The sequence below is a fragment of the Lygodium microphyllum genome, chromosome 29, assembly GCF_053477565.2.
Source record: "Lygodium microphyllum isolate KBCC chromosome 29, Lygodium_microphyllum_v1.1.10, whole genome shotgun sequence".
Classification (NCBI taxonomy): Eukaryota; Viridiplantae; Streptophyta; class Polypodiopsida; order Schizaeales; family Lygodiaceae; genus Lygodium; species Lygodium microphyllum.
In genome coordinates, this window is record NC_141163.1 from 41,322,616 (window position 1) to 41,394,704 (window position 72,089).

General features: G+C 43.6%; 1 protein-coding gene and 1 pseudogene across 1 annotated transcript; both read left to right on the forward strand.

Annotated features, from left to right (window-relative positions):
* The first annotated feature begins 13,994 nt into the window (after nucleotides 1-13,994).
* LOC148010547 (Rhomboid-related intramembrane serine protease family protein) lies at nucleotides 13,995-37,769 on the forward strand. Its single transcript, XM_087671898.1, has 8 exons — nucleotides 13,995-14,228; nucleotides 25,769-25,853; nucleotides 35,184-35,299; nucleotides 35,396-35,481; nucleotides 35,739-35,779; nucleotides 35,876-36,042; nucleotides 37,122-37,184; nucleotides 37,302-37,769. The coding sequence occupies exons 1-8, from the start codon at nucleotides 14,103-14,105 to the stop codon at nucleotides 37,488-37,490; spliced, it is 873 nt and encodes a 290-aa protein (XP_087528024.1). The 5' UTR covers nucleotides 13,995-14,102; the 3' UTR covers nucleotides 37,491-37,769.
* Nucleotides 37,770-49,768: 11,999 nt separating this feature from the next.
* On the forward strand, nucleotides 49,769-57,393 carry LOC148010548 (beta-amylase 2, chloroplastic pseudogene; annotated as a pseudogene).
* The last annotated feature ends 14,696 nt before the right edge of the window (nucleotides 57,394-72,089 follow it).

Sequence of the window (72,089 nt, forward strand, 5' to 3'; positions counted from 1 at the left end):
GGTATCAGAGGTGTTAGTGCATATCTCACAATGGCTACCAACGGTGGAACCAAACAATGAAATGCTATGGACGCTGAAGGACAATAACAGGCTGACTGGAGATGTGGTGGTTGGAAATGGGGTAGAAAAAAGAATGGATGCCTCAATGGAAGAGAAGGTGAATCGCTTTTGTATGTTGCACCATGCCTCCATGGAGACGTGGCTCACCAAGTACCAGATTGCAAGGCAAGATCGAGAGGAAGCGCGAGCTGAATTGCGACGCAGTATGCATCACCGACCGATTCGATATCCCAAAGGCATGGAGGAGATGCCGCGGTTTATGTCAACACGATGGTTGCATGGAGCCTTGACCGCAGCATCCAGCGAAGGGACAGAGGTCTCAATGGAGGAGTGGGAGTTCTCGAGGGGATGTAGTCCAAAGGTAATGAGGGGTTTAGAATGTGTCGTATCTAAATTTGCTTGCTACACCTAATTTGAGTGTTTTAATGTGCAATACAAAATATATAGTGCAGCGTGGTCACGCGGATGGCATTTTCGGGTGGAGCGTATTGACAAAATGCGCTCCACAATGGACTGTGGTGTCATGGCAAGGTTTGAGCAAGAGAGCCGGCGACGAGCAACGGATCCGAACAGGGTTGTGGATGAGATGGAGTATTTTGGGAACTTGCAAAGTATTATTACGATGGATTACCGCAGCTTCTCCATGATAATATTCGATGTGCAGTGGTTCAAAGTGGTACTTGGAGGAGCTGGCGCAATAGTTCGACGAGGTCCATCTGGATTTCTTAAAATAGATTCCGAAAAAAAATGGATGGATTTGCGCGACACCTTTGTGTTGCCGGCCCATTGTGAACAGGTACAACTAGTCATTTGCTTGCTAATTGTAATATGACATGGTTTATGTTACAATGGTTTGAAGCCGCTTTGTAAGTGTTTGTGAACAGGTAATCTTCTATCCAAATCCCCGACAACCTCGATGGTGGTATGTTATACCTTCAACTCCTCGAGGTGTGAGAGTATACGATCAAAGCGATGTTCCAGGCATAGATGAAGAAAATATGCAAATAGAGGGATCGAAATTACAAGGGGTGGAGGCTACCGCAAGCTTGGAGCCCGCATCGGCTAACAATGATGGAAATACAGAAGTCGTAGAATTTTTTGAGAACGAGGCAGACTCGTTCTTTTGTGGTGACATGTCTATCGACCTTCCAGTGTATGCAGAGTTGTGTCAGGAGATTAACATGGGACCATAGAATACTTCATTCTTGGAGAATTGTATTACTCAATTCGTTGTTTAGATCTTCCATAAAGGTAGATAAGATATGCATTTTAAGAGGGATTTTTCAAAAATGATTTATATTAATGTGCTTTGTATAGTTTAAATTGATTATTCTAACATTATTTTTTATCTGTGCAGGTATCGACATTTTCAGGATAAGTCGAGGGATGAGCGATGAGGAGTTTCAGGAGATGATGGCACGTATGTCTCCAGATCAGCTCGCGAGATTTAGAGAGATGGCAGATCAGGAGCTGTCTCGTTCTTCGTCAGGGCGCTCTGCTAGATCAGCTTCAGCACGATCAGATGCTTCAGCTTCGAACAGACGATCTCGACGCTCGCGACTTGGGCCAGAGGGAGGGACTGCGACTGCAGGAGGATCAGGGGGGTGCTGCTGTGGAGACACGGACGCAGTGTCTCCGTCTCGTCATTCAGCTAGAGCTCGGTCACCTCCAGGATTTGTCACACCTGTGGGGACGTCCACTCCAGTTACTCCGGCTTTTGCGCAGCCGTCAGCAGATGTCACGCCTTTTGGTGGCACTCCTTTTGGTAGCACCCCTTTGAGTGGCACTCCGAGAGAGGGTACCCCCGTCGGTACACCGGATGTACAGGGGTCTCCTGGATATGCCCAGGAGCGTGGACGGAGATGGGAGAGGGCCCATACAAGGCACACTCCTAGGGATTATGGATACCTAGTGGATGGCAAGTCAGGAGCCATCATCATGAATGATGAGGGGAGGAGGGTGATGGCTCGCATGAGGGAGTTGTGCCAACAAGTTTTTCGGCACAACGTCCTGGATCATTGGAGGAACATACCGGAGGGGAGCAAGGAGTACATAGTAGCATCCTTGCACGAGGAGTTCCCGGTGCCAGCCGCAGTGGATAGATTCTCTACGGGCTGGATGATGGATTGCATGCGTGCATACATGTCACATAGACGATCCGACGCACGCAAGGCAATCAAGAGTGGGGCTCCAAAGCCCGAGTGGTTAGATGCAGACGACTCGTGCCGACTGAGGGAGGAGGCTACAAATTCGCCAGGACGTTGGAGTCAACAGCGGGAGGCGGCGAGGACACGAATCGAGGCCGGATTGGTACATCATCTTAGGAGTGGCGGCCACAGGACATATTTGGAGGACTTTGTAAGTTTCTCTTTTGTTTTGCTTATTTGTTTTTTTGAGATATTCTTTGTACTGACAATCATGTTTCTAACAGTTAGCATTTTGTTTTCTTTGCAGCACTCCATTACAAATCGCGATCTGCAGGGCCTTGAGACTCGATATGTAGAGAGGCACGGTCTCAGATCATTGATCGACCGATTGTATAGACGCGGCGGCCCAGTAAGTCACTCATCTTTCTTGTCCGTAGTTACCATGAGATATTTGAATGCATTATTGTATGGTGGATTGATATGTTGTTTCTTTTTTTGCAGAATTCGTTTGATGCTCCTTTGCAGCGGGAAGAGCTTTCGGGGGACGACGATTTGTAGCTCGCCCTTGGATCCTTAGAGCTCACATACCTTTAGTTTTTAGTCGCCCGATCTATGTAGACATTTTCTATGTATTAGTGATATTGTTTTATGATTTTACCAATCGCATTTTATGCGATATCATGTATTTATTTCATCTATCAGTTTTATGATTTCAGTATACATTCTTTTTGTTTGCAAACGCTTTCTATGCAACAGTGCAGAAACTATTTTGTATGGCTCTCATACAGCACACAGTGCTATATGTGGCTACCCTGCCACAAATTTTTTTTCTCTGTTATCGTCGCTATTTGCGTCACAAATTTACTGCACGCGTCGCTATTGTCGTCACTATCAGCGTCGCAAATTCTCTGTAACCGTCGCTATATGCGTTGCTATATGCGTCGCATTTGCGACGCATATAAGAAAATACAAACAACAAAATTTGCCCCGTCGTCGCAAAAAGCGTCGTTATTGACGACGCCATAGAATCGTCGCTATATGCGTCGCAAAATGCGACGCATATAGCGACGATTCTATGGCGTCGCTATATGCGTCGCAAATGACGCCATAGAATCGTCGCTATATGCGTCGCATTTGCGACGCATATAGCGACGATTCTATAATGCGACGCATATAGCGACGATTCTATGGCGTAATGCGACGCATATAGCGACGATTCTATGGCGTCGTCAATAACGACCCTTTTTGCGACGACAGGGGCAAATTTTGTTGTTTGTATTTTCGTCGCTTTAAACGTCGCTATAAGGTCTATATCTTGTAGTGTAGGTCATTAACTATGGGACATCTATAGTCAATTTAGGCTAACCTAATGTTATACCCATCTCCCATTCTAACAACAAATATCTCGTGCATAAGAAGACTAGCCCTTCCCCTTAAAGAGAAGCGTTAGGTTTTAATTTTAGCTATTGAAGCTTGTGGAGAACCTCGGCTTTTCATCCCTAACCCCAAGAACAAGTTCTTTATCCTTCTGCAATTCTTCTTTCTAGCATTCAACTCGCGCTCATTATGAGAGAACAAATGCATTTAAGTATACCAACATCAACAATGGCATAATCTTTAGCAAGTATTTATCATTGTAGGGGGAGCTCACGCTCAACCGCCAAGACCCACGGATTGCTTATTATTTCAAGCGTTCCAAGAGCTGAGCACTAATGGCTATCTCTCACATAGCCGACGCGCCATCCATATCTACGGGTGTAGTGAGCTTACCTCCATGCCGATCGAGGTATCTCCTCTACCGCGCACTCCGGTAGCTCCATTTCCAAGTACAAGCTTCAAGCAAGCTCCATCCTCAAGCTCCACGCTCCAAGCTCCATTGCCACAAGTAAGACAAGAGAAGAGAAGAGAAGAGAAGAGAAGAAGAGAGAAAAAGATGGAGAGCTTCTCCTCCTTGGTCCCTCACCCTCACACTCTCACACACACTCTCTCAAGCACAAGCTCAAGCAACCAAGAAGAAGAAGAAGAAGAAGAAGAGACCCACTTTTGGCCACACAAGAATGAGCTTCTCATTCACTTTTCAACTTTATATACAAAATCCTAAATCCCTTTTGGGTGGTCATCCCCTTATCCCCTTTTTTACATGGCCGGCCATGGCCTAGGACCTTTTTTCCATTGTCCTTATATCTTCCTAGCTACCTTCCTACTGCCCATCTACCTTTACAAATTGCACGAGTGAGAACCTGCCACTCTTTAAATTAAACCGTGATGCGCTTGTGCTCTTTTACAAAAGTATTAACTTGCGCTTTTTCTTGTGCGCCTTTTTCCTTTATTTAGGACTTTTCTACACTTCTTGTGCTTCCATATTTTCTTGGCGCGCCTTCGTCTTCCATTTCTTTTTTGCCTTGGCCTTTGTCTTCTGCTTTAGATTTTTCAGTTTTTCCACCTTGTTTGTCGTCTAACGGTTAACGAGTAGCAGATCTTGGCTTACGCTAAGTTGTACGGAGTGGCTGTCATGGAATGGAGTAGGGCTCATCCCTGGAAGGATAGACCAAAAAAGGGGAAAGGTGTATAGAAAGGGACGGTATCCCATCTACACCATCAGTTAGTATGGCAGTAATGAGGATTGCATGCCCTCCACCTAGAGGCAAGAATGGTCACACGACTTCTAAATGTGTGGTGAGAGGAGGACACAAGGAGCTTAGCCTATCAAACCCAACTCTTCTCCCTATGCTTGACTATCATTGCTTGTGTGTGTCGATATTATGCAAATGAGTTAAAAGCATGGAAAGAGTGGAATGCGAAAGACAAAAAGGTGATGTACTGGCTATCTTCAGTCATTAATAATACTATGCTGGGATATATCAGGAATGCAAAAACTTCATATGTAGCTTGGATAATTTTTGAGAGCATGTTTTCAGTAAATACAAAGGCACGAAAGATTCAACTCTCTCAAGCAAGAGTTGAATGCCTTGAAGAAAGGGAAAATGTCTGTCAATGAGTATGTGTTGAAGGTGAGGAGCATTGCAGATGCTTTAGCAGCGATTGATGCAATGCTGGATGATGATGATTTGGTGTCATCCACTCTGAGGGGCCTTAACAATGAGAAGGCATGGAAATCATTTGTTACTTCAGTATATGTACGGAATCAATGAGTTGGATGGAGTTCGATGCCATGAATGCAACGCAAGTCTTTGTTTGACCCTCCATTTAATCCTCACAAGGTTTCATATTATAAATCAGCTATGTGATTTGAGAGTCAGAAAGTGCGTGATAGAGGCCAACTTTATAGATTTTGACACTGCGAAGCTGTTTGGCTAGACAGAATCTGAGTTCGTTTGCTGAGTCAAAATGCAAAAATCCACTTTACGTAGTATGAAAACTCCAAAATTGAAACTAGATATTTTAATGGTTAAGCTTAATAGCTTGACTAAGAGCTTAAATTAGAAAACATGAATTGTGTGGGGGGGGAGGGGGTGTTATTTTTTTCAGCACCTCCTTGAATTAAAAAAAGATTTTTGTGACCCTTGACATCAGGGGAATGGAAGAAAGAAGCAAGACAGAGAATTTCCATGCTCTTCAACACTTCAATCCATTCAAAATATGATGCATTCTATCAAGAGATCAGTTTTTAGTCTTTCTCTCTCCTCTCTTCTCTTGCTATGTGTTTCCATGGTTGATTCTATGAGAGAAGGGGGTGGGCTGAGATGAGAGATTTTGATCGTGGGATGATTCTCAAACCTAAAGGACCGTAGAATCACCCTTGCTAAAGGTTGTGACTATCCTCACACTCGATAGTGTCAGGTGTATTCTCTGTGCTACATAGTTGGCCTCACTCTTGGTCTCCCTTTTGAAGGGTCTTCCCAGGAGGGTTTCCTTCCCGCAATTAGCACTATTTAGAGAAACATGAAATAGGATAGGCAAGCTTTCAATTTCAATTGTCACAAGGATTTTGCACTTCCCTATGAGTGCTTGTGGGTGTCCCCCGTAAGGGCTAAGAGTTGTATTAGTCTGTGTGCACTCTGGTTGGCCTAGTAGGATCCATGCTTCATAGGTCAAGATATTAAAATCTGCTCCTTCATCAATCAAAGCATCGATAGTGTGCTCTCTTTTCGCGGTGAGTTTGACCCTAAGATAAGCAGGCGGTACTATGTCTTCATCTTCTGAGTCTTGGCTTATAAATTCAAGCCTTCTGACAAATGCCCTTGGGTTCCCAACTGCACGACCAGATGTGGATTCTCCACTGATGTCTTGGATCATCTGTGTAGTGCTATTCAAGGTGCATCTATCGTCAGAACTGTCATCTCTAGTCACCCTCTTTTTTCGCAGTTGTAGCTTGATGTTGTTGCTTTTCACTTTAACTAGATGCAGTCCGAATCCAATGCATACAAGTTTTTACGGTATGGCCTTTTTGCCCTTGTAGGCTAGATTGGCCCATTGAGGTTCTAGGGTTTCTGTTTGTCTTTGTTCGGATATGGGCTTTTGATTGTTCTTTTGCAAGTGAGAATTCATGCTTGTGTAGAGCAATTACTACACTAGGGTCCAAGTTGAAGGACCTGTCACGGCGCGTGTTTCCACCCCAGCCTACTTGGGGAGGTGCGGAGGGGGCAGAGCCCCCTCTGCGGGGGTTTATGTCTCAGCGGGTTGTCTCTAGGACTCTGGGTCTCACGACAGCCCACGCAAGCTGTTAGGCGGCCGCACCTTACAATTTTGCATATTCTTTGTGCCAGAATCAAGTTCTGAGCGACAGGAGGACTCGCGACAGGTTGTGCGGCTGAGCTCTGGCTGGGTCTGGTCAAATTTCTGAAAATTTTGGAAAAGTCCAGACTCGGCCCAACTTGTCCGAATTGTAGGGGTCGAGTGGATGACTTGGACGAGCCGAGGGCCGAATGGAAGACTTGGACAGGGTGGACTCGGACGGGCCGAGGGAGTCTACTCGGATGGGCTGAGGCACACGGGCCGAGGACTGGATCAGATTTGTCCGAGGGCCGAGTTTTGCACGGGCCGAGGGCCGAATTGGGTCGCTCGGACGCCGAGCGGAATGGTTGGCCGAGGGCCGAGTGGTGAATTCGACCGGGGCGAATGTCAACTTGTCCGAGTGGGGTAGGGCCGAGTCGGCAGGGCCGAGGGCCGAATTTCAAAGTTGGTCTGAATGCTTCACTCGGACGGGCCAGTGAAAGGCGTTCAAGTGTAGTGGTTTAAATGGCCGAGCGGTCTGAGGGCCGAATGGCCGAGCGATCGAGGACCGATTCTGGGACTTGAACAGGCCAAGCGCGATGCGATTTTTGCCGAACTTCAAAGAATTCGTCGCGCCAACCGATTGAGGGCTTCCTACTTGGTGAGCACCTCCAGATCCAACCTACTCATGTAGGGGAATGCATGGAATTACCTGGGTTGGGCAAATAACTCCTGGATGGCTAGATCGAAGTGGATCCACGCAATGAAGCTTTCTCCCTCCCTCCTGCTCTCCTGAAACCCTGCAATGCACAATGTGGCCTTTCTTGCCACTCCTAGCCCCTTATCACCCTGCCTAGGCCTGTACTCACCTTAGTCTTGCCTCCCTTACTAACATTTAACCCAAAATTTTATTTTTAGCCCTTCTTTTCCCTGTTTCAGCCTGTTATATAGCAACAGAAAACCCTACTATTTGCTCCAATGTTTTGCTCCTATCCTTCCTAAATGCAAGAAAAAAAATCATAAGGAAAATGCCTACACTACTCCATCATACTTTCCCAAGTCCAAAACAACAAAAACCTACTTGCTAAGGAGATCGAATACCTCTTCAACCTCCCTCGCTTCCTACCTATCTACCTCAAGCACCGGTTCAGGGAAAACCCTACTTCAATGCTCTATTCGAAGCGCGCAAGTGCTTAAGGCTTGAATCCATTGGTCCTGGCAACGGAACGAAAATGTAGGGGAAGCTCACGCTCAACCGCCGCTTATTGTTTCAAGCATTCCAAGTCGAGCACTAATGGCTATCTCTCACATAGGTGACGTGCCATCCATATCTACGGGTGTAGTGAGCTTACCTCCATGCCGATCGAGTTACCTCCTCTCTCGTGCACTCCCGTAGTTCCACAATCCAAATGCAAGCTTCAAGCAAGCTCCATTCTCAAGCTCCGCGCTCCAAGCTCCATTGCCGCAAGTAAGACAAGAGAAGAGAAGAGAAGAGAAGAAGAGAGGAGAAGATGGAGAGCTTCTCCTCCTCGGTCCCTCACCCTCACACACTCACTCCCTCACACTCTCACACTCCCTCTCTCAAGGACAAGCTCAAGCAAGCAAGCAAGCAAGCAAGAAGAAGAAGAAGAAGAAGAAGAAGAAGTGGAGACTCACTTTTGGCCACACACAAGAATGAGCTTCTCATTCACTTTTCAACTTTATATACAAAATCCTAAATCCCTTTTGGGCGGTCATCCCCTTATCCCTTTTTTTACATGGCCGGTCGTGGCCTAGGCCCTTTTTCCCATTGTCCTTATATCTTTCTAGCTTCCTTCCTACCGCCCATCTACCTTTACAAATTGCACGGGTGAGAGCCCGGCACTCTTTAAATTAAACCATGATGCGCTTGCGCTCTTTTACAAAAGTATTGACTTGCGCTTTTTCTTGCATACGTTTTTCCTTTATTTATGACTTTTCTGCACTTCTTGTGCTTCCATATTTTTCTTGGCGCACATTCGTCTTCCGTTTCACTTTTGCCTTGGCCTTTGTCTTCTACTTTAGATTTTCCAGATTTTCCACCTTGTTCGTTTGACAGTTAACAATCATTTACCATGGCATTTCTCATCTTCCCAAATCTACAATGCATATTGCAACATGTTATCTTAAAAAACAAGTGCTAATGTATTGATGCTTACCTATTTTGGTGACTTTTAAATATAATTCTTATTGAAAATAGTAAGAGCCAAAATAATATTTTAGTGACTACTAAATCTAACAATATTATAAAAAATAAGATCTATTGAATCCCAAAAGTGTTAAGGAAGTTGCCAAGGGCACCAATACTTATTAAAAACACCATTTTTAGAAGCTACTATAATTAAGAGCCATTAGAAATAATAAGTACTAAAATAGAAATAGTTGCTAGTTGAAAATAGGAAGACAGACTAAAGCGAGAGTGAAAGAAATAACAAAATAGTTTTGAAACGTATATTTGGGTCCTCCATATATCTTTCAATAATATCTCTACTTAGTTTTTAGACCTTTTACTAATCCACAACATCTTAGAGCTTGTTTTCAAATCATCCATAGCACTTGAATAATGCAATTGTAAAACTTGAGTGTTAGTTATATCTGTGAAAATTGTATAAAGCTCTAGGTAAAACTTAAATGTCTAGCAATATCTTGTAAGTTAAATATAAGAATATTGTGCATGCATTACTTAATCTCATAAATAAGCATGAAGGCTTAATTAAAGTTGTGCATCATATAAATGGACAAGAGAGGGACAAAATGATTAAGGATGATGTCGAGCCAAAAAGAAACTATATGCATGTAATGAAGACAATTGAATACAAAGCTCATGCCATTCTTCTATGTGAAAATTTGAGAATTCATACTTCATTCAAAATCCCTTCTTTCTTCCACTATAGTCAAAGCTTGAGAGATTGTGAACAAAGCTTCTCCTTTCCATCTTCTCCTTGATCCTTCCTACACCCACATGAATATGATTGTGATGACCACAACCTTGCTTGTGCAAGAAAGCAAGTTTGAGAGAGAGAGAGAGAGAGAGAGAGAGAGAGAGAGAGAGAGAGAGAGAGAGAGAGAGAGAGAGAGAGAGAGAGAGAGAGAGAGAGAGAGAGAGAGAGAGAGAGAGAGAGAGAGAGAGAGAGAGAGAGAGAGATTGTGGAGTATTATTTCTTCTTTGTCACTCTTTCCATTATTCTTCATCTTCTCTTCTTAGTAAGATATTCTTTATGGACGGAGGACGATGAATACATGAAAGAGGTGGCTTCAAAAATATTAAGAGACACATGCTTAAATTTTTGCAGTAATTAGAGCTCCTCTCATTCGATCAGACTGCAACAAATGAGGTAGAATATAGTGAGCCTACTATAACCATTCTTGAATTTTCTTTTTCCTTGTTATATTCATGGGTTTGAAGGAGAGAGATCATGGTTGGTTTGGAGCTTGATACAAGTCAAGAATGTGGGAGGTACCTAGAGCTTGAGAACTGGAAGGACTTGAAAGAATGGACATTTTAGCCTTGTTGTTTTGAGCTCTCATAAAGCCCAACATATGGCTTCCTTTAAGATATGCTTAGTGAGTCTCTACTCAAGCTAGAGTTGCCAACTAAAGCATCATATAACTACTTATTGAGGCCTTTGACAACTAATTTGTCTATGGGCTTGTATCAAGGCAATGGAAAAACTCACATGAATTCTCTCATTAGGGGAAGTGCTAGTCTTCTTTTTAGTGCATATGATATATTTTGTTGGTCTAGAAGAAGGATCAAACTTCAAGTAAGCTCTAAGTATTGCCCCACACTTAAGGACCCATAAGTTGTTGTGGAATTAGTATGAGAGTGCACATGCATACTTAGGTAGTTAGTTACAAGAGAGACCTTGATTGGTTCTTCATGGGATGACTTGGTTGATGGAGTAAGGAGACTTAGATGATGGAAGGATTATTGTAGCTCAAGAAAAGGTGCTAGAAGAAGGTTATGAAAGACAAAGATAGTAGATTAGACAAGTCCTAAGCCAAGTAATTGGTAAAAAATGGGTCTCTAGTGATCTTGACTAGAATTGGCAATTGAATTAATGTCTCTTCTTAAGTGCCTTCTCACCTTGCTTTCATGATTCTTTTGATGACAATGAGGTGAATGCGAGGTAGAGTAATAAAAATGCACAAGCAAGTTGATCTCCCTAGGTATGTCTTCCCCTTGATTGGCCTTGAGTAAATGAATCTAAGTAAGGGCTAGGGGTTTAGAGATAGATTTGATAGACCAAGACCACCATGTGTACCTAACTTGAGGTTCCCTAGGTGTAGTGTACTGCTTAAGGATGTATATTTATATTTAAAATAAAAATATAAGTGCCATATAATAAGCCTTCTAGTCTTATAGGCGTAAGTTAGAACATTAGAGATGAGAAGATTGAATTTTGGTAGTGATTCTAGCTCATGTGTTATTTGTGCATTGAAGGTCATCAAATGAATGTTGACCCAAGAAAGCTGGAATGCAAGCCTCGATACTAAAGCAAATGTTGTTGATGAAGAACCATAACTACTGATGAGAATTCGGATTCCTAGGGGAGTCATTTGTACATCCTCTTGAGGAAGTAGAGAGCTTCAAGGTAGAGGTCAAGGGACATTATGCTTGATGAAGTTGGGGTCTTGATATCAATGGTTTTCTTGTTTGCCCTTGAGGCTAGTTTAGGCCCCTAAATGTCCTTGTGTCTTTTGTACTTCTATGCATTGAGCCCTTCTCACAATTTGGTTGTGTGTTGCAATATTCTTAGGCTCGAGATTTTGTTGCATGTCACCTATTTTTGTCCTCCATTCACTCGATAAAACTTAAGAGTATATACAATCAATTTTTGTGCAAAAAATAAAAAAGTATAAATTTTATTTTAGATTTTTAACACTTGCTACTATGATGATTGTAGCCAACTTTACTTGCTTCCCCACACAATAAAGTTGCAATGATTTTAAGGATTGCATGGGTATTGCTCCCCCACACATTGTACCATAGCCCATTACCAAGGTTGAGTACATTGTAGCTTTTGAGGTTTGCAAGGAGGCCTTATGGTTAGGCCTGACCTTGGTATGACTATGACTCTTATGTTGCATTTGGACTCTATGAGTGCCATTCGGCACATAATTCGGTCTTTCATGCAAAGGCCAATCATATTGAGATTCATTATCACTTCACTAGAGAGGTGGTTTAGGATAAGCAGATATAGCTTGCCATGATCAACAAAATCCTATAGATGTGCTCACTAAAAGTCTCCTAGTGGATTCCTTAGGAAGATGATTGGTGTAGAATGAGATAATGTTTATTCCTCGTCCTATTATACTTCTATGTATACTTTGTACTTCATCACTTTTTTCTTGTTTTCTCCATATTTGGGCATATTTACCTTTAAGAGGGAGGTTGTTGGGGGTTAAAGGCTGCTTATGCCTAGCCATCTACATTTACTTGTACTTATTGCCCACACACCTATGCACTGCAAGTGGTGACTGCCTATCATCACTATTGCTTTATTCTTTATTCTTACTACAACAATAGAATAAGGGAAGGCAGGTCACACATTGCGATTGTTGGAGTTCCCACACATGGATCTCTCTGTTCTTTGCTTGAACCTCCATAGCTCTTTCTTCCTTCTTGCTTTTGCTCGTACTTCCACTCTTGCTCCACCTTTCATGTAGTTGTTGTAGATCCACCTAGGACTAATCACCTAAGACCTATGTGAATCCTAATTGAGAGAGAACCTATTTATGACTAGGTTTGTGTATATGCAACTCCTTTGTTGCTTAATACGAAACTACTTGATGCATGCCATTACATAGGACATAGATGCTAGGGTGTAGGACATGGCTATAGATGCAACGAGGTGGAGTTGCAAGAAGGTAGAGCATGGAAGGGCTAGGAAAGAGGGACTAAAGAGGTAGTAGGGCACATTATCCATAATTATGGGGAGTGGAGGATCAAACTGAGAAGAGGGAGTGTGGGTTTTATAGTAGGTGTGGGGGTTGCTCCTTTTTGCACCAACCTCCAACCTCCAGCCACCATGCAAACCTCTAGTTGTGTGAGCTACCAGGCATTGGCCACTGTGCCTTCTATGCTTGTGTGTGGCTATGCATACATACATATATACATACATGAGAGAGAGAGAGAGAGAGAGAGAGAGAGAGAGAGAGAGAGAGAGAGAGAGAGAGAGAGAGAGAGAGAGAGAGAGAGAGAGAGAGAGAGAGAGGCCTTTCATTTTTGACACCCTTCCACCACTATCACACACACACACACACACACACACACACACACACATATAGAGAGAGAGCAATGTTTACTTTCAAAGTTAATGTTATTCTACAACTACTAACATATTTTTCCTTACCTTTGACATGGGTCAATACTTCATTGTGCTTTTCACACCCCAAATCATAACTCTTACTATAGCCAAGGACAATATCATCTACTGGTGGTCTTGGGGGAGTAGGAGCTGGTGGATGACCAAGGAATATACATCAATCTCTATCTTGAGTTGTTTAAATTCGATATCTTCTTTTGAAGAGTCATTTTTTTCCTAAGAAAAGTTTACAGATTTTTTTAATTGCTATGATAAGGGAGAGTCCAAGGTAAATTAAAGAGTATCTTTGCAAATACATGTATGTGTACTAATGCTCATTTTTTTTTTCTAGAAGTGTATAGATGTGACAGTGGCATCGACCTTGAAATGAAGCTGACCACATCGAAGCAAAATCTAACCTTGCATGACCTTCACATGTACTCTGGCCTTTTCTTATAAACACACAATGAACTATCGAAGCGTGCACGAAAAGCAAACGAAGATTCATGCAAAGGATGGACTCCAAAGAAAGCAAGCCGAACCTGTCAAACAAGTTGCAAAAATGGAAGGTGAACCCAAACACACACCAGTAGAACCTTTATAAGACCTTGCAAGTTATCCTATGACATGTGCTTGTAATTACTCCAAAGCTGCAAGCATAGCCTTCTAGTTTTGGCTTTATAAAATCTTAATGGTCTCCAAAAACAGTGTTATAATTGTTTTTCTACTTTTGGATGATAAAAAATTCTTAATAAAAGTTGTTATGGAAAATCTATCGTTGGCATCAGTGTTTTTCTTGCTATGTAGGCTTGCATGTAAGGTCTGGTTTGTGCCTCATGAAATGTAAGAGATACTAAAGAGTATAGATGAGCATGGCTCAGAAAACAAAGTAAACATGACCATGGCTTCAGTGCTCGGTATTCATTCATTCGGGTCTGTCCATCACAGGCAGTGTCAGCAGACTCAGCTCGTATCTTCGCCACATTTCGGCAGAAGAACCCTTCTCGATCAGAGACTCTGGGTAAGTCACCTTGTTTTATAACACAGTCGTTCAATGTAACATTCAATCACATGCTAGTGCTGGCCATATCTATTCTCGAAACACATGTCAGTCCTTATCAGCAATCTCTCAATCTGCGAACTGATTGCTCTCATATGATCCTCAGCTGGTTTTTGTTTAAGATTGTAGTCGGCGCATTTGCAATCCTGTAAGACTTTTTGTGCAACTCGAAACGTATTTTCTCCATGACTGTAAGGAAGGCATAATTTCGGCATTCTTTGCAGCATATAATCACAGTGACAGTCCCCTTTAGAAGCTGCTGCCCAAAGGAATTTTCGCCCAAGGCGAGTGCTGCGGTCGCACTGTGGCCTCTCTAATGGACATTTGTACAAATACAATCGATAAAGAAATACTGCTATTGCAACATGACAGAAGACTTCAGCCGAGCTTTAGATTGTTGCTGCTCATGAACTACGTTACAAGGGATGCCAAACTTGCAGCTGTTTTAAGACTGGTTTTTAGGAAGCGAGCGAATGGTTGCAACATCGGGGATGACCAATCAATGGTTGCAATCACTAAAGTGCTGGGCAATCTGAGTCCCGCAATGGCTACTTGAAAACTTAATGAATTGGCAGAAGGCAAGAGAGAGGCACGAAGGGCCCTCATACTTTGCAGAAGTACACGTGGCAATATGTCCTTCGAACTTCAAAGTTCCAGCCTTGCAGAAGTACAAGTGGCAACATGAGCTTTTAGACATTCTGATGAAACATGAAAAAAGTGCTCCTCCAAACAAGCTGTATTTATTCATTGCCCAATTAGGTACGACCCATCTTCTCAGGAGTGCAGCAAATTTCAGCTATATGTATGCAGATTGTGGACCCTGGAGCATTCACAGCGTAGCTGCCATGTTTTTGGTTGAATCTGATTATTTATTCAAGCTGGCTTGATTCAGAACTTATTGTATGCTCAATTGGTTTCATCTATGGAAGAGGATTTGCCCTTGGGGGACTTGCCTTCTGCTCCTTGGAGTTCTTGCCATGCCTTAGTCCACTTGAAAGAAGTGGTCCTCTCTTCAGTAGCTTCTTGTGGACTTGGTCGTGCAACCATGTGTAACGTGACTTGACAGTCATTTGACTTTGTTGGGCAATGGTGCCAAAGTCAGGGAGTAATCATAGGATTTTGGCCATCTTGATTTTTGGATCATCCCCTTAGTAGTAAACCCTTGGGGCCCATGACTAAGATGTATGGGTTGTGTATGATCTTGTATCACATAGTGGTTGGTAAGATGAGCCAACAAATAGATGTATAAGGGAATCATTGTGCAATTGAGAGTAAAATTTGGGCATCAGTCTTGCATCAACTCAACATTTGTTGTAGCATTACGTGGCACGTTCTCTCCATTGTTGGTGGACAAGATCAAGGTGGGAGATGCGAGGATCAAGGTGTGCCTCTAACCTTTGGACAAGTTCCCAAAGTCCTTGAGACCGAAGCACCTGCCACATGAGATTCAATCAAGTTGGAAATTTGACTTGTTGAAGCAAGTAATGCATTCTTGGTTGTAACAATGGGAATGTGAGTGCTAGGAGAAGGATGATTTGAAGGAATGGAGTGCGATAGGAATTCCTTGTAAGGTGGATTCATGAGCACACTACAAAGAGGATGTGTAGTAGTAAAGGTTGTAGAATGAGTGTAATGAGGCTAACTCGACAAAGGCACAACTGAGTTGTCTAATTAGCCATATGATGAGAGGGTTTGGCAATAGGAACATGGCTGGGATTGCATGCATTTTTTGCAGCATGTATAAGTGGGATTTGTCAGAGTGAAGCAATGTGGAAGCGAATGACCAAGACAAAGAGTGAACACAGAGAGAGAGAGAGAGAGAGAGAGAGAGAGAGAGAGAGAGAGAGAGAGTGAAACATAGAAAATCTGTAGTGAAGGAGAGAGAGAGAGAGTGTGTGTGTGTGCGCTGAGGGAGGAGTTAAGAGAGAGGGCGAAAATACTACCTGGTTTGTCTGCGATAGTTTTCTGTTCGCAGGTAATATTAAAACTGCAGGAAGACATGTCGAGTAGCGGCGGCGGCAGTGGTGGCGGCGACAGAGCCAGCGATAGCAGTAGATCAGGACATTCACACTGTCACCAACCCGGCAGATCAGGACATCCATGTCGGTGACCATGTTGAGTGGCGACGGCAACGCTCCGCCCACCGCGAGGGCCATGTGGTGGAGAAGCTGACCCAGGACCGTGGCAGCACCCGTGCCAGCGAGGCCCACCCGAAATTCATCGTCTGCGACGACGAGCGCGACAGGGAGTACACTCGGAATCCGGACAAGCTACACAAGCTTCCGCCCGATCGATGAATGCCAGCTGCATCAATCACCCAATGTCCTTGTACACGTTTTTGTATGGAGCGCTGTTAAGTGGGATGTACATAATGTATTGAGGACTGTTTTTCCATTTGTTGCTTACCAAAAAAAGAAAAAAAAGAAAATCTGTAGTGAAGAATGCTGTATAAGGATGCATATACACAGGTGAAAAGAGAATGTTTGCGTATGTCTCTACCTCAAAGATCTCAATCTCCGTCAGGCTTGAGTGTAGTCTCCACGGTCTCTAGCTTGAAAACCGAGAGCACAACTAGTCAAGACTGCAGAACTAGGGCCAATAAATAGCCCAACAAAAATACCCAGAGATACCAGGTTGGCTGCATAGAATGCAGCCAATGGACAACAGAACTGTCCGACCAATCTATCCAATTGCCGCGTTAGCTGCCATGTGTTCATTGCTACGTCAAGTGCCATGTGTCACTTGCTTGTTGCCATGTGTTGCTTGTTGCTCTTGTTGCTCCTGCCTGTCCATGGAATGTCTAGGTCTAACACCCCCTCTCAGATCCTGGACACGGTAGAAGGCTAAGGGATTTGGAGTGTTGTTGAAGTTAAGCCTGAGGAAGCGCCTTGGTAAACAAATATGCAAGATTGTCCTCTGTCTTGCAATAGATTAGGGAAATAGTCTCATCCAGTAGCTATTCGAGCTGTAGGGGCAAAAGTATAATGGAAATCAATGCTTGGGTGGTGTGCAAAACCTTTGGCAACAAGGTGGGCCTTGTGCTTGTCCAATGTGCATCATTGCGGTACTTGGTCTTGAAGACCCATTTGACTGCAATGATCTTTTTTGCCACAAGAGACCAAGTGCCATTCCTCTCAATCGACTCCAACTCTTGCTCCATCACTTTTCGCCAAAGATCATGCTGTAAAGCCTCCTTTACGGAGGCAGGCTCACAATCTTGCATAACACAAGTCATCAAACAGTAATTAGTGTAAACAAGCTCAGTGTGGTGTGTTTGGTTTCTTCGAGAACGCCACGGGTCATCTTGCGGCTGCCACTCCTTAGGGATCCCCTCAATCCCGGCATCACGAAGAGTGTCACGAGCCCAATGAGGAGGAGGTTTTCGTCGCTCTCCATTTGTTGAAGTTTCTAGAAGGCCCATTGATGGCGGGGGAGCAATCAGTGAATCCGGTGGCTGAGAACTAAGCTCCTCATCCAAAGAAGAGTCCTCAAGAGACACCGGCTCTAGAGGAACAGTCGAATTGGGGCAGCTATCACGGGGATCTCCAAGAACATGGTATTCCTCACCCCCCTCAGAGGTTGGAACTTCCATAAACCTAACATCACGGTTCGTGTAGACATTCCGCTTAACGGGATTATACAATTGGTAGCCTTGAGACTGCGAGCTATAGTCCACAAACACCTGTCTTTTGGAAGCCGCTTTAAATTTGTCATGCTATAATGTCTTCGGAATGTGAACATAGGCATCACACCTAAAAAATCAGAAATAAGAAACATTTGGCTTAGCCTCAAAGTATACCTCATACGAGGTCATATAAACAATAGCAAAAGTAGGGGAACAATTAAGGATGTGAATTGCAGTAGCCACAGCCTCAGCCTCAGCCCATAGACACTAAGGTGTCTAACAATGCTTCATCATGGTACGGGCCATCTCGATCACATTGTGATTCTTCCGCTCCAATATGCCATTCTCTTGAGGGGTGTTTGTATCGGCAAACTCTTGGTGAGTACCATGATGTGCACAAAAATGAGCAAGCTCATTAGAAACAAATTCTCTGCCCTTATCCATTTGTAAGGTCTTTAGCTTCCGGTTCGATCGGTTCTCCTCAAACAGCAACTGATCCTTAAAGTTTGAAAATGTCTTCGATTTCAGCTTCAAGAAATAAGCCCATGTCATCATGCTCTAATCATCCACAATTAACATGAAATACAAACTCCCTCTAAGAAACTCCATCCTCATCGGTCCACAAAGATCGATAGAAACAAGCTCCAAGGGTGTTGAAGACCGCTTCCAAGCCTTGCTTGGAACAATATCACGAGTTTGCTCCCCACGGATGCAGGATACACAAGGCTACTGGCTCACCATGATATTCATAAAACCTCAAACAAGCTGTCCTTTTGGACGCCTTCCAAAGATAATCATAGTTAAGGTGACCAGACCGAGCATGCCAAAGCTTGGACTGGGTTTGGGAGGTAAGAAGAAGAGAAGTCAAGACATAAGAAGACCGCAACTTATAGATTCCATTCTCCTTATATCCTGAGGAAAGAACATGTCTTGATCCATGATCAAGAATCCGAAAAGAATCCATATTAAATTCTACCAAGAGGTTGAGGGCACAAATCTTGTGCACTGAAAGTAGATGATACCCCAAGGCTGGCACATAAAGCACCTTAGATGTATGGGTACCACCTTGCCCATCTGGAATAAGATGCATGTCTCCCCGTCTTTGTATAGGAATAGACAAATTATCACCAATGAGAATCTGGCCATGCGAAGGCCGCAAACGAGCAATATTGAAGGAGTCATGTGCTGTGAGGCACCACTGTCAAGAATCCACTCCCGAGTGTATGGGGCCATCAACACAACATCAAAAGCCGACAGGGTTGAATCCTCAACCACCTCCAAGTGGAGGAAATCAACTAATGAGGGAGCAACCACCGCTCTGGAATCCTTTGAAGATTTCTCCTTCTCCTTGTCTTTCATCTCCTTGTTGGGGCAATGCTTCTTTCAATGACTTGTTTTGCCACAGATGTGACATGTAGACTCCTTTTCTTTGTCCTTCTTGGATTTATTCTCCTTATACTTTTTTTGGTTCTTCCTCTTCTTTTGAGAGGATTAACCAACCAAAGCCCCAAATTTAGAAGCATCACTCCCTTTCAATTGCTCCTTTTGGTCCAAGACCATAGGAACCAACTCTTCCCACCGAGGAGTCTTAGACCACCTTGAAGCAATCAAGACGGAATAAAAACCACTAAAATGGGGTGGTAATTGTGAAAGAAGAGTTATTTCCATGTCTTTAGAAGTGATCACCTTCCCTGCGTCTTGCACCTGGATCTGAAGCTGCCTCAGCTTGTTAATATGTTCTTGCATGGAAGATGACTTGTTGAAACTTAGGGTCCTCATCTGCACTTCCCAAAGAAACTCGCTTCATGACGATCATACGATTGTATATTTGATCAAGCTCTAGCCATATCTCCCGGGCCATTGTCAAATGCTCAATATGAGAGATAACAGTTGTAGTACATGAAAGAAATAAAAATGAGTGGATGTGAGCAGAGTTTATTCCAATGTGTCTGAGCCTTTGCCAACTCCACCTTATCACTAAAAGAGAGTTTGGACTTATCTCGCGAAGAAGGATGCGTTTATCACTGAAAGAGAGTGTGGACTCATCTCGCGAAGAAGGATGAGTTTATTCCAATGTGTCTGAGCCTTTGCCAACTCCACCTTATCACTGAAAGAGAGTGTGGACTCATCTCGCGAAGACGGATGATGAATAGCCTCTAAAACAAGCTCCGCCAAATCCTAGGACTCCGAAACGGCAAGCATCATGACTCGCTAGATGCGATACTTTTCTCCATCGAGCTTTTGATCTGATGGAAGAGCTAGTAAGATGGGCACCTTTCGGTCCATGATCACCTGAAACTCTATCTCAGCCTTAGAAGACATGTCAAATGCTCAATATGAGAGATAAGAACTGTAGTACATGAAAGAAATAAAAGCGAGTAGATTCAAGCATTAAGTTTATCCCAATGTGCCTGAGCCTTTGTCAACTTCACCTTGTCACTAGAAGAAAGTCTGGACCCGACTTGCGAAGGAGGATGAAGAATAGCCTTAGAACAAGCTCTGCCAAATCATAGGATTCCAAAATGGCAAGCACCATGACTTGCCGGATGCGATAATTCTCGCCATTGAGCATTTGATCTGATGGAAGAGCCAGTAAGATGGGCACCTTTTGGTCCATAATCACATGAAACTCTGTCTCGGCCTCAGAGGATATCTTCACCTACAATGCTTGCAGAAAAACAAAAAAGCAGCGCCTTTGACTGTGAGAATACAACTTGCCAGGGCTCCTCACCGCTCTCCTGCTCCTTCATCTGCAAGAGGTGATGAAAAGGTAAAATCTGCACTTGAAGGCTGAAAAACACAGCCTTCTTCCGTCTCAAAAATTTGATCAAGCTCCAGCCATATCTCCCGAGCCATCGTTAAATGCTCTATATGGGAGATCACAGCTGTAGTGCATGAGAGAAATAAAAACGAGCAGATGCGAGCATTTAGTTTGTCCCAATGCGCCTGAGCCTTTGCCAACTCCAACTTATCACTTGTAGAGAGTTTGGACTCATCTCTTGAAGAAGGACGATGGATTGCCTATGTAACAAGTTCCGCCAAATCAAAGGACTCCAAAATGGCAAGCATCATAACCTGCCAGATGCGGTGGTTCTCGCCATCGAGCTTTGGATTTGATGGGAGAGCTGGTAATACGGGCACCTTCTGGTCCATGATGGCTTGAAACTCTGTCTCGGTCTTAGAAGACATCTTTACCTAAAATGCTTGCACAGCACACAAAAAGCACCCCCTTTGAATGTGTTAATGTAGCCTATTGGGGCTCTTCTCCGCTCGTCCTGCTCCTTCTTCACCCGCACTAGAGTTGATGAAAAGGTAAAATTTGCACTTGAAGGCCCAAAACGCAGCCTTCTTCCTTCTCAAACAGCAAAAATCAGTAGTAGCTTTAGCAACTCTACTCCTTTCTTGCACGCCCATGCTTGCCTCAGCCTTGTCTTGATGCGCAACCCTTCTGCTCACTCTTGAACACTGAAAACGTAGCCTTGTCTTGTGTTGAAATCTCCTCTTTAGGTGGATCCACCCTTAGTTACCACCCTTAGTTAGTCCTTCAATGCTCTAATACCATGTCAAAGTGAAGCGGTGCAAAAGTGTATGACCAAGATTGAGAGTGAACATAGAGAGAAGAGAGAGAAAGAGACTGGAACACAGAAAATTTGCAATGAAGAATGTTGTATAAGGAAGCAGATATGTACATGGGCGCAGTGTGTATGTTTACGTATGTCTCCACCTCGAAGATCTCATGACCTGTGAACCTCAAAGTATGTGCAGTAGTCTCCACGATCAGCAATCGAGAAACCTGTGATAAAAAATATTTGGAAGTGTGTGGAGGCTGGGCAGAATAAATAGGCCAAAAGAAATACTAAAAATATTGCAAGTCGACTGCATGAAATGCAACCAATTGCACAGAAATTGGCTGACTTCTCCTGCTGTGCCATGTGGCACTTGCAATGACTAGACTGCCATGTGTCATGTCTACTCGGACTGCACAGAAATCTGCCATGTGGATATCCAGCCTACTCCACTACACAAAACTGCTGCATATCACTGCCTATCCTGGGGATCTCTAACACATCGGAGCCTTCGCCTACCTCTACTTTATCACCCACTATTTCCACTGAGCTAGAGTTTCTACACATTTATCATGTGGAGGAGCCTTCTTTAATTCTCTCTTTCTTTGAGCAGCCTTGGCTCATTGCTAGTGGTGCATTGAGTCCTATTTCTCCTTCAGGTTATTTGTTACTGGTTCCCTTGTAGCTCCCATCTCTTTCAGAGGGGACGATATTGGTGATGTAGTTGTGGATTTCCTTGTTCTTTGTGTTTTAGAGGGGGACTTCTTAGGATTGTGAGGAGTTTCTTCAGGGTTTCCAATCTACTTTGGGCCTTTCTTTTATGTGGCTACTCCTTTTCTTCGTCATTGAGTCACCATTCTCTGTGGCCGTTGGTCCCTGTTGTTTCTGTGTAGCTTATGGCGCCTTCGATAGTTCCTTGTTATTGTCTCATAGTTGGGTTAGAGGCTTAGCTCACTTATTCCTGATTGGAGTTTTCTGGAGTGATCTGTTCAAGGCCTCTCCATTTCCATTGCCCTTTGGTGGATTTCCATTTGCTTGGCTTTTTATGTGGAGAGGGGGTCTTGCTCCTTGACTAGCTCTCTTCATCGACGGACTACATGAGCATTGGCATTCTTCCTGCCACCCTTGGATCCACATCTCCTTTGGCCTGTTGCCACATCCGGGATCTGAGAGGGGGTGTTAGCAGTCGTGTGTCTTGTGTGGTTATTTCCTGTTTGAGCCTCAGTCTGAGTCATATGAGAACATTAGGAGCTGGGACATTGTCTTTGTCTGTCATTTTATGTGTTTTAGACACTTTAGATGGAGGGCACATAAGTGCATTTCTTTTTATGCACTTATGGCTATTTTTTAGTGGTTTGACCACATTTAGGGTTTTCTCTCTTTTTCGACTATTATATATACAGCTTGTCCTCCCACTTTTATTATCCATCATTGATCCTTCCTGATCAGCTAGCCCTCCTTATTCTCTCATTCCCTTGCTACCGTCTGGCACCCACATTGACATGTAGAGCTGCGTGTTAGGGCTGATTGTTGCAGCCTTGTACCTTCAGCCATTGTAGTCACATTGTTCCTTCTCTCTCTTGCGTTCTCTTTGTCTTCTCTCGGTGTTCACTTTCCTCTTTTTGTTGCGCACTCTCACAATCTTATGTAGGAGAGATCAGCTTGATGTATGTTTTTACAAAAGAAAATGTTGTAGGCATTTTCACCAAGGCTTTACCATGTGAGAATTGAAGCTTTTAAAGAGAATTTAGAAGAGAAGTAGAGAAGAGAAGGTATTTGGAGAGGGAACACAGCCAAAACACGAGCATAGATTGCAAAAAACAAGAGTTCACATACAGTATGACCCAAAATCTGACCAAAAGAAGACAAAAGCTGCTGCAAAAAATCAACAAATTAGAAAAAATAGCAAAAATGGCCTGAAAGTACAGTCCTTCAGCCAAGAAGGAGGTAGGAACATCAAAACGGAGGTTGAGTACTGCCACAAATAGGCTGAAAAATTGTCGCAGTAGCCTGAAAACTGAAAACACAGGCAGTAGAGGGGTTGTAGACAGTATGCGATGGCAAATCTGCAGAAAACGCAGGTAGAATAGGTCGCCTGTATGGAGTAGCAGTCACCTGATCAGCAAGGGTGAAAACAGTCCTGAAATCAGCAAGAAAACACATACCATGTCAGAAGTAGTGCAGCGATGGAAGCATAAACATAAGCTGTAATAAATTGCTGAAACACAAGACAAAAGAGAAAGGGAAAGAAAGAACACAATATAGATAAGAACTCATATGTATGCTCGGGAAATGGAATCCATATATCAAACACGAGACTATCGCATACAACAGTGAGTCATTGGTTGCGTGGGCACCGGCACTGGCACCTCTCTCCATGGGAACTCCAAGTGGTGAACTGACCAACTGAGGAGGAGGAGCCCTGAATAAATAGGCACAAATAAAAGCCATAAAATATGTCAGGTTGGCGAGCATTTAATGCTGGTCGGCCAGCAATAAATGCCCAATATGACCATAAAATGACACAATAAAAAATGCCTAAATAACCTAAATAATGTGCCCAAGCCTTTGCAACTCAGACTCATACATGAGCTGACATATCTACTAACATGTGTATGGTTATGAGCCGAAACCACCGATTATCGTCAAGCTCAAGGGGGTAAAAAGATAGTTTGTGCTTGACTTTTTGTACAATATGTTGACGATTGTGAGGGAAAGAATTAAAATGGCTAAAGTTTGTGCTATGTTTTATGCTAACCAACATTGTACTTCTTGAGAGATCTTAGAGGGCATGTGGGTTTACCTTAAAGTCCCAAAGGACTCCGATTCAATAATTATTGACAATGCTATGAATTAACTTTGAGGTATTGTAGTCCTTTCCAAATTATTAGGATAAGTAGCATGTTTTTATGAGCTTGACTTATCTCTCGAGATCCGAGTTCATATTGTGTTTGATGTGAGTTGTTTGAAAGAACAATTGGGACAAGCTGAGTTGATAGTTTAGATTGAGGAAGTCTTGTAGCTCAAGGACATTGCTCCTTATGCTTCACTTGAGCTTGGATTGGTTCTTGACCATAAGGCTAAACAATTCTTTGGACCATTTATCTTGAGTATTTGGTTAAGTGGAACAACCGCTGGAGGTAGGGGCTACTTGGGAGTTGGTATGTTCATTGAAGAGTTGTTTTTTCCACTTTATTTCTGAGGATATTGCCAAGGACAACAATCGTTCATAAGGGGTCAAGTGCTACATCCTTGAATATTTGGACGGGCTCTAATAGCATTGATCATAGTGATTAGGAAGTTGCTTAGTGTGAATGCACTAAGGGCACTTCAAGGCTAGGGAAATTGAGTCCTATTTTTAGGACTCATGGCCCCATTGTGCTGATTATTGTGTGATCACCACTCTTGGACCCTTGGCCCATAGGCCTATGCATCCATACATTGGGATGATGTGGGCTGGCTGGATAGGAGGCCAATTCTTGGGATGTGGCTGTGACCTAGCATGCTGCTAGCTCCCAGGCTTGGGGGTGACTTGGGAGGTGAGTTTGATGTCCGTTCCCTACATGTTTATGGATATAGCTTGTGTCGTGTTTTTGTGTGCAGGTTGGATCCTAGGTGTACGTTTTATCTTTCCAATTTGTGGAGTCATGTTGAGTTTGCCTTAGAAGATCCAACCCTTCTAGTTTGAGATGGAGGAATCTGTTGTAGTAAGCATCTTCTTGACATAATTCCTCCCATTGATTGAGATGCTTGCAAGATGGAAGATTATCTGCTAGATGCAGTTTTGTTCTTAGTTGAGTGGAGTGTGCTGAGCATCCAAACTAGACTTACACTCATGACTTGGTGTTTCCTTGAGCATTTGGCTGATGTGCTCTCCTTGAGGTTTCCAAGGGTCTAGTTTACTAGATCTTTCTGCTGCTCAAAGGTATGGGGAACATGCCCTTCTCATTCAATGGGTTTGGTTTGGGCATTGGGGATTTTTTGACTGTTTGAAATCTGATGCTTTTGATGTTAAAGTTCTACTTTTATATTCTTTAGAGCATTGCTTTATGATTGTGACAAGCACAAATGATTCTACATCTAGTATAAATAGTAGTCCACTCTTTTGGTTTGTAAGCTATAGTGATTTCACATGTGTTCAGATTTCACTTATATGTTAATAATAAAGACAATGTTCGTAGTAATTTATGTTGATATTAGTAATAATACAGTTGACATTTCTTCATTGATATTCTGAAAGCTAAATAATAAGCAGTGTGTAAAGAAAGGTATGAAAGTTTTTGATTAATTATACCTTTGGCTTACAACAGGTTTCTAACTTTTGTACATTGGGAATATATAAACCACAACATTATTATTTTACAAAGGGTTTGTCAATGAGGAATTCTAATCCAGGTAATTTTCAGATTTAAAACGATAGATCAGGAAATTTTTGAGAAAAAGGGCAAAAAATTAGCATATGAAGTAGATGTTTAAGTGGGTGGATGGTTAATTGTTAGTGGAAAGGTCTAGAATACGGGAGATATTTCGAACTGTGTATACCACTTGTGGAAGTTATGGAGGGGTGATGAGGTCATGAAATGGTGTATGTATTGCAACTTCATCTAGTTTATCCCAAACTTTATCCTCATTTGCAAAAGCTGCTCACAGAACACAACTTTAATGAATGAAAAGAAAAGCACAAACCTCTCAATGCACAGCAATGAACCCTCAAGTTTTTGTAAAGAGTCTGTAGTCCTCTAGGAGTAAGCACTGTAACCCCTGAGTGTGAAGTGGAATTCTTGGTTGTATTCTAAGACTCTGATCTCTAGTTTGAGGTCTCGTGTGGCCTCCCAAGAGAGACTTTTTAGAAGGCTAAAGGGCTTATACTCTTGAAGCCCAGGACCAGCCTTGGAAGTGTAAGCTGAGTTTCAGGTAGAAGTGTTCATTTGCTATTGTCTGCTACAGCATAGAGACAATGAACTTTATGGGTTGCCTCACAGCAGGTCATCGCTCTGTGATTTGCAGGACAAAGGAATTGACTATGAAAAGACATGTGCCCTGTAAAGTGCACTGTGACATGGCAGCATTTTACCTGTCAGCACCACGAGACACAGAGTTTCGACATCAGGATGAGCCAAGATCTTGTTGGAAAGGTTCCTAGACCATGAGGACATGATTTGCCAAGATTTGCACATTTAAACTGGCATAATGACCTCTTTAATGGTTAAACAGTGGGATCTCAGTTAAGATTTAGTTCAGCAGACAACACATTAACCCCTTCCTATCTTCTAGTGTTGTTTCTTCCCCTTTGCCTTGATGTTCCACATTCCCAGCAGGATGAGCCAAGATCTTGTTGGAAAGGTTCCTAGACCATGAGGACATGATTTGCCAAGATTTGCACATTTAAACTGGCATAATGACCTTTTTAATGGTTAAACAGTGGGATCTCAGTTAAGATTTAGTTCAGCAGACAACACATTAACCCCTTCCTATCTTCTAGTGTTGTTTCTTCCCCTTTGCCTTGATGTTCCACATTCCCAGCATGTGTTCCATTGGGTTAGAATTGGATCAAAGTCAGTCTTCAGCTGGCCAATACTGTCTTTTGGATTTTACCTGCCCTCTCTCCCTCTTCTGGAGTCCAGGCAGCCTGCACGTGTCAGTCCCAACAGCCCTCTACTGTCCCACAGAAGGGGTGACTCAGATCTCAGCTTCCACAATTGCCTTGTCCCCAAAGAGTCCTGCATCTTCTGTAACAGCCACCTGCTGGCCTTCAGCTGACTCCTGCACTGCTGCGATGGGTCTAAGCCTGCCCAGGCCAGCTCAGTCCCTGTAACATCAGATTTGCATTTTGTGTCAGATCCGCCTCAAATGCCAGCATATTCTAAAAGCTGCTGCATTTTCTGCAGCAGCCATTTTTGTATTAAGTTTTGCTGGTTTGCATGCAACCCAAGAGATCTGCCTTTCAACAATTTGAGTTGACAGATAGTGGCTTTCCTCTTCTAGCCACCTCTTCTAGCCAGTGGGCATTGACAGGAAAAGAGCATGACAAGCTTCTGAAAATTCAGAAAATTTTCACCTTGTCCAGCAGGTGTGATATTTCTCAGTGCACACTTGGGTGGCAATATGACGTGTCTCTAACTATCAGTGCACACTTGGGTGTGTGAATAGACTCTCTCTTGCTCAAAGGAAATGATTCACTGGCTTTGCAGTAACCAGTTGTCAGTTGTGGAGTTCTATCTGAGAGATCACACCCAGTTGTGGATGTTCACTTGCCCAGCTTTTGTGTTGTGGCTAAATCTTCGGATGACACTTTTATAGGCATTTACTTTGAACTGTATGGAGAGAGTGTGCCACAATTGGGAGCATGTAGTGGCTGTCTCATGAGACTGTTGCATGTTACAGTAGCAAGTTCAAGAAGTTCCTCTTTCAGGTATCTTTTTCTTTACAGCAGTATGAGATGGTTTTTACATGGACTTTAGAATAAGCTTAGGCTGCTAGTCTAGTGTTTTCACTCCATGACATTTGACTAGTATATAAAGTTGGGTCATTCATGTGAGATGGAAGGATCGAGGTGCAGCTGAGATTCAGTAGACAGTGTGAGAGTGAGAGACAGAGTGAAGCACGACACCCAAAGGGAATAGACTGAAAGAGTGTAAACAGAAAGTACAAAGTACAACCCTTAAACCTTAGGGTTGTAGGGGGTGTTCACACCCTACACACACTAAGTGCCCATAAGTGTGTAACATAAGCACATAAGCACATATGACAATAAGACTATAAGTCTGGGAGAAAAAACCTCTCCTACCGAGAGTAAAAAGTGCCCCAATGTCCTACTGATCTCACTGACACTCCCATATGAGCGTAGGCGTAAATGAGGCGTGAGTCAAATACCCAACAAACCCCCCTGGAGTGAAGAGTGATCAAGAGTACAAGGATCATCCGCCACCAAAGGATATCAAATTTAAAGCATCGCAAAATGCTTCAAATTTGTTACGAGGAAGAGCTTTGGTGAAGATGTCTGCCACATTACTGGTGGTAGGACAATAGACAAGGCTGATATCACCTGCATGTAGCCTCTCTCTGACAAAGTGATAATGGATCTCAATGTGTTTCGTGCGGGCATGAAACACTGGGTTCCGTGCCATTGCAATGGCACTCTGACTGTCAGTGAACAAAGGAGTAGGCTCCGTGACAGATACATCCAAATCAACTAGCAAGCGTCTAAGCCATACGCATTCAACTGTGGTAGTGAAAGCTGCCTTGTATTCAGCTTCACATGACGATGTGGCAACAGTGGATTGTTTCTTGCTAAGCCAAGAAATGCAAGAAGAGTCAAGAAAGAAACAATTGCCACTAGTGGAGTGACGTGTATCATAATCACCAGCCCAATCAGAATCACTGTAAGCATGTAACTGCAGTGGTCCCTCCTTGGCATAAAGCAACCCAAGAGATCGAGTACCCTGCAAGTAGCGAAAAACACGCTTGACAGCTTGCCAATGTGACATACGTGGCTGATGCATATACCTGCTCAAAGCTGAAACTGCAAACTGTATGTCCGGCCTAGTGTTGCATAGATAGATAAGACATCCAACTGCAGGAGCATATGTGTATATATCAAACAAATCACTGTCATCATGTAATGACAGTTTCAGTCCAGGTTCCATGGGGGTACAAACTGGCTTGCAATCCTGTAAGCCAAACTTCTCAAGAAGCTGCCCAATATACCTTGACTGTGATAGCTCAATACCTCGAGCATTATGTATGAATTGGATGCCCAAGTAGTAATGCAAAACTCCCAAGTCAGACATGTCAAAAGTTTGCTGCAAATTTTGTTTGAATGCTGAAATTTGATCAGCATGTGTTCTAGTGAGCAAAAGGTCATCAACATAAAGACATATAATCAGCATAGATCCCCCTTCTTTACATACGTAAAGGGTAGACTCAGATGAGCTGTTTAAAAACCCCTGACCAAGCAAGAAAGCATCTATTTTTGCATACCAAACTCTAGGAGCTTGTTTCAAACCATATAGTGCCTTTTTGAGCTTGCATACCAAATGTTCTGAGCCTTCAACTGCAAAACCAATGGGCTGCTGTACATAAACTTCCTCCTGAAGTTCCCCATGTAAAAATGCAGTCTTGATATGTAGCTGATGCATTGTCCAACCATAATGTGCAGCCAAAGCAATCATAGACCTGATGGTCGTCATACGGGAAGTAGGAGCAAATGTTTCCTCATAATCAATGCCCTTTTTCTGTGCGTAGCCTTTAGCTACAAGCCGTGCTTTGTATTTATCAATGGATCCATCTGCTTTCGTTTTCAGTTTGTAGACCCATTTCGTTCCAATGGCTTTCTTCCCAAATGGCAAGGACACCAAATCCCAAGTTTGATTCTTAGTAATAGAATCTAATTCAGCTTGCATAGCTGCCATCCAATGCACACTGTGTTGTGCATCCTCATAACATTCAGGCTCTTCATTATTAAAAGTACTTGCTGCCATAATAAACTCCATGGTATGTGCTGAATCATGCAAACGAGTTTTCCTTCTAGTACGACCAGCCATGGGTGCATCCAAAGGACTATCTTGCATAGTCTGCAAATACCATCTAGGTAGCTGTTTAGCATCCTGACTGTGTGCAAGCTCTTGTTGAATTTCAGTTTCAGCATTATGCTGAATATTCCGATCAGCCAATGGCTGAATTTCTGCACTTTCCATAGGAGCAACTGGCTGAACATTAGGTTCATTTTCTGAAGCTCCAGCTGAATCACCAAAAGTAATGGGCAGCAGCCCTTCAAAAACATCACGGGCAGCCTGATATGTGTCCAAACCAGCCAAGGATAATTCTGATTTTTCATCAAAAACAACATCCGTGCTGACAAAAACCTTCTTTGTAACGGGATCATAGAGTCTGTAGCCTTTGCTCTCATTGCTATATCCCATAAAAATGCACTTAACAGCCTTCTTGTTCAACTTTTTTCTAAGTACCTGTGGAATATGGGCATAGGCAAGACACCCAAAGGTACGAAAGTGACCAATAGAAGGTTTACGGCTGTTCCAAGCCTCAAAAGGTGTGATGGTCTTCAAGGCTTTGGTAGGGCATCTGTTCAAAATATGGCAAGCACACATGACTGCTTCCATCCAAAAACTATGAGGCAAGCTTTTTGCCTTCAGCATACATTTGGCCATCTCCATGAGTGACCGATTCTTCCTCTCTGCTACCCCATTCTGCTATGGAGTATAGGCAGTAGTATATTGATGGACTATGCCCTTCTGCTGCAAAAAAGAATTCAGCATAGAGGACATGTATTCCCCCCCTCGGTCTGAACGGAGAGTCTTAATCTTGCATCCAGATTGATTTTCAACAAGTGCAATGAAAGCCAAAAATGCATCATACACTTCTGACTTCTTTTTCAAACAGTAGACCCAGCAAAAACGTGTAAAGTCATCAATGAATGTCACAAAATAATAACAACCGCCCAATGACATTGTTTGCATAGGCCCACAAACATCTGAATGCACCAACTGCAATCTGGTTGTTGCTCTGAAAGCAACATCACGAGGAAATGAGAAACAATGCATTTTCCCTAAAATGCATCCCTCGCATAAGTACTCAAGAGGTCTCTCCAAGAGAGGTAACCCATCCAACATCTGAGTACGCTGCAAAAGCATCAAGCTGCCAAAGTTTACATGCCCCAAACGAGCATGCCATAACTCCGCCTGTATCATAGCAGGAGTAAGAGTGGATGTCAAGTATGTTGTTTGATCTACTAAAAGAGTATCCAACTCATATAAACCATGACACAAAGATCCTGTCAAGACCAAAGTCATGCGTTCTTTATCTCTAACCATGCAACGGTCATCATCAAATGTTACCTGCAAACCACAACGTGCCAAAGAAGAAATAGAAAGTAAATTCTTCTTGATTCCAGGCACAAACAAAGCATCCTGCAGGCGGAGAATAGAGCCATCAATGGCTGTGAGCTGAATCTCCCCAATACCACGAACAGGGTATGATGCATTATTGGCACACTGTATCGATTTCCCAACGGGAGGTGCACTAACTGAAGCAAACAAATCTCTGCGAGATGTAATATGTCGAGAAGCACCATTGTCAAAGAACCAAGTGTCAGCATCCTCTGTAGAGCTAAGTGCTCTATCGGCCCAAGAGATGTCATAACTGCAAGTGTAAAAACAATAGTCCCTGTCCATAACAAAGGACGCGGACTCACTAGCAGTGGAAGGAGTAGTAGAAACAGACATTCTTGACTCCTTCTTCTTCTCTTTGGCAATACGCTTCCTGCACTCAGTGATATAGTGGCTGTGTCTGATTCTGCGATGTGCGCGAAGTACCAGAACTCTGTGGAGCATTTTTCACCTTGCTGTTTTTGCCTTTCTGTCTTGCCACAAAAGCCTGCTCAGAGACTATAGCATCCGCACCACTATTTTTTCTTGTTTGCTCCTCCTCTAGAAGCAAACTAACCAGCTGAATAAAAGTGAGTGGGTGCTGAGCAATCCTCATGGTGAGGTTCAATGCAGTATGAAAAGACAAGTATGAAGGAGGTAAGGAATTCAAGGTGGTGGATATCAACTGTGCATTGGAAAAATACTCATCTACATTCGAAAAATACTCAAGTCCTGAATCTTATTTAAGTGATCCTGCATAGAATCACTCTCATGCATCTTCAAAGTTTCCAACTCTTTCTTCAAGAAAGAGATCCGAGTCTCATTCTTTCCTGCAAACATATGCTCCAAAGTCAACTATGCATCTCGTGAAGAAGATGCTGAACGAATGTGAGGGATGATGGACCGCTGAACTGCCAGAGCAATCAGCGACAAGGCCATGGGGAGGAGGAGTAACGGGAGCTACAACTCCCGGTCGAGTTTCCTCTCCACTGACATAATCCCATAAATTCTTGGCCACTAATACATTCTTCATCATGAATGACCATAGCGAGTAATTGTTTCCGTCCAATCTGTCTTCCTTGGATACATATGTAAAGACATCACCTCCCTGATTTGCCATGATGACAAATTTCCAAAGACAAATGAGCAATGTCAAAGCAGTAAGGATTGGAAATCTGCAAATTTCCAGAAATTGCAGCAAACACACTTCTGCAATTAATGTGCAAGGACGTACTCTGTTAAAAAACTGTCTTTTAATGCACGCTTCCCAAGGTGCAAACAGTGCTCAGCCACACTGTTATATCAAAATCCCCAAAATTTCTGTCACAAATACCCCAAAATGTGCATTCAATGTGTCTGTCACAGACACAAGCACGTGTCCCAAGGCAGAAAACTGACTTTGCTTCTGCACGAACTCCTGTGTTTGAATTAAAAAATGCAAAATTTTACCTCTGCAGAATGATTGCAGCTGACTAATGACGGGCACGGATCCCGAGGCAATGTTTGCGCACAGGAACAGACTGGTGAACCTGGTGGCGGACAGCTGCACGTTCAGGAGGTGGCGCCTGCAGGAGCAGCGTCAGCACTCGCAGGGACTGGCGGGGCCTTTGGAGGCGGCAGCTGCAACTGGCGGGTGGCGTGCTGTGCAGAGGAGTCGGCTGGAGCTGCGCGCTGGCGGACTGACAGGCGCAGGCAGGACTGGGCAGGAACAGGCGGCGCCTTCAGCTGACAGGTGGCGCTGGGGACTGGAGCTGGGCGCTGCAGATTGCAGACAGGTGGTGAGCTCAGAGTTGAGCTCTGATACCAAATGTGAGATGGAAGGATCGAGGTGCAGCTGAGATTCAGTAGACAGTGTGAGAGTGAGAGACAGAGTGAAGCACGACACCCAAAGGGAATAGACTGAAAGAGTGTAAACAGAAAGTACAAAGTACAACCCTTAAACCTTAGGGTTGTAGGGGGTGTTCACACCCGACACACACTAAGTGCCCATAAGTGTGTAACATAAGCACGTACGACAATAAGACTATAAGTCTGGGGGAAAAAACCTCTCCTACCGAGAGTAAAAAGTGCCTCAGTGTCCTACTGATCACCGACACTCCCATATGAGCGTAGGCGTAAATGAGGCGTGAGTCAAATACCCAACAATTCCAGAGCCTGTTCACATTCAAAGTACTTAACGAATTCCTGCAAGTAGAAGATGAGTTTGAGGTGAGAAAATTTTGGATACGATTGGAGATTTTTCAAGAGATCTAGTCTTGGTCTACCCACAAAGCCCTGGTTGATTTTAAGATTCAGTGTGGTTGGACTCCTAGATGATAATTACTGGCACGTGAAAATTAACAGATAAAAGACTCTGGATGATGCTTATCCTATTCACTTGCCAAAAGTTTCCAGTGATACCAAAGTAGAGTAAAGGCCACAATGAGCAGAATCATCCATTTAAGCAAACCCAGAAATGTGCATGCTATGAATCAAAGGTATTCTCATTCATTTTGTACATTGTGCTATTGTGGACCTTAAGCTATTTCATAGGATGATGTGCTCATATGCAAGTCTTTGGGTGAAAATACCTTATGATATATATGTGCATATGCAGTATTGTATGGGAAGACCATCAACTTTTTTTGGTCTCATGCGAAGGTTGTGAAGAAGTTGGCAGTGGGAAATTGCTTAGATGACATCCATTATTTCTTCCCTCAGAGATCCATTACCTGGATTGCTGAGTTGTTTGCAGTTATTGAGTATAATCTCAGGGTATTCAGATTTGTAGTGTCTATGTAGCCCAATACAGACAGGCCTGCCCATGATTGCTGCCAAGTTGACCTCAGGGTTGTCTCCGTACGTAGTACGGACTGATCCGTACGGTATGGTAGGGTATGCAGCCGTACGATTTAGTACAAAAAAATAGGCACTTTTTGGCCACTCTCCTTCAAGTGTACAACTTTTTTTTATTCTTTATTCTTTCTTATTTCTCCCCCAAGCCTCTCTCTCTCTCTCTCTCTCTCTCTCTCTCCCTCAAGCTTCTCACACCCTCTTTTTCTCTCAAGCCTCTCCTCTCTCTCTCTCTCTCTCTCTCTCTAGCCTCTTCCTCTCTCTCAACCATAGTTGCACTAGTACCACGTATGACAGGTTTGATACTATCCATACTTTAGGTACCGTACCTTACGTATTAGTACCATAAGGTATCAACCTAATGGATACATCTTTCCCATTCGAACTGCACTTTGGGACGAGCTAAATGCTCCTTATATTAATATGATTCTCCCATGAGATTAGGTTATTTGAGATTCAAACAAATTCTCTCAACCTTCTCTCTCTCAAGCCCACACTTCTCTTATTTGTATGATCATGCATGTATGATGTATCCACTCCCATCTATGTAGTTATAAGTTGTAGGTAGCAGTAGCGCATGTTGTGCATGCAGCATTAGGTTTTGGCATGTTACCCTCAAGTACTCATCTTATATACTCTTATAGCATTGCTATTTAGACTTGAAATATCTATTCTATTATCTTTAGTCCAAAACAATCAAGTTATTTCTTTTTTCGTACTAATATCGTACCGTACCTTATAAAATCTTAAGGTACCATTTAGTACTGTATTTTATTGTACCATACCATATCGTACCTTTTGTACCTGACAACTATGGTTGACCTACCTATCATGTTACATCTTGAGTTTTTGAAGCCATCATTGACTGCAGCGTCTAATTGTTCGCACTATTGGGCTCAATGGTTTGCATTGTAAAGTTGGAATCCACTTAGAACTAGCTGGATTTTGAAGCAGTTACTGTCACGGCACTCTTAGTCATATGTATAATCTCAGATTTTTTTCATGTCAGGATTAACTTCACAGTTGGAGCTTGAGAGTTCGGGTCATACCCACAAGCAAGTGCAGTCAATATATTGGCTATTACTTTTGAATCTTGGCATTTTTGTTGCTGATCATATGTTTAAGGTACTGCATTTGGCACCTTCATTTGTACCCTCATTTCTTTTGATCTTTTTGACTCTGAGTGGCGTTCTTTCTCAACTTTTATCTGATTGTGTGCAGCTGAATTTTGTTAAAGCTCTGTATTTGTACCATGGCTGGCCTAAGTGGTACCAGTTCTTTACAGCAATGTTTTGTCACTTAAACTGGCAAGACCTCTCCCCTTTCTTTAGAAAGCTTTTTGGCTATAAAATAGCATGTAGATTTGTTTTAAAGTTGTGTGCCCTAGGGTTCTGAAGCTTGGGTTGGCCTGTGATACCATGTAAGATTTTGTCCTTATAGCACTTGGCTATAGTTTCTTGCTAGAGGTCTTACATATATTACTTTGATCCTTTTCTCATTGCTCTTGTGCAAGCTTTCAATCAAGTTGAGTGTTCAAACTCATCTAAATATTGCCGTTCTGCAGGAGCCATTTATCCAGCAATTTGTTCTTTTTGTACATTTTTGGTACGTATTGTAACAGGGCTTTACAAAAACAAAAATATTTCATTTTGGAAAAAGCTCTTGACAAGTGACCATGGAAGCTGTTTTTACATTGTGTAGGTAAGCTAGTGGAGGAGGAAGAAGGGGGATTTGCTCTATGGATATCTTACCTTATTACAGGGGCTGGAGCAAATCTCGTTTCATGGTTGATTCTTCCACGAACAGTAGTTTCTGTAGGTGCATCAGGAGCAGTCTTTGGGCTCTTTGCTATAAGTGTACTTGTTAAGGTATGGTTTTCTCTTTCTAAATCAGAGTTGTAATGAAATTGTGCTCTATGGATCAATAGACATTATTTAACATGGTACTTCATGTGATACCTGTCCTCTCCCACCCCTTAATGATATTGCATTTTTGTTTCCCTCTTCTCCAAAATTGCAGCTTCCATTTCATGTCCATTTATTTCAGAGTTTCCCTCAGGCCTCAACTATGTTGCCAACATCAGCCCCATGAGCTCCCTAGCAGGACGACTCTTTTCTAGCCTCTTTGAAACTTACAAATCCAATTCAATCAATGTTTTTGAAACCTTATAATGTTTCTTAGAGTTTTAACAAAGATCTCAAGTTTGGCAAGTTCTTATAAACTATTAGGTGGACTGTTGCATGTGTTTCTCAGAGGTTTCATTGAAGAGCTCATGATGTATTGTGAGATTGTTCCTCATAGGGATAATTCTTTCAAAATGTTGAAACACCCACTAAGCTTTAGATTCCACACAGACTCCTGGAGTGGGAGAATCTCCCACACAAGCTAGTCATTTGAATAAGAACCATAGTTATAGTGACTGGCACATTATTCCTTTTTGCCAAAGGAGTTGCTATTACATAAAGAATTATAGGTTCAAGTGTCAAACAGATAAACTGTTATCAAAGCATCCCCTGGGAAGGTTACAAATAAAGTACATAATTATGAGCAAGCTCTTTATGCGGTCGTGTAAGCTTTAAAGGGTCAACTTTTCCACTAGTTCCTTCCGAATATGCCTCACATTGCTGTTTTTCTCCCCCCAAAATTTGAACTCTTTGCATTTAAGGTATGCATCATGTATCTTCAGGTCTATGTATGACCTTGTGTTTCTTTGAATTTGATCTGCATTCTCTGGAAAAAGGAAAAAAAGGATATTTATAATTGTTTTAACTTTAAGCCTGTATCTCATTGCATTTGCTGTCTGTAAGTGTTGTGATTGTGTTAAGATATTGTGTGATGTAACCTGAACCTGATTGATGTGAACGATGGGAATCTCATGGACCATAACTTGCATGGTCTTCTTTTGCTGTATATTTATGTAAAATCAGCAGCCCTTTGTTTCATGCAGATCAGCTGGAATTGGCAGAAAATACTGGAAGTTTTTATATTAGGTCAATTTGTACTTGAAAAGGTATGATATCAGTAATTTGTGCTTGTTGTGCTGTTGATGTCCTGAGCTCTAGGTGCTTTTTACCACTGCCACAGTAATTTGTTGGATTGAGTAATGTGTGCTTTTGGAGCTGTGCAGGTCATGGAAGCTGCACAAGCATCAGCACGGATGGCAGGGGATTCATATGGAAATTTTGCTAATGTCAACCACATAGCACATCTATCCGGAGCCTTGGTAGGAGTAGCTTTAATATGGTTAATCAGTCATATTCCAACTCAAGGGCCTGCGAAAGGAAAGCTAGAGCAGAAGCCACATTTGAGACACTGAAGCTAGAATGCAAACTGTACCATTTCTCACTTAGCTGGGCAGCTATGGATGTAGTGATACATAGCATTCTATCGGAGAGGTCATGCTGGTAATGATCTTCAGGTATTCTTCAATTACAACTGGACAACAGCTTTGTACAGACAGAAGCATTTGATTTTTCACATCATCAAATTGGTACTTTTTCTGCCTTGGACGTGTTCGAGTACAGCATATGGAGTTACCAGATAAAGGGACTGTTACCCTTCTTTACTAGTGTTAATCAAGGGTTTGGTTTTGGCAGTATGTAATATTTCTAAATGTTTTTTTTCCCCCACTTGTAGAAGAAACATCAGCCATCAGTCATCAGTTCAATACACTACATTTTGTACTCAGTCATTAGGTTAGACAACAGGACACACATAACATGAAGTTAATCACTCGGATAATAAAACTAGTCTTTAGTGATCCTTGAAGAGGGGGGAAAGAAATCAATAGACAGTTTGTTCCATGAGCAAGTTATCTTGATGAAACACGAGCATGTCACAACTATATTATGATCTAGGGGCTCATCTATGAACTTAATTCAAGGATCAGGAATTGAGGAATAGACATTAATTAAAGGATCGGGAATTGAAGAATGAACACCAATAACTTGACTTATTACTTTTCTACATTCATCATGTAACCCCTAAAAGACTTTAATGCATGAGTATTCTGTTTTCAGTGTTTTGATTCATCGGTTTTTTTTTTTTGGCAAGTAAAATGTGGCTAATTATATTACTTAGAAGGCTGATTACAACGAAGTGCACATGCTCAACAGACCAGCTGGAGCTGATGCCAATCACAAATCCATCATGTATACAAGCCTCTCAAGGTGGTCTAGGGGGGATGGGGGCAAGAAGCCATGGAGGTGGGTGTATTGCCATCTGGGGCTGCCCGCCTGTATTGTGAAGAACAGGTCATGGCCGCTCCAAGTGAGTAGAAAGTGAAGATGGAGCTCCTGACGAGCTCGAGACTCGCCTTGCACTTGGTCCTAATGGCTGCGGAGAGAGTGGATGATGGAGGTCCAAAGATTTGCCAAAGTCGCATATATTGAAAGGCACTCCCTGCCAAAAACCACTTGACAGCATGCCTTCCAAATGTACTATCCTGTAAGACTCCCTATGATCTTCCATACCTTTGAGCGCTCTGTTGTGGGATCCAATACTTGGCTGGGTAAAGCTTCCAAGCCAACCACTGCACAAGACCCAGCCTCGATGAGCAAAATCATGTCTTGCATCCTAGCCTCATACAAAAGGTGACAGCCTTGGATGATTGTCTACCAGGAAAGAGTCCCCCACGAGATACATCCGAGGTTGGGTGCCACACAGCCTTGGGCAGAGAATACGGCAGGCTCCTGTCTAAACGAGCTGTGTCGCCTCACAAGACCAAAGGTAGTGCTTTGGAGTTTCCAAGTGCTATTGTGGGCAGCGCTTGCAACCTCCATCCTACTGTATCTGAGCCAACCAACTCGCAACAGTCAGACCTCCATGTGCCAAAAGCCAAAGAAAATAAGGCATCCTCCTCGGCCTCCAGCTATCCTAGAGGCGACGCCAGAAAGTTCGGTGGAAGGCATTCCTAATGCTGTGCTTTGCCCAGTATGTGCTACATGAAGGCGCCTAATCCATGTCCTCTTGCATCGGTACATGTCTACCAATCTTGGCTGTGTACTCCAAGAATCTCGGTGGCTTCTGGGCGATCGCAATGGCCGCCTAGAGCTAGTCTCCACTAGGATACCACTACAGCTCATCAAGTGGCCTTCTTCTTCAAGGAACGACAACAATCTCCTCATCTTGCTGCCCTCTGCAAGAACTAACCGCCCCCCATCCTACACGGTGAAGAAAGTCTCGTAGGGAGCACTGCCCACTCTACCTGCCACCTGTAAGGGGATACCTGCTGGTGAGAATCTACAAGCCGACACCTCACTAGGCTCCACTGGCTCTCGAATCGAGGGGTCTAGCCACTCTGAAGGGATCGTTGAGTCAATCTCCCTCCTCCTCATCTTAGCTCATTGCTAATAACCTGATGGCCGCTGCAACACGTGCTGTGCCATCCTGTATGCCTCTCGCCACATCCTGATAGTACGAGCAAGGCCAACCTCCCAGCCAACCCGTTGGATGTGGGGGCGCTCACCAATCTATATCTTGTCCCGATCTATGACCTGAGGGTTTTAGACCACCGGCTTGTGGTCTCTCTCCTCATATCTTGGGGGCCTTTGAACTAGGGCCTTGCGAAGGTCCTGCCACACTCGAAGTAAGTTGCGGAGGAAGAAAGATCTGGGTGGTGTGATCTTGGCAATCATGAAGATCCATCTCAAGGATGGTCTCCATCCACCGGTTTGTACTCCTGGAGACCCTCCTGCAGAAGGACTTTCCAAGTCTGCTCACCTGGTGTGAGACCACGGACCACTAGCTTACCCAAAAGGGCCAGGCTCTGGAACTCTAGGTCGATGATCCCAAGCCCTCCCTTAGATCGATGCCGGGTAATGGTTGCCCACTCCACCTTGGCCCAAGATTCCCTGGAACCGTTTGAGCCAGCCCAGAGAAAATTCCGTATTAGGCGGTAAAGCTGAACCACACAAGACGAGGAGAAGCACCAACAAGAGGTGGTGTACCAAGTTGTCGCTAGGAGGACCTGGTTGACCACCAAGGCTCGGCCCGCTAAGGAAAGGTGGATTGTGCTCCAGTAGGTCAGCTTCCGCCTAATAGAGTCGAGAACTAGAAGAAACTGCTCGGCACATAGGAGTGATGTCGAGTTCCATCTGGGACCCTAGATATCGGACGGTTTGTCCCTTGCTCACCCATCTAAACCCCAAGTGGACACCCCACTCTGTGCTAGAGTCTGGATCTGCAAGAAAACCAACTAACTTTCGCTAGTTGATTTTTGCTCCAACTGCAGTGCAAAATACCTCGAGAGTTAGTCTCACTCTCTCCAACATCAGCTCATCATCCTCTACATAAAGAGTGGTATCATCTGCATACTCTAAGTCCAGCAGCTCAGTCTCCTCCCTCACCGAAAGTGGAAGGCCACGTAGCTTGCTCACACGTGAGTGGAGAAAGTAGGACATCGCCTCTGCAAAGAGTAAGAAAAGATATGGGGCAGGAGGACAGTCTTGCCAGACAGATCTCTCTAGCCAAAACTCCTCCCCTCTCTTGCTACCAATGAGAACCTTGCTAGTGGCCGATTTGTAAAGTGCAAAAACCCCACTGATCCATGCCAAACCTCGCCATGGTGCCCTCTAAGAAGTCCCAGTCAACCCTGTCATAGGCCTTCTCAAAATCTAGGAGTATTGCCAATCCTTGACCATTGTGCTAAGCCTACTCAGTCGCCTCGAAGAAAGTGAAGACATTGTCTACGATGCTCTTATCATGGACAAAACCTGTCTGGGTGTCATGAATGATATCTGGAAGCACGGGGCAAAGTTGACTACTGATCATCTTGGCGAGTGTCTTATAGGCCACTGACAACAAGGTGATCGGTCTCCACTAGGATAGCTCCAACCAATCTCCCCCTTTGGAGAGGAGACTGACAACACCTACCGATAAACTCCCTGACATCCATCCTGAGCTGAAAATCTCCTCAAAGGCCAGTAGTAGGGGGTTCTTCACCATCTCCTAGTAGGTAGTGAAGGACTTAGAAAAATCATCCTCTCTCAGGTATTTCTGCCCATCCTTTGCATGGAAGGCCTCATCTAGCTTCTTCTCTGTGAAGGGGTCTAGATGGGAGCGTCCAATCTTTGTGACAAGGGACAGTATGCAATCCTAGACCTGTTGTCTACAATGATGTACTTTGGTTGAGATTGCCTCCTGTTGAAAAAGCTGTCTTTAGAAGTCAGTGGCAATCTCCATCACCTCATCTAGGCTAGAGCGAATCCTCTCGTATTGGTCACGGAGGGTGTGAATCTGATCTCTTGAGGTGTGAGGCTGATGCACCTAAAAAACTCCTTGCACATCGTGGCCCCCTTTTGTGCCCAAAAGGCCTGCTGAGATATAGAAGAACTCGGAGCACCTGTCCTCAAGACTGGTGAGGGTTGCTCGTGCGCGCAACTCTTGCGTGTGGAGTGGGATCCCCTGGTGCCTCTTGGAGTAGTCTTTGAGTGACTGCTAGGTCTCCTGGAGTGCTCTCTCCTCCTCTCAACATTATTGTCTGGTAGGGTTGCCTCCTAGCAGATCTTGCTCGACTCGGCTAAGACCTTTGCAACCTCCTTTGCGATCCGGTCCATCCTAGCCCACTCCCTAGTCTAGAGCTGCTCAATCTGCCTCCTCACCTCCTCCCTCCTATAGATCAAGTCGGGGATTTGACACGATTGCGTGTCAAGGGCTGAAGTGGGAGCATCAAGTGTGAGGAGAATTGGGCAGTGATTAGACAAAGTGGTGCCAGCCAATTGTCCTACTTGGCCTCCTTGAGAGCACCCCCACTCTCCCACATAGAATTGGCCAAGTCGCTCCAAAAGAGCTTTGCCCAGCTGCTTGTATCCCCAAGAAAAGTCCTTTGACCTCTCCCTCCTGTGAAAAGCTGGGTCCCGCTAAGCATTACGTGCTCTTACTGCGAGGAGGAAGACCTCCCATGCCTCTTGCTCCTCCCCTACCATACCTTGGTAATCTTTGCCTCTGCCTTGCTGGTCCTTTATGGCCTCTAGGTTCTTGAAGTCTCCTCCAACAATCCAAGAGTCCACCTCTCGAAGTCCTGTTGCAATGTCCATCCAAAACCTACTACGTGTCCTAACCTTAGTAGGAGCATAAACATTGAGGACTCCCAAGGCATGAGCCCCCTAAATCCAGTCTGATCCATAGGACCCTCCTTGCCACAATCAGCTCGTGGTCTTGCATAGGCGATAAGACTCATGCCAATAGAGGTGGATACATGTCCACTCTTGACGTGCATCGATGGAGTACTCCCAGTAGGTGTGTGAGCTGCTTGGAAGTACCTTCCCCACTTGATGGGCTTGGGAGGTGGTGAGCTTATGCTCATGGAGAAGTAAGATGCTGATTAGTTTGGCAAGGGCAGGTTGCAGCTCCTATCGAACAATCAATTTCCTAGAACCACGTGCCCCACTGCAGTGTAGGCTGTTCACGTTCCAGGATGCTAGGTGTAGACTCATGGGGAAACTTGTGATTGAGAGAACATGCATCTGTTTGGTGTGGAAGATGCTGATGAAGAAGAAGAGCTATGAGGCATGCGAATGCGCTTTGCCGCAGGCTTGGAGGGTGAACTCCACTCCCCCACGGTGGCTCTCGAGCAGACCATGGGGGTGATGGATGCTCCAGGCAGTATAACTAAAGTGTCTATTAGCCAGGCTGAGAGATGTGACTCTGTGCACTAGTAGAAGTGGGCAGCTTGTGCAAGGGGCCATTCGATCACATCCATCAGTGAGCTCCACTGGGTAGGGACTCGAAAAATAATGCTCAGTTGTGGGACCTCGGCTCTAGTCGGCTCTAGCCCACCAGTTAATGTCCATCATGCACCCTAGCCATTGTTGGGAAAAGAGTGCTAGCCCTCCTTCACCCATCCACTGGGAGATGTGGTGTGCAACCTAGACTCTCACTTTCTCCTCTATCTGTGTCATCATCCAGTCTCCTAAATGAGAGATTTGAAAGAAGAAAGCATAGTTTGGTCCATTCGGTGGTGCTAGTAAATGGACCTTGATGCTCCTTGACTTGTAGACCATAAAGATCCCCACCTCCAGAGGGAGTGGAAACTCTCCATGCTCCACAACTCTCAAATAGGACCACAGACCACTGCGGAAAAACTCTTGTGGGAGCAACTGCGCCTGTTGAGGGAAGTGTGACAGGCGGCTGGGCCAGATGAGTTAGTGGCTGTGTGGGGAGAGGGGGTTGGGTTGTTGGCGAGGAGAAGATATGGGCATGCGAGGCTCGTCACCCCCTGTGGAAAGGGGGGGGGGGGGGGGTGGGGGGAACACATGTATTGGGTGAGGATCAAGGGGGTTGGTTGGCGGGGGAGATGGTGGGGAAGAGGAAGAGTGAGGGCTAGTGGGGTGATCGGAAGTATGTGGCGGATGTGAGGGGGGGCGAGTGGCCCCACAAGGGGGGGTTGTGGGATAGGGTTGGGGGGCAATCCATGAGGTGGGGATGGACAGGGGGGCTTGGGGGATCTTAGGTGGGGTGGGTTGTGACACCTCAGTGGGTGGTGGGGGTGGAGGCATGTGATCCTGCTGGGTGGGACATGCGGGGGGCTGCTGCGGGGTGCTCTATCTCTCACCCTCTTGCTCTTTGCTGCGGGGTGCTCTGATGGGGGCTAGTCGCCCGCCCTCTTGCTCTCTATTGCTGTGGCTGTGTCTGAGGGGCTGGTTGAGGCCCCCCCTGCCATCTCCCTCTCTGCGGGGTGCTTTGACGAGGGCCCGTTGCTCGCTCTCTTGCTTTCTATTGCCATGGTTGTTTGAGGGGTTGGCAGGGGGATGCTGCAGGGTGCTCTGACGGGGGCCCATCGCTTGCCCTCTTGCTCTCTGCTGTCATGGTTGTGTTTGAGAGGCTGGTTGAGGCCCCCCTTGCTGTCTCCCTCTTTGCCGTTGCTAGATTCGTGTAAAACTGTCAAGCATCCACCTGCGGGTCTGCTGTCTGTTGAGTTGCCTTGGCTCCGAAACACGTGCAATATGTTGCATGATGCCCAAAGTCATGGTATCGCAGGGACTAACCAAGCTACCCTGTCACCATAACCTGCTGCCTGAAAGAGTGTCTGCCTGCCTCAATCTCAAGAAACTTAGGTATGTTCTTTGTATCTTCCATCGCCACCCGTACCTTTGGGACTCCTGCGGCTGTCATTGCATCCACGAAGGAGGAAGGAAGAACTGTGCTGATGATTCATCAATATGAGTCACAAGTTGATAGACTTTGTGCTGTTGTTGCTAATGTTACAAATCTTCACGAGTAGGCATTTTCATTGTAATAGCCACCTTCGTTAGCTGATTCAAGCAATTTGACTCCTTCAAGCTTGGCACTTGTATTAGCCTTAGTGAAGATGGAGGCTTACTCCTTCCTATCAAAGTTGAACCCCAAAGGTGTGACAAAAGTCAACAAAAGAAAAGCATGGTTTCCTTTTATGTGGTCTCAAAAGTACATAGAACAAAACGACATAACTCAAGACTAAAGTTCCAATTCAGTTAAAGGTACCATTGATACAAATGAAAGCCAAAATGGTAAAGCTATAAGAGTTACAACTAAAGTCAATGATATTAAAATAGCCTAATGCTTAGTCTTTTTGAAATCTTTGCTGATAGGTTTGTTGACTAAGCTAACAAATTATCTTTTCTCTTTCATGCTTTCCTTCATCTTCATGACCTTATCGGGTTGTACATTGTGTTGTGTTGATGTGAGCTCACTCATGATCAACATTTGAGAGAGAGAGAGAGAGAGAGCTTTGTCAACATCCTTTAAGACACCTCATAGGTGTATAAGACCAACATCACGTCATCAAAGATCCAGCGACAATCCACATAAATAATCTTGTAGATTGGGCAAAATAAACTCACATCGAGCATATCAATGGAGCAAATTTATTATTGACACTACTTGAAACTCCTCTTATTAAACTTCTTAGCCTAGTGGGAGAATGAACCCACACAACCATAACAAAGAAAACCAAATTTACCTATTCCATAAAAATTTTGGGAGTGCACGTGCACAATAAAGCTAAAAGTTGTAATCCCAATATCCCTTTTTATTAGCATGAGAAAAATTATGCATTTTTCTTGTGAGACAATTGTAATTGAAGCTGAAAGGTAGAAAATCATGTATGTTGATTAAGAGCATTTTGCAAGTTGTAACCAAAAAAGAAATTGATTTGATTAATATTGTGTTTTGAAGGACCTATAAATAGTGCAAGTTGGCAAAGGGTTGACTTAGTAGGAAAGAGAGTGGATGAGTGAAACAAGACTTTGGAGGAGGAAATCCTAGTAAAAGGGAGAATATACATCAAGATATAATTAAAATTTTCGAATTGCAATGGGTTGGCCATGAAGATAGAGTGCACTTTGTGAGCAAAGATGGTAGGAGAGATTGTTTATAAGTTAGTAGAAGAGAGGCTAGTCAAAAAGGAGAATACATTTTGGGAGAAAAGCAATTTGCAAGGGGTTGGCCAAGAAGAAGAGTGTGCATTTTTTGATCAAGATGGCATGAGAGATGGTTGTATAAATTTATGTTAAAGGGGTAAGATGAAGAGAAAGAGGATAAGGAAGAGAAGAGGAAGAGGAAGTGAAGGAAAAAAAGGTAAAAATGAGGCAGAGGAACATGAACAAGAAGGGAAAGATGAAGAAGAAGGTTTTGCCATTTGACTAAATAAGTATTCTTTCAAATACCAAAAAATCTAACAACCTAAGGAAAGTATCACCAAACCAAACAATAAGATTATACTAGCTTGCCTTTGGCAAACTAGAAAGTCTAGCATAATGGATGGAAAGCATATTGGAAATTGCATGGTGGAGTAAATGACTAAACATGTGTGAGAAGAAGCAAACTTGATCAACACTTGGAGGAGGCAAGAGCCATTTTTGTTGTGTTTTCTACCCAGATCTCAAACTCAATAAGTGGTTAGCTTGATGTAGATAATGGCACATGTTGGCTTGGAAAATTGGGGAGTGATAAATATAGATTCATGCATGTTTAGGTGATAACATCTCGAAAACACACATCTTGACACACAAAAAATAATCATACCCTAACTAGATACAAATAGAGGAAGAAGGACATCTTATTAATTGCTCAATTTTCTCTAAGTTTAGGCTTATATTAGCATTAAATAATGATAGTACCTCACTCCTCTCTCTCTCTCTCTCTCTCTCTCTCTCTCTCTCTCTCTCCTTTCATTTTGTGTTTAATAGTTTAGTTTATAAAAATATTGATTGGGACCTCAAAAAGAATGTCTCAATTCCCCAAAATCTTAATTATAACTTCAAAATGAATGTTTTTAAAAGTTTGATTACGTTTCACTTTTTGGCTTTGATTTTTTAACACTTTTTACTTTTATACTTATGTGTTCTTTTGTTTGTGCTTTTTTCTTTTTTTAAAAATTTATTCTCTTCTTTCCATTTTTTCTTCTCTCATATTTATATGTACCATTGGAAGAAGCTTGAGGTATCATTTGGATTGCAAGAACAAAAAAATTTCGAATACCACAAGTACTTTTATTTGCTTTTATATTTACAGTAGTTATATTTGATTATAGCTAGCCTTTCTCTTCGTTTTCTTTGTTATCTCACCATCTTTCTCTCTTTTTGTGTATTGTACATGCCATTGGAAGAAGCTTGAGGTATCATTTGGATTGAAAGAACTAAGGAACTCATCAAGGTGTTATTTGGAACATCAAACATATTATTTTTTTGTGTTTGTATTTTCAATATTTTTATAGAAGTCTTTAGTAACCCATATACTTGATTGTTTTAGGCCTTTCTCTCCCCCATCTCTCTCTTTTGGATAGAGATACTCAAATTTTGGATTGCACTCTTTCTTTGTGAATCAAAGTAACTTCTACCTCAAGGAGGTTCTCATATATCTTTACATGTTTTTAATTCTTTTTTGTATATATATTATACATAAGAATTGTTGAGGCTTACATACCTTTATCTTCCTTCCAAAAGACATGGATGAAGCTCATATGACAAGGAAGAGTCATATTTCCATGTTAGTGAAAGAATTATATTGCAACCAAGAGAAAAGAACCACAAGGTTCTCAATAATCAAGTTGAAGGCAAAAGCTAACAGATGAAGATAACAATTGCATTGATCTCTAAGTGGATGAAGGGTCATATCTAGCATATCTATTAATAGGCGAGCAACCCAAATTTTGTATATTTCATGATTAGGTTTACTAGAGATGGAAATAGTTGGTTACTAGGATATCAAAATTGTGTGCACTCTCAAAATGAGATCAAGGCTCATAAAATGAGACAATGCTTGATCAAATCCATAATGCTTGACATTCATAGGTAGCTCACATGTAGTTATATTCCATAGCAAAATGGAGTGGCTGAAAGAAAGAATAGGGTTCTTCAGGAGACTATTTTGCAATGCTTAATGAGAAGAACATGCCACTCTACTACTAGGATGAAGTTGTTATGATAGCAATGTATATGTTGAATCAAACTTCAATTGCAATCATTCATGACATGACACCATACCAAAAGTTGTATGGGTATAAGCCAATCATCAAACATCAACTATAATCATTCATGACATGATCAACCAGTTGAAAGTTTTTGGCTACATTGCCTATGTACATATTCTAGACAAGAGGAGGAGAAATTTGGACCCTAAGACACACAAGTGTGTGTTCATTGGTTATTCTCAGGTGTGCAAGGCCTACAAATGCCTTGTCTTTGATGCAATGGCTTTGTGATATGCATCATCTACTACTATTCCTACTGATATGCCTTCAGATTGTGTCTCTATTGCTACTTTTAGTAGAGTACTACTATGTCTAGGCCTACAGGTGATGTATCTTCTAGTGTATCTACTTGGATTGGCATGTTACATAGTTATGCATCATCATCCACTGACAACACTATGTTAGTGAGGGGGAGAAATGATGTAGAAAGCAAAGGCAAAGAATTTTTTTTTTGATAATGCTCTTGGGATTTTCACATCTAGTATGATTAGACTCATAGCCTAGACAGTGAGTTTGGAATTCTATTTGTGTGGCATACTCCTAGCGTTAGGTAGAGGAGATATGCACCACCTCATGAAAGAGGGGAATCTAGCAATGCACTGTAGTTGACTTTCTCACAAGAGTGAAATACCCAATTAATAGAATTACATGCATTGTAAATTCTATGAAGCATTATGCATATATGCCTAAGGTCATGGAACACAAAGAGCCTGCTACATATAGTGAAGTTGTCTTGGATAAGAACTGGTGAAAAGCAAGGGATGAGGAAATTAATGCATTGACTGAAAATCAGACTTGGGAATTGGTTTCATTGCCTCAACAAGCCTATTGGTCGTAAATGGGTGTATAAAGTTAAGTGCAATTCTGATGATAGCATTGAAAGGCATAAGGCTAGGTTATTGGCAAAAGGGTATGCACAACAATGTAGCTTGGACTATGAAGAGACTTTTAGCCCTATTGCTAAGATGGAAACTATCAAAGCTGTGATTGCTTTGGTAGCAAAGGGCTAGAAATTACAACAAATGGATGTGAAGAATGCATTCTTGAATGGTGACTTTGAAGAAAGAGTGTTTATGGATTAGTTTGAAGTCTATGTACATTCTGAGTATCGGAATTCTATCTACAAGCTAAAAAAAGCTCTTTATGGGCTAAAACAATGTGATATTTTGACTTTTGTTTTCAACTTTCTCAACTTCTCGCAATTAGGATTTGAGAAATTAGACCATTAGAAAGGGGAGTCTTGAATAAAATAATCCATATTCTATAACCTGACAGCTTGGCAAGATTGAAAAAACTGCAAACATCTTCACACTAAAATCGTCATATGCATAGTGGCCATGACTCATAAGTCTGAAGTTGACTAAACACATTTAAAAATTGTCTTGACTAATGGGGGACCGATGAAGAAAGAAAGAGAAAAAAAAACCTTTAAGATTTAATAAAAAGCTTATGAAGGAGAAGGAGTTGACGAAATTGGTTGCCCCCCCTTTTTCGTGGAAAAAACGGTGCATCCCTCTCTCTTCCTCCCCAAATTGGGAGAAGATAAAAACAAGAAAAAAAAATAAATTATCCACCTTAATCTCAGTCTAAGACTCCAACAATCTCCCCCTTTTCTCAATTTGACAAGATGCCTAGATCGGAGCAAGATCACGAGAGAGCTAGGGGAATCAGTTATGGCATCTCTCGCAGTCTCTCTGGAGCTCAAAGATCAAATCACTAGCCTTAGATTGCATATTACAACCTTCCAGATAGCTAGATTGGCAAGATGCACTCCATAAAGAACTCCTCTTCTTGGGCAAAACCCATAAACCCTCCCCCCTTCAATTGAGCTATAAATATGGGGCATGAGGAGGCATTGGAAGGTAGCCCAAACTAAGAGAAGAGACTCTTCTCGAACCAAGAGAGAAGAACAAGAGGGAGAGAGGTAAGAGGAGCGCCAAAAGGAAATTCTTGTTTGTGAAGACAAGGAGGATACTTCACTGGCTCTCAAAATTGGATCCCATCTTTTCTACCTTCACTCCCTTGTAAAATTGAGGCTCTATTCAATTTTCTTCCAATTTCTAATAATCTCCATCTCCATCAACCCATTCGTGATGACCCAAATCTCTATTGTAAATGACTTCTCAATCTCGTAATCAACGACCATGGCCTCGAAGAAGAAAATTATGAAGCTCATGGAAACAGAAGCTGCCAATAATGCTGCGGGAGCAAATAGAATGGCGAGTACTAGGATTACAAATGAAGCTGTGAATACCAACATCAACTAAGCCCTCGTCATAAATCCCCAGTACCATATTTGATTACTATTTTAAATATTAAAGGCTAGTAACAAAAAGATGCATTCGTAAGAAGAGGATTTTTTTAAAATCTCTTACATTTAAAAAATCCTAGAGAAATCATTAACCACAAATTTCAAGTAATAATTTGGGTTTATACAAGACGTACTAGAAATAGGGTGCAAGGAAGATATTGCACTTCCTGAAAGAGTTAAAAATTTTAATTGAACTAATGGAACCTCTGATTGATAAACACGCATAGTGATTCTCTATTTTTTTTAAAAAGGTCTTGAGATAAAATTGTTAAAAAATACTTTTCGTAATAAGAATCACCAAGAATTTCTAAATATCACTAGATAAGGACCCATAGAACTCCATTAAGAAAAATAAAAATATATTATGGGAGTTGCTCTCAAAAATAGAAGTCTAGGAAAAACAAACTCTTGTTAAGTTTATCCCAGGCTAGATTCCAAGGGAAGAATAATCTGAGAAGATTATTGGAAGATGTGGCAACTTTCGCTAAGTTTAGCCCTGGTATTGTTACATTAGAAAAGTGGTTTGTCTTGAAAAAAATTCATTGAAATTTTGTGTATAATGCATTTGAAGTAAGCTATTTGTGATTGTAAACCAGGTACCAATCTTTCCTAAATTATCAAGCTAAGAGATGGATAATCGGGTACAGATCACCGGTTGAGGCAGTATTCCGATGGGCATAGAACCCTGACTAAGATAGTGTTCTCTAATGGTGCTAGACCTCCCCAAGGTCAGCATGAAAAAAATCTACTCCAAGGGGTTTTTTTTTCATGTTAGTGAGTTGTCGGGACCCAAAATGGGCCTGACACTGGCTCTCTAGCACTAGCCGGACCTCTAAGGCACAAAAGACACCCCACATGGCCTCACAGCCAAAAGCATATAAGGCTCACACTACACTAACTACTAATATTGATTTTGCGTTTGTAATAGGACACAATCCAACGCTTACCTTCCCCTACTCCTCAGAGGGAGATCACATAACATATAGGTATAACACCTCGTATCACATACATAGGAGGCAATCCCTTGGTTGAAACACCGTGGCCCCACTGCAGCTCTCCTACATCAAGGGGATTGGCCCCAAGATGCGCTGCCTCAACATATAAGACACACGATACATAGTCCACTCTTTGAATTATCGAACGATCCAGGAGTTTATATTTCCTCACTAAACTTATCCCAAAGAACCACTTGTCTAATCTTCACCAAAGGACTTCCTCACACTCTCAGCGTTGGTCAGTGTTTAACATATAAGTGCTATATATCCATGAGATTATACCATGTGGCATGCAAAATGCAAAAGTGTATGCCTATTGTGCACAACCATTTGATTTTAAAACGAATCAGCAAAGTGGAGTGTAAAATTAGTCCTTCAATGATTTTCAATCTATGTGTTATTGCTACGTTGCTAGAGACTAGCATTGAGTTACCTCATGCTACTAGCCTATTAAAACTTAAATAAAAGATTGTCCTATAGACATGCACAACCAAAAGATCAGACTTTACTTCATTTTCTGCACTTAAACACTTCCACAACCCTTCTTTTCCCCCTACTGTTTATGTGTTGCATCGTTGCATAGGTATATGATTTTATTTTTTTGTCATTTTCGATGTATAAAGTAATAAAAACACACTAAAACATATATATGAGAATGAACTGAGGCTATACCTATGCCTAAACCTTGCCAAACATGCACACACATTATCCATATTTTTCCTTATTTTTCAAAGCACAAAAATCCAAATTTCCCCGTTTTTGCTATTTTTCCTATTTATTCATCAAGAAAATAGAGCATTTACTGATTTTTTTGGTTTTTCTAGTTTTTATGATTATGAAAACTGAGAAACATCATTTTTGACATTTCATCCCTCATGCATCTTTTTTATCAAATCCAAAATGACAAACTCCTTTTTCTTTACAAAAAGCGTGTTTTTTGAGTTTCAGAAAATTATTTTCAGCATTATAGCATTATGTATTCTAATTTTTCTAACATAGATTCATCAAACATATAGCAAAAAACATTCCTACCAATTTTCATACAATATGAACATCATTTGGTCAACCAAACCTTAAAAAAAAGCATTTTTCCTTTATAAAATAGAATTACTGGGTTTTTTATGGTTGCAGGTTTCTAAAACTAGATTCTGGATAGTAGAACAGTTCAGCATTAATGCTTAGCCCATCTCCAATCATCCATCTCCATCCCCAAGTCGACTCAGAAGTGATCTGGTACCATGCCAGACAAGCATTCACCACCTGGAGGAGAGAGAAATACTTAAAACCATTTTTTCAATTCTCCACCATATTTTGCAAGATTGCAGCCACCATGTTTCTCTCAGGGAGTAGATCAGCAATATCCCTTTCTCTCTCTATATCCCTCATATATCAGGAGGCATGAATTGTAGAATTGAGGGGGCACCAAAAAACCCCCCCTCCCTGTCGTGTGAAAAAACGTTTTTTTCTCCATTATAGCTTAAGCTTTTAGTCTTTAAAAAAAAACTAGTTCTAGCTTTTTGCTTTCACACTTGCCATGAAGTGGATTTTTGGGTTTCCAGGGCCCAAACAAACTCGGAATTGCAATCCGACTGGCCATGCGACTTCATGGCGTCGAACTCTATCAAACTGGCCTCTCCCATGCACTTTACGGCTTTCCAATCCGGTAGCTACTTTATAACACCAAACATTGTGGGGATTAAATGGAGGGTCAAACGACCTCTGATTGACGAACCGAGACTTGTGTTGGGTTCTTGACATCAAAATACATCTAGGAAAACTCTAGCTCTGCCATCTGCCACTGTTTGATTTTTCATGAAAATTAGCTCTTAAATGCCTCTCGAGCACTTTCCGGCTCCAAAACGGACTCCATCGCTTCAAGAACAGGTCCAAATTAGATCCTAAAATCCAGCTGTCATTGGCAACCACGGGATAGGGCGACTCAGCCCGTCAAATCCCACGAATAAACCTGCACATCATCACAACCACAAAGAGCATCAACTTGATACAAAAATTACTCAACAAAACACATGATAGCTCTCACCCTACCCCCTGTCAAAACCAAGGCGTGAAATCCACAAGGAGTAGGCCTAGCTTAATTTGACAGAAAGCCCAAAGCTAGTCACTGACCAACTACTCCAACACAACCAAGCTAGAAAGGACCATCAAAGAGGTTGTTCTAAGTGGTGGTCTGAACCACCTACCTAACTGAGGATAACTCAACAAGGAGCTCTTCCTAGGTAAGGACTCCTATAGCTTGATCAAGAAATATTGTCTTTTACCACATTTTCCGTTCAGGCCTTTATTTTCCATACTCGGGCGTGTAAAAAGGAGGGAGCTGAGCGTAGTGACCCAAGGAGAGAATAGGGCATTGGCCTCAGGTCCTGTCTTGGTACCACCCAAGAGCCTACCAAGCCCTCACAAGGCGACATTTAATCCTTTTCTGACACTCACTTTTATTTTCGCTCCAACCTTCTCGTAGTTTTATTCGTTCAGCTAGATGCCACCCTTAGGAAGACAAGGCATCGACGTCGGGTCTTGTCTTATCCCCCTAGGAACTTATCAGGCCTTCGTAAGGCAATAAACAACTGCTCAAGGATTTTTCTTTCTTTCCTTTTCTATTTTTATAGGGGTTAAAACTCCTTTGTACACACCTTCCTATATTCATATATTTTCTCTCAGATAATTAGGGTTTTTCTTCTTTGTATCATCAGTTTGTCTGGCAAGCTTTTCTAACTACCTCACAACTAACAAAAACTCCTAGAACGGCCGCCTAACAGGTCAGCAGAAGATGGTCACTAGAAATACTTTCTAAAATAGGTCTTTTAATGTCTGACAATGCCTTTGCAGGAGGCAACAACTACTCAGACTTCCCACAGACATATCAACCTATACATGGGACTTCATGCCTTGATTGCTGGTCCCCAACAAGAAAAGAAATCCCTCACAAGTAACCAGACATATATAGTATAAAAACAAGGAACTCATAAAGGAAAGTTATCACCTGGATTGGGCCACGAGAAGCGCCAACATAGCAAAGGCTCCCCCCAGGTTCCATGTAATTTGTCTAGCACAACACTAAAACAAAAACTGTTAACTGCACCCGCACTAAACAAACAAATGGCCCTCTTGGCCTAAAATGGATAGGTCATTCTAATCCATGCAATACATGGTTTTATTGGCATATACACCACATCCTATCAAACTAACCAAGATACCAAGGATAACATAAAATATGAGGACTAGCCTCATGCTACTCATGCGAGTTAGCTAAAAGCTTGATTTGCGTTCTTTGCACATCCACCAACCCAAGCCTTTCTATTGATATCTCAGTAATAATGACCATCTATTCTTGGGTACTATGAGTTGAATGAATGATATCATTAGGTTGATATATCTCATCTTCTTGGTTGTCATTCAAAGGATAGCTTGTCCCAACTTTCCAGTAATGCCTCTGTAAGAGAGGGAGATTTAATAATGGGGAAATACTAGCTACACTCTATGGCTAGTATATAAGGTGTTAGGGACTTAATTTTGGATCATCATATTATAATACAAGTCTCCTTTCATCTTCACCTCTCTCTCCAAGCTTTCATGGCTTCTTCCTCCCTCTTTCTGTCTTTCTCTTTCCTTTTCTAGTATTTCTCTCTCCTCACCCCTCTCTTTCTCTCTCTTCCTGCAGTCTTTCCCTCTTCTGCACTCTCTCTCTCTCCTCTTCTTCTCTCTCTCCCATCCTCTTCTTGACAAGTGGTATTAAAGCTATATGTTCTTGATCCAGTTGGCCAACATTCCATTCAGTTATCTTTTTCCTAGTCACACAAATTTAAGAGTCATAGGTACACATGTACAGACATGACATGGAGCAATAGTGCAGTTATCAAGGAATTTTGGACCACAAGGACTACAGGTTTGGAGCATTAATGGAGTCTTGGACCAAGTTTGGAGGCTGGAAGACTAGATTTAGTAGCTCGTGGGTCATTTTTGGCCAATTTTGAAGGTATTTTCTTAGAAGACAGTGGTAAATGGAGTAGAAGAGGGAAAGTCTTGGTTACTTTTTGGGATCATTTCTCTCTCTCTTCATCCTCAAGCTCTTGCCAAGCTTCCATGGAAGATAATGGTCCATTCTTCCTCCCATCTTTTCCAATCTAGCAATAAGCCAGAAATAAGGACCAAACCTTTTCTCATAACATTGAGGAAGAGCTTAGTGTGGATCTTGAAGACCCAAAGTTGCAACTTACTGGATATGTTCAAGAGAAGGTCTTCGAGTCAACCACCCCCTTGACGAAGCCTAGATACGTAGATCAAATGGAGCTCTCTTAGGTACAAATAGCAGTGCCATGAATTCTAGCTGGCCTTCCATTGAGAAGTGCCTTACAGAGCAAGATGCCCTTCCCAATCATTGATCAAGATCTTGTAGAAGGCAGCATACTGGCCTCCAATTGGCGCACTTGATGGTGTAAGGTTTTCACATAGTGGATGGTTTTGTCCAACACCAAGGCTGCGTCTACAGTGGCACCACCAGGGACTATCCAACCATAGAAACACTCAAGAAAAAGAATGCATAGAAGGTAGAGAGAGGGTAGCCAGGGGAGCTAAGACGATGAACACAATAGGGAGATGAAAAATGAGAGTAGTGAAAGAGAAAATTTTCCTTAGAAAGCTGGTGAGTTAAAGCAAAGGGATTGTGACCAATGCATGCGTCCCATGTCAACAAAAGAGGCCATAACCATATATGATGCAAATGAAGTTCCCAAGAAATCATGCCATTGCCAGGAATATTCTCAAATGAGTGGATGCCCCCGATTCTCCGTTGGATCTCATGGTCTTTTTGCCTCGTTGCTTTGGGGACATCATTCGTGATGAGTGTGTTCGAGGAGAGATAGAGAAGGAGGAATGAGGGAGAGCATGAGAGAAGATTACCGAGTTGAAGACCGAGACAGGGAGGTTGAGTTAATTATTTCCCTCTCTAATCCTCTCTCTAATTCCCTCTCTTGCAGCCTCTTAGGGTAATTCTCTCTCTCTCTCTTCAAGACAAGATTATGCATACTCTTGAGTAGGAAACTCAAACAACAGAGAATACTTTGGTGAAGCACACGATTCCCCTTTTTCAGGCCATCCCGGATATGTTAAGACCCTCAACGTAGACAGGAAAAGTTACCGTTGGGAAAGGCTTAAGGGAGACGTGCTCAAATATGTCATGAAATGTTTGTCTTGCCAACGTATTAAGGTAGAACATGTCAAAATGTTTGGAAAGCTACAACCTCTTCACATTCCCCAAATGAAGTGGAAATTTATCAGCATGCACTTTGTTATTGGATTACCTTCAGCCCAACTATGGCTTCCTTTGCAGTTCCCTTTGCTTGATGTCACTCCTATCTTGGCAACATCCTCTATCCAGTTCCACTTCTGACCCTTCCTCCTGCCAGCTTTAGACCCTTTTGTGTCGTGTTGAAGCTTTCCTTACAAATAACTCATATGGTAAATGTCTAGTACTTTTCACATCATCATCATCATCATCACACTCCTCAATTTTGAAGCTCAGGAGCACGTCTATATCTTCGTTATTCTCATGGAATATAGTGCTACCCCATGTGGGAGCTATAGTAGTAAACATGTCAGTAGCACCTGTAGTATCAAGGGAAATTGGAGCCAGATATGCAACATGGATAGCATCATCAACATTTTAGACTGTTGTTCCTATTAAACGTGCGAGCTCTATTGAATTGAGTATTGTAATGCACTGAAGAAGATCTCTAGGACTCTTTGCTTTTGCAACTACTTCCAAGACCTTTTGGGCAGGAAATGTTAACCATGATTTTAGCTCTCCATAAAGCTTAGTCTCATTCTGGAGATTGATAGCAGTATGCAAAAGAGACGATGATGTGGAAACCACAATTTTATATTTTCCCAGCAATTTTCCTACCCTGAGAGTAATGGAACTTGGAGATTTCTCGGGATTGGTGAATTCCAATGTTATGACAAGTACATGCTTGCTAGTTTAGAAGCAGCAACCACCTCTATTGGGAAGTTAGAGTGGGGGTTCGGGCATCCTTGTGATGCTGGCTCTTATGAAAATTGGCGTGAGGATATTGATTTCTTTAGAAGGGAAGGTGGATGGAATACACCATACGGTGAATTCCTCTTCAGCTGGTACTTTGACCTAGTGCTTGTTCATGGGGAGAGGATCCTTAGTGTAGTGAAAGGTGTATTTCGTGGAATGGGGTTTAAATTGTTAGGGAAGGTAGCTATCATTCACTGGCACTATGGCTCAAGGTCTCATCCAGCTGAGTTGGCTGCAGGGTATTACAACACACTCTTCTGGGATGGTTACTACCCCATAGCTAGGATTTTTGGAAGGCATGGGTTAATATTAAACTTCACCAACATTGAGATGAAAGACTATGAGTAGCCAACAGAAGCTCGCAGGAGAAATGGCATGTTGTTCAAAATTGGGCAGAGTGATTAAGTTTAGTTTCCCTAAACAGGTTATGCAAGTTTCAAGCAAATGGTAGTCATGGGAGGGAAGAAAGATCATCTGAAGCTTCCAAAAATGATGTTTCTCTTTGCATGAATTTGGGATAGAACTGATCTTGACTTTGCAAGAGTCCTTGTTGTAGAGAATCTATTTGAATCAGGAATAATTCAAAAGCTACAATTGCTAATTGTCTAGTGCTCATCACACATTAAATCTATTACGAAGGCTAAGCTTACAACAGAATCATTTCAATGGTTTCTGCGCTCACACCTATGTACCTTCAAATCAACCACTTCTTTGGATCCTTGTCAATGCAGCAATTTTGATGGACTGATCCATTATTGGAGCACTCAAGAAGGAAAAAATCATTGTTCAATTAGCATCTTCATCAAGCACAATAAGGTACTTAGTTCTTGAACTCTTATTCTCTCAAATTCATCCTCTTACTGAGCCATAACCAATTGGTTGAGAGAATGCAAGAGCTCAAGTAGGCATTAGGAGATAAAATTGATGCTTGTCTGTTGTCCAATTCATCACAGTCATTTTGCTTTGATCTCATTACATTGGAATGCGTAAATTCATACTAAAACTCATTGAGAATTATTGCTTTTGCTTACCTAAACCAATTGAGTTGTTGTTTCTTGACTGAGCTACTTAAATCATTAAAAAAAATCCATTGTATAAGGATAATCAACAGTGAGTCACTTCTTGGTAATCCCCTACCCTTGATCCCAATTTTTCATTCCATGCATTTCATGAAAAGGTTCAATTCCTACTTCCAAATGCATCTCATACTGGGTGTTTAATTAATAAATGTCTGCCATGTATATTCCAGGTGAGGAAAAGCCCGATGCCATGCGAGGTGGTAAGACAAAAGAGGGGTGATCCCCCCTTGCCATCAAAGACCCTGAAGGGGTGCACAACCCGGCCTGGGGGAAACTTTGCCCACCTCCCGGTGATCTGGAGCCCAAAGTTTCTTGTAGGTGTAGGTACCCACTTGAAGAACTGAGATATTGACTTGGTACTAATGTATGGATGTATTATTGACTGCAAATGTATGGAAAATACTACTAAAGATGTATTTGCAGACATGAGAATAAAAATGCAGTAAATGGCAGTGAATACGATGCTTGGAATGTATGGGAGATGCCTATGCATTGAGGAAATTATGCTAAGAGATGTTTATGGCATGCTCAATTCTGGAATAAGGGTGCTGTAAGTGATTTGCTCGCATTTACAGAAGTGTATCTACTCTCGAGAATTGAGGTGTAGGTCTTGCAGCATGTCTACATGTCCTACTAAGGGCCTTGATCAGTCTTGATGCTCTAGTTGGACCCTACAAGATACTTACAGGTCAAAACAGGCCTCCTACAGGTGTAGATAGGGTGCTGGACTACACAGTACATCAGTACTTTTCCAACTACAGAATTTTCTGTATAAAACCTAGGAGTGACACGCCAACCACACATTTATAAATTTTGGGTCTCCAAACCCATCTCATGTTCCTTTTTATATTCTTATATTGCCTCATTTTGCCACATTGGTCTAGTGGACTCAAAGAAGACTTATTGCTATAGCCAGATGGCCTCACATCCTTAGGGCTTCTACTCAGCATAGGTGGACCTTAGGCATGGTACATCTTCTTCATATGAGATGTCTTCCCTTTCCTTTGTCCAGTCTACAATTGCTTAGCCATAGGAACCATGCTTTTACTAAAAGAAACAACATCTACTCAAAATCATGATTCATCCATAAATTGGAAAGGTCTCTCAAGAGCCTTACTAAGAGAAAAACTAGAACCACTCATTGGACATGCATCCATGTTGGTAGGCCCATTGGTCCTATCAATGTGGCCATCGCAACTATCTCTCATAGAAGCATTGCAAGCCTTGATGGGACTTGCTAAGCTTGGAATCTTTTTATCCCCAAGAAGCATACTATCACTACTCATAGGATTGCCAATTTTTGCTTGGAGATTTTGGCTACTAAGATCCCCTACTAAGGTTATCTTGATATTAGCAAATGAATTTTCTCATTGTAGAAAAGACTGGATATTTTGATGCACTTGCACTAAACCGGGGAAACTCCAAAAGTTTTCCCAATATCCTCAAATATACTGCTCATGGTCAATTTCATGCCTCTTGGCCTCATTTAATGACTTAGGATCTCGCATCCTCACTTGTATTTGCATATTAATCTCTAAGCTGCTCATAAAGAGCTCACATAGCACATCCTTAGGCAACATAGTAGCTCTTCTTGGCCAAAGTCTCAAGATATCATCAAAGGCTCTAGCGCATTCTTTAGTAGAAGGGTAAGACTCTTGTCTTATCTACATAAGCTGTCCTAAGACCTAGGTCATAGAGGCACCTTCTTTTCATATTCATCTAAAAAGTTATCGTGCATCTCCTTGAATGATTTAATTGACCCTCTTGGGAGGCTTCAATACCATTTCCTAGCTTCTCCCTTTAGGGTGCTAGAAAATACAAGCATCCGATGAATATCATTGAACCCACTTGCAAGGCAAGTTAGGCCATATTATTTTAAGTGCAACATCAGGTCCTCATTTACCAGCCCATGAAATACTGGGAGATCCCTATAAGGAGGAGGGCATTTAGTCCTCTCCTTTGGGATCAATACTGGGTCATTAAAATCTTCATATTCAACATGACCTGGCTCCAACGTCTTAAGGTCCCTAACCTCTTCCATTTCCATATTTATTAGTTTAGGAAGGTAAATATCATCCTTGCCATCCCTTTTTGCCAACTCGCATAGTCGTCTAGGGAGTTCTGTGCTACGCAATAGGGAGTCTACCCCATCGCCTACTAATGGTTTTTTAATAATTCTATCCTCATTTGCAACTATTTCCCTAAAATCAAAGGTAGGTCCCAATAGAACCTTCCTCTCTAACAAGGGTTTCCCACATATACAGATATTATCCAATTCTTTATGGATATGCAAAATTGCGCTTTGGAACCCAATTGCATCAAGCCCTAGCATCGGAGGCAAAGAGAAGCAACAGCCAGGAAGACTCTGTTAGTAGGATACTGGTGGCCGACCCTCCACAAGGATGCGTATGATTACTGCAAGAGATGTGATGCTTGTCAGCGAATGGGAAAATCCACCAAAACAAGTGGCATGCCACTACAACCTATTCTTCCCCTAAAGCCGTTTGAGAAGTAGGGGATTGATTTTATGGGTCCCATTGATCCACCTACTAGACGGAAGAAGAACATATACATCTTAGTATGTACAGATTATGTCACAAAGTGGTGTGAAGCTAAAGCTTTGAAGCGGGACAATGGTAACATCATAGCTCTATTCATGTACGAAAATCTTATCACCTGTTTTGGGAGTCCTCTCGAGCTGATATGTGACATAGGTACTCATTTCCTTAACAAAATCATGGAGGAGCTGACGAAGCTGTATAAAATCCGTCATTGCAAGTCCAGTCCCTATTATTCCAAAGCCAATGGCCAAGTTGAAGTCACCAATCACATCCTCTGCTCGATTCTGACAAGAATGATTGCTGCACATCGTCGCGACTGGGATGATTGACTTACATAGGCCCTCTAGGCATATAGAACCTCCCATAAGGTAGCTACAAGACAAACCCCTTTCCAGTTAGTGTATGGTACAGAAGCCGTCTTCCCTGTTGAGATGGAATTGCCCTCTTTGCGAGTGGCAATTAAAGAATGCTTGGGAGATGATGAGTCACTACAATGCCGCCTCATGCACTTGGAATGCTTGGATGAGATATGACGAATGGCCCTACAGTGCATGGAAACCACTCAAGTGCGATGCAGGGCCTATCATGACAGTTTCATCAAGCACAAGGAGTTCAAAGAAGGTGATCTTGTCTTAGCCTATGATTCGAGATTTGGCAAGTTTCTTGGGAAGCTTCAACAACGGTGGATGGGCCCATACCAGGTACTTGCTGTCAATCCTAATGGCTTTGTTCAGGTGTGCAGACCGTGGATGCCTCTGATGATCCTTTCATGATCAATGGCTATCATTTGAATAAGTACTTTCCTCCCTGGGGATCTTGACAATCACAGTCGACCTACCCTCTCCCTTTTGGGTGTCGCACTATCATTCTCTTCGTGCTTTTGATAGCCCTTATGATTCTCCTCATGAGGCGGTCTCGTTCTGCTAACCCCTCACAGATACATCTCAACTTGACCTTGTTCTCTTCTTGTTTGATCCAACAACAGTGGCCAGGTTGGTCCTGACACATGCTATTTCTACCATTCTCTTTCTTCACGAAAAAAAAGGAAAAAAAAGAAGAAAAAAAACAAACAAAACTGTTATGGGAGAAAAGGAAGAAATTCCCTGTCATAACAGGCCTCGTTCCAAGAAAAGGTGGAAACACCCTTGGGTGGGAAGCTGACTGTGGAAAAGGTGGTAACACCCCGCAATTCAGGATAGCTGACTTACCAAACAGAACCTTTCCAGTACGTAGTTTGAAGCCACCTCCCTTGGTGCGCTGTTGTGGGAGCTTTCACTCAACCGCCAAGACCCACAGACCACTTATTGCTCAAGCGTTCCAAGCGAGCTCTTATGGCTATCTCTCACCTAGCCGACGCGTCATCGATTCTACAAGTATAGTGAGCTTACCTTGATGCTTAATCGAGTACCCTTCTCTCTCTTGCACTTGGGTAGCTCCACGATTCTTGATGCTAGCTCAAGCATCCTCAAGCCTCCTCCATCTTCATGCTCCATCCTCCATAGCCGCGCGCACAAGAGAAGAGAAGAGAAGAGAAGAGAAGAGAAGAGAAGAGAAGAGAAGAGAAGAAGAGGAGAGGAGATGGTGAAGAGCTTTGCTTATTGCTTCAAGCATTTCTAATGCTCGAGGGACCACCGGCTACATAACAAACGCCACAACTGTGTGAAAGATGTCGAGTATCTTCATGGAGCCTAAAGCACGCCGGAATCTCTCCTGGTCATCGTCCTTAAACTCCATCACCTGTCCTTCACCCAACCACCTTGGAAGCAGTGTCATCCACCCACCCGTTCTGCCTAGCAGCCGACCTAGCTAGCCACTACGTCCCATGGCAGTGCCATGGGACTAGCACTTGGCTAGGAGGGGGGTAATGTTATCGTATTTCCCACAACACAGAGGAGCGGAAAATGGAAGAAAAAGGAAATAGCAAAAAAGGTGCAAGATAAAAGCACAAAAAGGTACCTTGACCGGTAACCAAACCCTGAAAATTTTAAATGTTTGGGCATGACCCTCATGAAGCCTCGTTGTTGCTCTGAGACAACAAAAGAGTAAAAGGGCGCACCATTAAAATGTGGGAGTGCCCCCGAATCTTTGTAAAAGAGCTCCAGGCTCGCTCCTGTGCAAAGTGTACGCATTAGTTGGAAATATGATAAATTAGAATGGTGGAAAATGGGAAAAAGATCCTAGGCTACGGCCGGCCATGCAAAAAAGGAAAAAGGGGATGACCGCCCAAAAAGGATTTAGGGCTTTGTATATAAAGTTGAAAAGTGAATGAGAAGCTCATTCTTTGGTGTGTGGCAAAAAGAGTCTTCTTCTTCCTCTCTTCTTCTCTCCTTCTTGCTTCTATGTGCTCGTGAGAGAGGGAGTGTGAGAGTGTGAGGGAGTGAGTGTGTGTGGGAGTGAGGGATCAAGAGGGTGCCCTTAGGAGGATGGTATTGGAGGGATTTATTTTGGAGAAGCTCCCCCGACTCTATCTTGACAAAGATATGGTTTGTCGTTGCATGGAAAATTTGTGTCGTTGATTTAGAGATCTTTGTCTTTGAGTTGAGGGTCTTCGTCTTTGAGTTGAAGGTCTTCAGTACTACGTTGAAAATCTTTAACTCTGCATTGAAATTCTTCAGGCTTGTGGAATCAATAAGCGGCCCGTAGATCTTGAGGCATTGGGCATGCATCTTTGGAAGATGAGGTTCCAAGATCTATGCCAATGGCAGACCTATCGTGACTTGGTTCAATCATGGTAGCCATCAGCAAGGTAGATGGCTGGACACCGGTATAGGAAAAAGTTTTGGTCATTAAAGGATGTCATGGCTGATCCTCTTCAACAGAGTAGCTAGTTCTTGAGACTTGAACATAACCTGCAAGAAAAGTTGTGCACTCCCTAGGGGGTTTGTCTACTTCACCATGCAGTGATGAGTGGTGCCCCTGGCAGTGGAACTGGGAGATGGGTCTAACCTTGGGTAAGCCCTTGGTAATGTCCCACACTTGAGGACCCAGTTTGTGTGTCGTTGGAAGTACGGTGCAAGTCTTAGGGTGACAGGTCTGAAAGTCCTGCCCTTGATGTGCCCTAAGTGTGAAGTGGGGAAGGGGCTATGGAGAATCCTAGGTGCAATGACGGCAGTGCACATCGAGGCGAAGGGGGGTTGCAAGCGGATCTTGCGTAGGTCGCACCGCTTATCTTTGCTTAATGGTAGATGCATCCCTTGGCTTTGCTATGTGTGCTGTCGTCTCTTCTTTCGAGTTCACCCCCTTTTTTTTTTGTCTTGTGGCTTGCTTCTTCTTCATCTCTTTTTTTAAAAAATAATATAATAAATATAAAGAGGCTTATACATGGATACATGTGATATAAGGGCATGACGGGAGCTTACTCCTCGTCATCCGAATGGCAGGTAGGGGATGGTGGAGGGCAGGGGGCCTTGTTAAGGAATCTACGACTCAACAAGTAGCCCTTGAGGTTGAGGCGGGTTTTGAAAGTGGTGGTGGAAAGGAAGGGGTGGTTGCACTGGGTAAATTTGCTATCTCTCATATCTTCGAGCAGTGCAACACAGAAGGATGGCAAAAGAGAAGCGCACATCATGAGGCGAGTCACGGTGCTACTATCTATGGCATTGGGGGTCGAAGTAGAGGGGTGGGAGGTGGCGCTCTTGAGGTGTGGGCTCTTGGTGGACTAGGACCCTAATTAGTCTAAGATAATTACAAGTGGTTATGAAGGCGGGGTCAGGACGAGAGGTGAACTCGCTAAGAAATCTATCTATAGAGCTATACAAATCAGGGAGGGTGAAGAGAAGGTCATCCCTATGGGAGGTGCTATTGGCATTATAGATAATGGGAAAGTCGAACTTGCCATGGATGGACGGATTAAAGTCGACCCCTACCCTTTGAGGATACGGCATGAAAGTGGGGTTGTTTCTCTCAGAAGGGAGGGTGTTACAAAATGCCATCCACGCATCAAGGTTGACGTAAAAAATGCGTCTTCTCCAGGTAGGTTGGCAATTATAGCCTTCCACCAATCCAGGCACCTGGAGGACTTTATCCTGCCAAAATTCATGGTCCTCGGCTCCCCAAGTAGTTGGGTTGGCCTCTCGCTCCGCTAGCCACTTGGCCTTGAGCCTTGCACCCATAGCGATGACGTCGTTTACAAGTTGAATGGACATTACTCTGTTTAATGTAGCGGGAAACTCAAAGCTCAAGTCGAAGGGGTTGTGGTTACATTCCTGCTATTCCTAGATAATCAACTCGGCATGGAATTCAGCAGGGGGATCTTGAGGGTGCAGTAGGAGAGGGGCAGGCTATCTTGGAACAAGTCTAACATTCATCTTTTTCCTTGCCTTCTCTACCATTTCTTTCCTACGGTTAGCATGGGCTGCTTTTCTCTTAGCAGATGTGTCAAGGGGCTGCACTTCCTCTTGTTGTGGCTGGGGGGTGGCGGGACGCATTCCTCCTCCTGAGATCCCAGATCAAACTCCGGTTCACCCCCTTCTGCTTGCACGTCTTCTTGTGTCTTCGCATCTGTGAAGCCGAGTTCGTCTATTTCCTGCGCCGTCAGGCCTACCTGTGCAAGATATCTTCTTTGCTCCTCCAGGCTCTGCGGCGGGCCTCCTAGCTACAGTGGCACGTGAAGGCCTGCTGTTAGAGCTCCGCGTGCAATGGTTAGCTTCTTCTGCAGAGATGATCATTGGCTTCATTTCCTTTCGGTTTGGTGGAGTGGAGTAGTGTATTGAGGAAGGTGTGCTGCTGGGCTATCATGGAGAGCTAGGCCGCCTCTGCCTGATTCTCAGCTAGCACCCTATCTCCTTCGGCTTTGGCCAACCGGCGTGCCAAGTCCCGTATTCTCCCCTCATTGTGATCAGCCCATTCTTTTGCTCTTTTCTCCATATCTTCCAGGCTCTCCCCCTAATGGAGGGTCATAGCCATGAGTTGTTGCCGCTGTTGGGCCTCGAGCTCGTGGTGCAGGTAGGACTGCTCTCCTGGCATTCATCGGCGATCTGTGCATTGAGCTGGTCCAGCTTCACCTGCATCCTTTGCACCTGCTCTTCTCTTAACTAGTCCATCTCTACAGCCTCCTGTCTGATCTTGTCAAGCTGGCCTTGTGTTTCCAGGTTGACTGTAGAGAGCTGATCGTTCTTGCACCGCAAGTGAGCATTGGTTTCCCTTTCCCCATTGAGATGCTCCATCAAGATTTTTCTCCTTTCTTCCCAAGCAGCGTCACGTTCGTTCAAGGCCTTTGATTCCCATGCATCCTTATTGCTGGCTTCCTCCTTGAGCGCAGCGATCTCCCTTTGGTATTCTGTTATCTGCTTTGTTTTCTCCAACTGGAGAGCGACTCGTGATTCTCGTTCTGTTGCCAGCTCCTCCATGACTGTTCTCCTTTCTTCCCTGGCCCTTTCTAGCTGTGAGAGTAGCTCCTTAACATATTTGTCGTATTGGCCTGTTGAGGTAGGGGATGAGACATGATGGTGGTGGGGACCGCGGCTTCTATTTTCTGCCTCTTTAGCTCCGGCCTTAGCTCCAGATCAACCATGATTGCCCTTTTGACTCTTGATGCTGGGGTGGCCACGCCTGCTTCTCTTGCCAGCTCGTGTTCCACCAGGAATTGTAGCCAAGTGACCACGTTGCTCTCATCAACTTTTGGGGTGGAGCCTTGGGTGGCAGTGGCAATGGGTGTTGTCATGATAGGAGTGGTTGGCATGAAAGGTATGAAGAGGGGGGGAGTTGGCATCATCGGCTCTTTTCCTTTTCCTTCTGCTGGGGGCGGGGGTGTAATTTCTGGCACACTGGTACTGGAACCAGGTGCCTCTGTTCGGTGCGGGCTCTCTACACCTTCCTCGTCTCTTTTGTGCTGCTCCTCAATGGAGCGACGGGTGGCCAACACTATTTCTTCCTCTTCCTTCCTTCTCAGCTCCTCTTCAGCCTTCTTTTTTCTCTCCTCCTCATCCCTGACTAACTCCTTTCGAGCCCTCTCCAGATCCTCCTTTTCTTTCTTCTTGCGCTCCTCTTCCCTCTTTCCATGCAGGGCTTTGGTTCGTTGTTCTGTGTGCCTCTGTGGGCTGCCTTGGGACTCTCCCTCTTTCGTCTTCGTCAGTCTCTGTTTCATCTGACGACCTTCGCTGCTCTTCTGTGTGAGGTGGGAATTGTGACGGTGACTCGTCACTTCCTTCGTCGCCTCCCTTCTTGTCTTCTTCTTCTCATCCTTGCCCTAGTGCTTCTTGGATGATGGCCGTAAGGACACCTCCAAACCCTATGGTTGCGGCTTTGGAGGATGATGCCTTGCGGGTTGATCGGGACAATGGGGACTCCCCTCCAGCGGCTGTTCCTCCTGTTTTGCTAGGGCCTTAGCCAAAGCCTCTATGGTTCTCCTCATGAACCCATTAAGGTTCACCTCATCTAGTGATTATGCCGCAATGCTGTTGAGCAGAGGTACGTTGATTTGGCTCATTATACTATTGTACCTCTGGCTTGGGAACAAGGCGTGCACCATTTTTGCCTGCAGCTGGATTTCTAGGTTTGGGATGTCTGCTAGGCTAATCCCATCATTGGTATGGACCTTCACCTTGTCCATTCCCAACATGGTGTAGATGTCCCTCTTCGGCTTTCTTTCCACCTTATTTGGCAGCTCTAGTGCCCTTTCCACCAACTCCGGGGTCAGCTCGATCTGCACTTGCTTGGTGGCTTCATTCTCGCGCACCGTGATGGTGCCTCTGTTTCCTGTTAAAGGTGCGCAAGAAGTCAGCGCACTGGGTGTAGTCCACCCTTCGGCCCACTGCGTCTAGGTACTTCTGCAAGTGGCACTGATCTATGATTCGGCGCATTGCTGACTCTTCAATGGCCACATCTTCAAGGTTGAAGATGTGGCGGAACTTCAACTAGTTGAAGGCTCTCGTCTCCACCGTGAGGCCGTATTTCGCTTGCTCCTCCTCCGAGAAGGGGAGCTTGCCCGCTTTGTCCTGGCTTGCCATGATTGCTACCTGCAAGTTCAGCCATTTCCACTTTTAGTGCTTTTTGACAAATAACTTGCTGAAGGAATAAAAGGGTAGCAGATTTTATTGACTATAACCTTAGTTTTTCTTTTCAGACTTTTACCCTTACATCTTACCCTTGCATTTCAAACTTAACTGACGTTTCATACTTGGTTTACTTTTTAGATTCCACCTATTACCCCTCCACCTATTACCCCTTCCCCCTTTGGAACGGGAAGAATCCGTCCCAGGATTGGAGGTTGAGAGGCCAAGGGCGTTTAGTATAAAGGGCATTGATCTATTTGTGCAGGAGCCAAGCATAGAAGTTGGGGTTATACTCTAGCTGAGCCTCCCTGTCTAATTCGAATGGGCAGATACCGACATGCGTGATGTATGTTAGAACATCGGTTGGGAGATCGCTAGAATCGACCTGACTTGCAATGTGGAGCTCTTCCTCTGTTAAGAGACGGTCAAGGTAGGGATGCCCCTTGATATGCTCATCCATGGGTTGGCCACGGAGAGTGGTTAATACTTAATACGAGGTTGGTGCGACATAGGTGGGGTCGTACTCTGTTGTTTTGATTGCACGGCGTTTCTCAGCATTGGTCATTATGCGGCACCCCTCAACTTCCCATTGCAGCCTAAGAGTGTACCAATGCTTCAAAAACGTGGAGTCCGTATCAGCGAGCTTGGATAACTCGGTGATTTCCTGATCAGTGATAGCAGAAGTGGTTTGCTGAGCGTAGGATGTGATGAGACGTTGCTTAATGGCTTGCTCTTTGGATATCTCGCTGTGTTGAGCAACTCAGCAGACAGAGCGAGAGGCTTTTGCAAATGCGAATTCAAAAGTCTCCAAAGAGCAAGGCATATTGCGCACTTCCATTGCAAAGGGTTTTTCTAATAGACCCAAGTCCAAGCGGTCATAGCTGAGGGCGAGCGACACGAAGGTGGCATTGAGTCATTTAATGTAGTCCACCACATCATCACCGGTGTCCTTGGCAAGGTCAGCGGCTAGTGCTAGAAATGATTTTCGTTCATAGGAGGGTGTAAGGCCGACGGGCGATTGAGGTTTGCTAGAACTAGAGGCCTTGACAATACATAGTTGCTGTTGGGAGCTTCCTTGAGCCTGCAATTGGGCTGTTTGGACTATGGGTAGATTAGTGTTAGCCACAACGTATGGGCTACTGCAGTCAGCTTTGCCGTGGGGAGTTGGCTTGACTTGGTCGGGTGATGCTGCTTGTGATGGTGGCTGTTGCTTGGGCCGATAGGTTTGTGTGACTCTCTTGGGCCGAAGCATAGATGAGCCGGATGGCTGGGGCTCTAGAGAGCACTGCGGCCTATGGTTTTGAGGCACTGAGGGACGTGGGCTGATCAATCTTGAGGGTGGCGTATGAATAGTGTTCTTGGCTGTGGGGACCTTTGGGATCCACAGCCAGGTATTTTCCTTGTAGCAGCCTTGTGCATGCAAGATGGCTTTAGGGACCCATCTTTGCTTGATTACGTGGCACTTTTTGTGACTGCGTCTTGGCCTCCTAGGTTTAGAGTTCTGGGTCTTATGAGGATAGGCTCATCGACTCCTAGGCAGTTGTTGCAGCTGTTTAGGCACCCATTGGAAGCGAGGCTATTGGGTCTTCGCTTTGATCACTGCGGGCTGCGGTTTATGGAAGTCAGGGAGTGGTAGCCGCGTACTACCCCCTCCTTAGTCTTGCCTACAGATGTTTCGATCGGTGGCTTTGCAGATGGTGATAGTGTCACGCAGCCCTTGTTGAAAGCTGTGACAATGCGCATGTTGCCTATTGCTAGGTGGATGCGCTACGACTCATAATCAATATTGCAGTGAGTTTGCTTTTTGAAGGTTTGCCCCAGTAGTGACTCCGTACCTGCGTTTGTAGCACTTGGCAACACGTAAAAAAGCATTAGAACAATCTCAGACTCGATAGAAACGACGACTCTGCACTTGCCGAGAAGTGCGTATGATTGAGCCCCATATGGGTTTAGCTTGGCAGTTGTGGGTTGAAGTAGTGGTTTGCCAAGTTGGATCCAATGCTTGTGGGTTAAGACATTGAAGTCTGCTCCCTCCTCAATGAAGGCGTTGAAAGCGCATGTTTGTTTGGCAGTGACCGTGACACGGAGGTAAGCGGGTTCTACGGCTTTCTCATCATCTTCGTTGATTTCAGTGATTGTAGCTGCTCGTATTTTGATTGGCGGTTCTAATATTGGTGGCTCATGCAAAGGATGAGTGGGAGGGAAGTACTTCTTGACACGACTACCCCATTGAAGAAGCCTATTCCTTCATCGTCTAGGGTCTCAAGATCGACATTGCTGGTTTGGTTGATTGCCCAAACCTTGAAGGGTCCGAGACCTCTAAATTTCATTTTTTGCTTATGCCCTTTAACTGAGTAAAGGAGCAGTAAGTCACCCTGTTCGAATTCGCACTCCTTGACATGCTTGTCGAACCAGCTCTTGCATCGGGCTTTCTCACAGATAAGCGCGTGGGTGGCTAGAAGACGAGTTTCTGATAGGCGTTCTAACTTGACCAGGCGTTGCGTCCATGCCTCCTTCCCTTCCCATCGTTCTTGGAGTGCTATTCACAGGCTAGGAACAAAGAATTCTAACGGTAGAATTACCTCAGTTCCATAGGTCAACCTAAAGGGGGTTTGGCCGATAGCCGTTTTATAAGTTGTGTGGTAGGCCCACAATGCTGCCATCAACTTGTTGTCCCAGTCACTTCGTGAGGCTGAGACTACTTTAGTCAGGATGTTGATAAGAATTTTGTTAGTTGATTTTGCCTGGCCATTAGCCTGAGGGTAGTATGGTGAGGATTTGCGATGGATGATGAGAAAGGTGGATAGGAGATGTGCTATCACTTCGTTGATGAAGTGAGTGCCTTGGTCACTAACCAGTTCAATGGGGCAACCGAAGCGCGAGATCACTAGCTCCCATAAGAACTTGGCGGTTGTCCTAACGTCATTTTTTCGTGTGGCTCTTGCCTCTGCCCATTTCGTGAGGTAATCTGTGGCCACTACGATGTACTTGGCTTGTGAGTACTGCACTGTAGGACTGATGGGTCCTATGAAGTCAATTTCCCATTTTTCGAAGGGTTGGCGAGCAATAATTGGGGTCAACTCCATTTGATCTTTACGAATCAGGACTTTTGCCCGTCGGCATTCGTCACAATGCTTGACGAATCGCTTGGCATCGCGGAAAAGTGCGGGCCACCATAGTTGAGACTGCAGCACCTTCCGTGCTGTCGTGTCTCCGCTAAAGTGTCCTCCCGCAATGCCGTTGTGTGCCTCTGAGATCACATCGTGCATCTCATGCTCACACACGCACCTACGCAGCAATCCGTCTTGCCCCAACCTATAGAGTTGGCTTGCAATCAGCTAATAGGGCTGGATCTTTAGGATCAAGCACCTAAGTCGAGCCTTTTCTATTGGTTGCTCAGGTAGTCCGTGCTCGAGCACTTGGACTATGTTGTCCACCCAGTATGGCATTAGATCAGCCTTAAATAGATCTCTCTCGCTGGACAGGTTGAATAAGTGGGCGTCAGGTAACTCGTCAACGATGCCTTGTCCAGCGGCTTTTCCTGTGGGTATGCGGGACATGTGATCAACCATGTAATGTCGCTTTCCCTTTCGTACCACCACAGAGAAATCGAACTCTAGGAGCAAGAGGAGCCATCGAGCTATGCGCCTTGTAGCACAAGGTTTGTTCACTAAATAGAGCAGGGCTTGATGGTCCGCGAAAAAGATGAAGGGTGTGGCCAATAGACAATGCTGGAATTTCTTCACAGCGAACACCATGGCCAATCCCTCCCTTTCCATTGTGGAGTAATTCATCTCCATCTCAGTGAGTTGTCTGCTAGCAAAGCTCACTGGGTAATCTAAGTTATGCTCACCAGTTTGGCACAACACTGCCCCCATCGCAAACTTAGAAGCATTGATGTGCATGTGGAAGGTAATGGATCTGGGGCTCGTGGAATTGGTGTTGTTGTTAGAGCCTTTTTCAATTCTTCATATGCCTGTTGGCATGCCTCGGTCCACTCGAAGACAATCAGCAGCTTGTACAATGGCTGGCGATCAGCGCGTAGTTTAGTACAAACCGCCGATAGTATCCCATATGGCCTAAGAAGCATTGAACTCCCTTGTAATTAATTGGGGGTGGGAGGTCAAGAATAACCCTGACCTTCGAGAAGTCAGTAGCAATGCCGTTCTTCAACACCACGTGTCCTAAGATGCATCCGTGCTTTACCCAAAACTGACACTTCAAGGGGTTCAAGGAGAGACGATATAAGCGGCACCGTTCAAAGACTGCACGGAGTTTGTCTAACTGTTCGATCCAGGTAGAATGGACACATAGGTCGTCGACAAATACCTCTAACTCCTTGCTAATCATGTCCTTAAAGATGGTGCACATGAGGCGTTGGAAAGTGGCGGGGGCATTGGTCAACCCGAAGGGCATGACTATGTATGCAAAGACGTCCCACTCCATGGCAAAGACGGTCTTATGCATGT

Coding starts and splice junctions, on each gene's coding strand:
- LOC148010547 (XM_087671898.1), top strand. CDS start 14,103: ATGACCATGGCTTCAGTGCTCGGTATTCATTCATTCGGGTCTGTCCAT. Junction 35,300..35,395: donor TTGCTGATCATATGTTTAAG/GTACTGCATTTG, acceptor GATTGTGTGCAG/CTGAATTTTGTTAAAGCTCT. Junction 36,043..37,121: donor CTATAAGTGTACTTGTTAAG/GTATGGTTTTCT, acceptor TGTTTCATGCAG/ATCAGCTGGAATTGGCAGAA.